The sequence below is a fragment of the Cucumis melo genome, chromosome 12 (genome assembly GCF_025177605.1).
Source record: "Cucumis melo cultivar AY chromosome 12, USDA_Cmelo_AY_1.0, whole genome shotgun sequence".
NCBI lineage: Eukaryota > Viridiplantae > Streptophyta > Magnoliopsida > Cucurbitales > Cucurbitaceae > Cucumis > Cucumis melo.
Genome location: NC_066868.1, coordinates 5,062,395 through 5,134,483, shown reverse-complemented (window position 1 = coordinate 5,134,483; position 72,089 = coordinate 5,062,395). Strand labels below are relative to the sequence as shown.

General features: G+C 34.1%; 2 protein-coding genes and 1 long non-coding RNA gene across 12 annotated transcripts; 1 reads left to right on the top strand and 2 right to left on the bottom strand.

The window, feature by feature from the left end:
• Positions 1 to 21,924: 21,924 nt before the first annotated feature.
• Positions 21,925 to 49,757, top strand: LOC103501711 (tRNA ligase 1). Of its 3 annotated transcripts, XM_008465390.3 has the most exons (28): positions 21,925 to 22,356; positions 22,496 to 22,613; positions 22,752 to 23,222; positions 29,970 to 30,020; positions 31,037 to 31,119; positions 31,471 to 31,570; positions 31,883 to 31,961; positions 32,410 to 32,533; positions 33,153 to 33,259; positions 33,600 to 33,731; positions 33,819 to 33,883; positions 34,193 to 34,345; positions 34,638 to 34,798; positions 34,919 to 34,950; positions 37,205 to 37,374; positions 37,909 to 37,988; positions 38,927 to 38,992; positions 39,100 to 39,389; positions 41,218 to 41,325; positions 42,331 to 42,428; positions 44,631 to 44,691; positions 45,630 to 45,706; positions 45,811 to 45,882; positions 45,966 to 46,042; positions 46,545 to 46,625; positions 47,088 to 47,190; positions 47,748 to 47,906; positions 49,106 to 49,757. In XM_008465390.3, the coding sequence occupies exons 2-28, from the start codon at positions 22,584 to 22,586 to the stop codon at positions 49,496 to 49,498; spliced, it is 3,423 nt and encodes a 1,140-aa protein (XP_008463612.2). In that variant the 5' UTR covers positions 21,925 to 22,356; positions 22,496 to 22,583; the 3' UTR covers positions 49,499 to 49,757. The 3 variants fall into 3 exon arrangements, with proteins under 3 accessions (XP_008463612.2, XP_008463605.2, XP_008463621.2); XM_008465383.3 differs by lacking the exon at positions 22,496 to 22,613 and having other exon boundaries at positions 21,926 to 22,356; XM_008465399.3 differs by lacking the exons at positions 21,925 to 22,356; positions 22,496 to 22,613 and having other exon boundaries at positions 23,057 to 23,222; positions 29,975 to 30,020.
• Positions 49,758 to 50,100: 343 nt separating this feature from the next.
• On the bottom strand, positions 50,101 to 52,203 carry LOC127144505 (uncharacterized). Of its 3 annotated transcripts, none has more exons than XR_007816249.1 (2): positions 50,843 to 52,203; positions 50,101 to 50,629 (listed from the first exon to the last, which is right to left on the bottom strand). It is a non-coding gene; the product is annotated as an uncharacterized LOC127144505 (long non-coding RNA). The 3 variants fall into 3 exon arrangements; XR_007816248.1 differs by having other exon boundaries at positions 50,848 to 52,203; XR_007816247.1 differs by having other exon boundaries at positions 50,101 to 50,618; positions 50,848 to 52,203.
• Positions 52,204 to 53,795: 1,592 nt separating this feature from the next.
• On the bottom strand, positions 53,796 to 56,410 carry LOC103501729 (pentatricopeptide repeat-containing protein At2g27800, mitochondrial-like). 6 transcript variants are annotated; one of them, XM_051080590.1, is made up of 3 exons: positions 54,616 to 56,410; positions 54,376 to 54,483; positions 53,796 to 54,013 (listed from the first exon to the last, which is right to left on the bottom strand). In XM_051080590.1, exon 1 carries the CDS (start codon positions 56,229 to 56,231, stop codon positions 54,945 to 54,947), a length of 1,287 nt encoding a protein of 428 aa, XP_050936547.1. In that variant the 5' UTR covers positions 56,232 to 56,410; the 3' UTR covers positions 53,796 to 54,013; positions 54,376 to 54,483; positions 54,616 to 54,944. The 6 variants fall into 6 exon arrangements, with proteins under 6 accessions (XP_050936547.1, XP_050936548.1, XP_050936549.1 ...); XM_051080591.1 differs by having other exon boundaries at positions 54,376 to 54,480; XM_051080592.1 differs by having other exon boundaries at positions 54,376 to 54,461.
• Positions 56,411 to 72,089: the final 15,679 nt, after the last annotated feature.

The window sequence follows — 72,089 nt, the reverse complement described above, 5'->3', positions numbered from 1 at the left end:
GAGATGGATACAGACAGGAAGTAGCGATGGCTCTTTCTTATCACCACCATACGCGCCTATTGAAGACAAGATGAACATTGCTTTAATAAAAGAAATAGAAAGGGCAATTCAACATTCCATACTCAAATTAGTACATCTCGTACTCAAAACTCTCTAGCAATTTCTCCTTACTCAACCTATACGTTTGAATAGGGAGATTGACAAATGCCCCTCAAACCTCTATTTTAGAAAGTTATATGCCACTGCATAGGATGCTTTTCAAAGAGTTGAATAGTCCTTCCATGATCAACCTTCTGACTGTGGGATCGGTATGACCATCTCCTTGCCTCAGAACTCACTTGGCGTAAAACCTCTCCTCTTGCTTGCCTTAGATTAGAGTAACAATTGGCTAAAAGGAAATTCCAACTAAAGCAATGGCTGATATCAAAGCGACTAGGGAAAGTATCCCGTATTGGCTCTTATTTACCCACTACACGGTAGCATAATAAGAAAAGCGAAGGTGAGCCCTGAAATGGAGAAGTGATTTTCAAAGAGCAAGTCAGGTCCTAACCCTTCCCTTCAAGCATGATGTTTGAATTTAACTCCAAAAGAAAGAGACTCGAAACAAAGGTCTCAACTAAAAGGAGAGGACTAATTAAGCTAGTCCTCGTTGGTTTAATTTAAAAGGCTCAACTGATAAGGTGAGAGTCCTTATCCTTTTAATTTGAAGTAGTGCAACTCAGAATGGAACTCAAAGACTATGTTCGAAGAATATTGAGAAGCGACTATTAGAGATGAGAGTCGATCATAGTGATCCAAGAGTTCCGTGTGGAAGGGCTCTTGCTCAATACATCAAAGGTACGTCGAGGATAACACGCTGATGACTCTTACGAGCTATTATTGATGGAGTCATTTGGCACATTGATGTCGACTCATCACATTCTAAGGTTGAAGAAGGTCCCAAGGGTTCAGTTGTTTGCTGATGAAAGTGGTACATGAGTTGGGTTTAGAATGTTGTGAGACAGTTCGGTTCCTATCTACCATTGGTGTGAAAGGGAGGTTCCTATTTACCATTGGTGTGAAAGGGAGAACTGCGAAGAGCCAACCCTAGTACGAGAGGAACGAGTTGGGCCAATTTATGGTGTACCGATTGTTATACCAATAGCAGTGTCGATCAACTAAGATGGTATGGAAGAATTGTTGCATTGCAGGAAATTCTTCTGTATACAAGTTCTTGGACGAGGTTTTTGAACATCACTTCAATAGGCGAGAGGTGTAACCACCGCAAGGTGTTCAGTGATCTCATACTAAACGAATGGACTTGCACTTTCACATAACCAAAATGAAAGAAAGTCAACCTATTCCTCCAATTGCAGTCAGTCTTGCTACCTCTTTAGTTGTCACCCCCTACTTACTCATTCGAATACCACAAGAAAGTAGCTCTTATCTCTAAGGGGGCTTATGCACTCCAAGAATTTCTTATGTTATGGGCTCTCAAAGACTAAATTTAGCTGCTAGTTCAAAAGCCTTTTCTCTCTAATAATCATGTTTTCTTTGAAGCTCCAACCTATACAAGGGGCCTTGGCCGAGCTTACTAAGCGCTGGAATCAAGAGGTCAAATAATAGAAGCAGAAGGTCTAAAGAGGCATAAGAAGAAAACGAAGACAAGACTACTCTACTCTATAGTCTGACCCATCCACAGATTCATATGGATAAAAGAGGTTATTCTAACCTGTCGAACTTGTTCATTTCGAATCCACTCCAATTATGGCTCCACAATTTTCATTGAAAGGAAGAAAAAGCATAATGAAACGAAGGAAAGCCATACTATGTCCATCCTCAGGCATTAAATGAGTGAAATTCTTCTCATAGTGGAATTCGAAAAGAATTTGAGACTCTCATATTAGATTGAGCCTCTCCTTCTTAGTCGAGTTGCTCATCACACCTTGCTCTCGGTAAGACGTTTAGTAGGCAGTGGCTTCTCTTGTGGCTAAAATCTATGAGCCTGTGGTAATTCTCCCTGGATGCCCCTTTTCTTTCAAATGTTACAGTGGAATTCTCTCCCAAATAAAAACTAACAACTTTCTTATAAGGTAGAATTACGAACTTCAAAACGTCTTTGAAAGTGGATGAAATGGATCGAGTCCTATCTATAGGAGATGGAATTGCATGAGTTTATGGATTGAAGGAGATTCAAGTTGGGGAAATGGTAGAATTTGTTAACGGTGTCAAACGAATAGCCTAAAATCTTGAGAATGAGAATGTAGGGATTGCTATATTTGGTAGTGATACTGCTATTAAAGGAGATCTTGTCAAGCACACTGGATCGATTATGGATATTCCAGCAAGAAAGGTTAAGGATGAGGGCAAAGAATGGATAGTCACGGCTCATAAAAAAGAGGGAAAAACAAGTTCCGTTCAAGCGAAGTTGCACTTCCATCAAAAGCATTCAAAAGGAAACATCTCCCATAAAAAGAAGGGAAGAAGGAACAAGAAGATGTGGAAGCCTAAGCCCATCAAAGGAAAAGACGAAGACTTCCTCCAACCTCGACAGTCGATAACTTTGGGAAAATTCCTCCCAAGAAGTTTACTTGAGGATCATCTAGAAGAAATACTAGAAGTCACTGCATGTCATACTACCAGCATAGTAGAAGTCGACAACAATTATGATTCTTATGAAGAAGTAGACAATTCAAATGAAATTAAGCAAATGACTTCTGTCTTTGATCGTATCAAGCCTTTAACTATTCGATCTTCAGTCTTTCAAAGATTGAGTATGGCCACAAAAGAAGAAGAAAACCAATGTCCAACGTCTACTTGCACTCGAACTTCAGCTTTCAAAAGGCTAAGTATCTCCACATCGAAGAAAGATCGACCTTCAACATCTTCTTTTGATCGTCTAAAGATGACAAACGATCAACAACAAAGAGAAATGAAATCTTTGAAGGCAAAACCATTTCATGAAGAAAATGGCGACGATAGGATTCACAATCGTGTTCGATCACGCATGAAGAGGAAATTGTCTGTTGACATAAATACAGAAGGTTCCTTGACCGTGAAACCAAGATTTATTATCTTCACCAACCTCATAAACGAAAGAGATCGAGAAAATTCTTGATGAAGATAAAAGTTGCTAAATATGAAAAGCTCCTTATCGTAAGAGCCTAAATTGCATGGTGCTCCTAGCCCACAAGAGATTAAAAGGTGAATGGCAAAAAAAAAAAAAAAGTTAAACTACGTTTTGACTTGATCCCTATGTTATAAGAAGGGTACGTAGACAGCTTAAAGTCCACTTTAAGTTCAGTCACACGCAAAATATATATATATATATATATATATATATATATATATATATATATATATTATTCTTCGTTGTGATGATGTAAGCGTATAGTAAAGGATGCATAAACAGTATAAAATGAAATTCGGGAGCAGACGCACCAGAATAAAAATATTTTCATTACCATTGAACAAAAATTTTGCATTTACAAGAATACAACGAAAGAAAAAAAAAAGAATGAGGGCAAAAGTTAAAGCTTCCCCTTCAAGTTCTTAAAATCCTTGCGTGTAGCCTCCAGACTCTTATCAACCGTAGCTAGCACTCGGTGGCTTCTTTGGTGACAACAGAGATGTTTAATTGTCTACCTTCTTAAGATAGCTAGCTTCGTCTTCCTCAGGAAACTTCGTCGTTGCTTCTTCAAGTTCAAGTTTAAAGACTTTAAACTTCATCGTTGCAGGTGCAGCTTCGCCTCTCTCCAAAATGTTGACCAACGAGCTCTACTCATCTTCGATATGTTGCAGACGAGGATCTTTCCATGTGTTGCAGCTGAGAAGCTCGTCATCGCAAATATGTTGCAGTAAGAAGATCTTCATCTCCAGTAGGTTGCATTAAGAGGATGATCTCTCAAATATGTTACAACCGAGAAGATCGTCGTCTTAAATATGTTGCAGCTGAGAAGATTGTCGTTCTTAAATATGTTGCAACAGAGAAGATCGTCGTCTCAAATATGTTGTAGTCGAGAATGTCGTCGTCTCAAATGTGTTGCAGCCGAGAAGGTCGTCGTCTCAAATGTGTTGCAGCCGAGAAGGTCGTCGTCTCAAATATGTTACAACAGAGAAGATCGTCGTCTTAAATACGTTGCAACCAAGAAGAGCATCATCTTCATTTTCTCACATGTGTTGTAGCCGAAGCGATCAACATCATCATCTTCAATGCGGCGCAGACGATCATCATCTTTAATGCAACGCGACGCAGGTGATCATCATCTTCAATGTGGTACAGACGATCATCATCTTCAATGCAACGCGATGCAGCCTATCATCATCTTCAATGCGGTGCAGAATATTATCATCTTCAATGCGGCGCAGATGATTATCATCTTTAATACAGCGCAGACGATCATCCTCTTCAATGCAGCACACACGATGATCATCTTCAATGCGGCGTAGTCGATCTTCGTCTTCAATGCGGCATAGTCAGGTCCATCTCTCTCTTGGTTGATTTCTATCTGAAAGTACTACGAGGTGTCGGACTCCGGTAAACCATCGTTCTGCAAAAGAAGATCACCAGAAGCAAGTTAGTGTACTGATAACGTGGTCTTGGAACAAAGGATATATGAAAGTAAAAGTAGACGAAAGAGGGCGTCATGATAGAGTGACATGTCTATCATGAACAAACCTTAAGAAGTAAGAGGGTGTCATGATAGAGTTGCGTGTCTATCATAAACAAACCCTAAAAAAGCAAGAGGGTGTCATGATAGAGTTGCGTGTCTATAATGGACAAACCCTAAGAAGTAAGAGGGTGTCATGATAGAGTGACATGTCTATCATGAACAAACCCTAAGAAGCAGGAGGGCGTTATGGTAGAGTTGTGTGTCTATCATGGACAAACCTAAGAAGCAGGAGGGCGTCATGATAGAGTGGCATGTCTATCATGAACAAACCCTAAGAAGCAAGAGGGTGTCATGATAGAGTTGCGTGTCTATCATGGACAAACCCTAAGAAGCAAGAGAGTATCATGATAGAGTTGCGTGTCTATCATGGACAAACCCTAAGAAGTAAGAGGGCGTCATGATAGAGTGACATGTCTATCATGAACAATTCCTAAGAAGCAGGAGGCCGTCATGATAGAGTTGCGTGTCTATCATGGACAAACTCTAAGAAGCAGGAGGGCGTCATGATAGAGTTGCGTGTCTATCATGGACAAACCCTAAGAAGCACGAGGGTGTCATGATTGAGTTGCATGTCTATCATGAACAAACCCTAAGAAGCAAGAGGGTGTCATGATAGAGTTGCATGTCTATCATGGACAAACTCTAAGAAGTTGACGGTCAAAGAAGTAGGACGTCGATGAGTCATATATACTTGTATTGGACCTTCAAAGGTTTGGAAAAAAAACAACAAAACAAAAAAAAACAAGAAGAAGAAGAGAAAAAAAAAAAAAAAGAAAGAGAAGTTTTTCTTGTACCTTTCTTCTGCTTGATGAGTAAAGAATGATCAAGGTATGGGTCTATTTATAAGGCTAACAAATCCAATTCCTAAAAGGATTTGGAATTATTAAATAATAAAATAAAATTAAAAGTGAATTATCTTATGTTATTTTATCTTGAAATAAAATCTCGGATTTCACTTTGGAGATATTTAAACATATTTTAATAATTTAATTTTTTTAATAAAATTAAAAGTGAATTATCTTATGTTATTTTATCTTGAAATAAAATCTCGGATTCCATTTTTTGAGATATTTAAACATATTTTAATGACTTTATTTATAAAAAAAATTAATTAAAATCAAATTATCTTGTGTTATTCTTGGAATAAAATCTCGAGTTCCACTTTTTGAGATAATTAAGCATATTTGAATATTTCAAAGTTTAGATTTTACCCCAACTTAAAATTTAAATTTAGATTTTATCTCCATCTGTTTTATCTTAAATTTAAATTGGATCCATAAATCTAACTTTATCCCATGATTGAGATTTTATATTTATCTCAAAATCAAATTTGGTCATTTTATCCCAATATTAAAATCGGTTAGCATCTAAGGTCAAATTAGGGTATGCTAGAAATCTCATATTTATCTCAAATTAAGATATGGTTCCAAATTTTATTATAAAAAAAAAATCATCAAATTTTTATCCTAAAAACAAAACTAAGTTAGGGATAAAGTCTTAAATTTTTCTCAAATTAAGGATTGGTCATATCTCAACCCTTATTTCAAATTTAAATCAAACTCATGTACTAAATTCATAGTTTGATTAATTGGATATGTCAAATTGAGCAAAAAAAATGCTCGTATTTGGACTTTAAATTTATCCTTTCGAGATTCACCCACCCATACATGTGCGTAAATCTCGAAATGGGGCATTTATTGAATAAGAAATTTTGGAACCAATCACAAATTGCCACATCATTTACTAAAACAATTGTATTTGGGATTAACTAAAAATTGACATGTGTCCCAAATTAAATTTAAAGACAAATTGGACAATTCTAATGATGTCAGGTGTCTTTATTATGCCAATTGAATCAAATTAATTATTTTGGTTCAATTAAATATTATTTAGTTAGACTAAAATTCAATTGAGCCCAAAAATAAGCTTAATTTAGTCTAAAATAAAATATGACCCAAATCCATGTGATTAAGCCCATGGGTATGGTCCATGGACCAGAACAGGCTCAAGTCCATAAAAGCCCACCAGGGAACTCTATAAATAGAGGAGTTCTCTTCATTTGCAGTAGGTGGGAAATTTTTTACTCTAGAAGGTCTAAAGAGAATTCTCCCAAGAGATAGAAGCCTCCTCAACTCCTGAAGTCAACCACCCTCGAAGATTGAAGCTCTTGAAGATACAAGCTTTAAGATACAAGCTTTCTTCCAAGACTCCAATTTCAAGAACATCTTCGAAGATTGAAGCTCCTTTGAAGATCCAAGCTTTCTTCCAAGTCTCCAACTTCAAGAACACCCTCAAAGATTGAAGCTCGTTTGAAGATACAAGCTTTCTTCCAAGTCTCCGACTTCAAAAACACCTTTGACGATACAAGCTTTCTTCCAAGTCTCCAATTTCAAGAACATCTTTGAAGATTGAAGCTCCTTTGAAGATTCAAGCTTTCTTCCAAGTCTCCAACTTGAAGAACACCCTCGAAGATTGAAGCTCCTTTGAAGATACAAGATTTCTTCCAAGTCTCCAACTTCAAGAACACCTTCGAAGATTGAAGCTCTTTTGAAGATACAAGCTTGCTTCCAAGTCTCCAACTTCAAGAACACCCTCGAAGGTTGAAGCTCCTTTGAAGATACAAGATTTCTTCCAAGACTCCAACTTCAAGAACATTACGTGCTTCGCTTTCTCAAATCAAGCATAAGCATCCAGCCGAGAGAGAATCAGAGGATCAAAATTCTAGAGATCGAACCACATCGCATTAAATCAACGTAAATACAACATCAACACAAGTTCAACTCCAGGAATCAAATTTCTTCATAAATCTCATGTGAACATATGTTTCGTTAATTTCTTAATGTTTATCCTAATAATTAATTATTGCATTATCCTTTGCCACGATTTTAGTGAGGGATACAATTTTGAATGTATAATTCCAAAAAGGAAAAAATTGAATTTTCGAAATTCTTTTTCGTTAATTTCTTAATTTTTATCATAATAATTAATTATCAAATCTTTTAATTTAGTTTCCCTAAATTCCGGCATTTTTATCCTAGATAATTAATATTTGCATTGTATTTGGCATGATTTTAGGGAGGGTTGAATTTTGAATTTAAACTTAACTAATCTACCAAAGATAATTATTTGCATTATATTTGCCATGATTTTAGGGAAGGATTGGTATTTTAGATGCATACAAAATTTAAATCTTTTAAATTATTTTTCGTTAATTTCTTGATGTTTATCCTAATAATTAATCATTGCATTATCCTTTGGCATGATTTTAGGAAGGGATTCAATTTTAAATTCTTTTTCATTAATTTTTAATTTTTATCCTAATAATTAATTATTGCATTATATAATTTTGAATCTATAATTCGAAAAATAAAAAATTAAATATTTGAAGTTATTTTTCATTAATTTGTTGATTTTTATCAGGATAATTAGGGGATATTGAAACCAATTGAATATGTTTAGGGATCTCTGAAATAATATAATAATTTTTTGATTTAGTTAATAATTATAAGTGGATGTGTTTACAAATATACTGTATTCGTGATATGTGATATTTTGTTTGATTTTTTTATCTCAACAAATACACAGTATTTGTATATGGACAATTGTCATCCATGAAGGAGTAATTTCGAGCCAAAAAAGTTGGAAAATATTTATGGCAGTTAGTATTGCCATAAATCATAAAAAAAAAAAAACAAAAATTTTCTATTTTTCTATTTTCTATTCTCATATTTGCTATTTCCACGGATTCCCCTCACCTAAACTCCTAAAAATTCGTTCGAACCAGACTACTATAACCCAATCGTCTTCCCTCAGCCAGTCGAATTAAATTCGTCCCAATCGACCCACCTTTCCTCACCTCAATCGACCCACTACCCATTAAATCCTATGGCCCACCTTCAGTCATCGAATTCTCCTTCATCACTTAACCTACCCATTTCTCACACGGTCGACAACTTAGCTTCTTCTCCATCATCTTCTTTTGCGAATTCCTCACCCAACCTTTCTACTGATAACCATCCAACAACTCCCTACCAAAACACTATCATCTTACCTTCTCTTCCTATGATAACTCAAGCTAAAGCAAGAATATTCAAACAAAAATCCCTTCTATTAACATCCCTCACTGACTGGTCATCAACCCAACTGATAAGGGTAAAGGATGTTTTGGCTACCCCTCCTAGAAAGAAGCAATGGATGATGAGTATAATGCTCTAAATAAAAATCGAACATGGCACCTAGTTCCACCATCTCCCCACTTGAATGTTATTGGCAGTAAGTGGATGTTTCAAATCAAGAGGAATTCTGATGGAATGGTTCGATGATATAAGGCACGCCTTATGGCCAAGGGGTTTCACCAAACTCCAAGTGTTAGATTTCTTCAAAACGTTCAATCCGGTGGTTAAAGCTTCAACCATTCAAATAGTCCTCAACTTAGCAGTTTCAAAATGCTGGCACTTACAAAAATTGGACTTTCATAATGCTTTCCTCAATGGCAGTTTAATAGAGGATGTTTACATGACACAACCAATGAACTTCTCAAACAAGCACCTCGTGTTTTCAAATATGGTCTTAAACAAGCACCTCGTGTTTCGAATACTGCTATCACCAATGAACTTCTCAAGCTTGGGTTCTTTAATTCAACATCTGATTCCTCTTAATTCATATTCATTAATAACCACTTTTGATGCTAAATTTGTTTTAACAGATCTCGGGCCTCTACAATACTTCCTTGGATTTCAGATTCATTATCTTGAGTCTAGGTTTATAATGAATCAAGGAAAATATGTTAAGGACTTATTACACAAGCTTCATCTAACTAATTTAAAACCAACTTTATCCCCGAGTGTCTTAGACAAGCATTTATCTATTACTGACGGCAAACCTTTAGCTAACCCGTTTATATACCAAAGTTCTATTGGGGCTCTTCAATATCTTAATAATACTCACCCAGACATATCTTATATAGTAAATCAACTCAGTCAATTTCTGCATAAACTTACTAATCTTCACTGGCAGGTCGTTAAACGAGTACTTTGATATACCAGTGGCACTAGACACTATGGCCTTTTATTTCAACCAAACACTAGCTTGTCTCTAACTGCTTTATATGACGCCGATCGGGGTTCCAATATTGATGACCGCAAGTTAATAACTGCATATTATGTATTTGCAGGAAATAATTTAGTTTCTTGGTCCTCTAAGAAACAAAGTACAGTGGCTTGTTCAAGCATAAAATTCGAATATCATGCTCTAGCTCATGCTGCATTGAAAATTATTTGGCTAAAGCAATTGCTTTATGAACTTGCTATTTCTACTTATACTAAACCTATTTTGTGGTGTGATAACTTAAGTGCAGGGGCTCTTGTAACCAATCCTGTTTTTCATGCTAAAACCAAGGAAATTAAAATAGATGTACATTTTATCCATGACCAAGTTCTCTGTGGTGCTCTTAAAGTTCAGTATATACCTTCATTGGACCAATTGGCTGACTGTCTTAATTACGAAGCCCCTCACTCACTCTCATTTCTAGTGTTTAAGGTCGAAACTCGATGTAATTGAATTACCTTCTTGTTTCAAGGGGAATATTAGAGAAGAAAGCCACACAAGCAATACACATAGATCTTATACAATTTCCAAATCAGCAACAAGTCATCAATCTGCATAATCTTGTCATGATATTCCAGAACATTCAAATTGTTAAGAATTGGTTGGAGGAATATTTCGCCAACCAATCATTTATCTACACATGTATCATTTGTATTGGTCTACTATAGATATTTTATTCTTTTTATTCTCTCATTTTAGGGTTTCCCATTGTAAAAATATTCCTTATCTTCATTTGTTAGAATATAGAAAATCAAAGAAATATTTTCACAACAAAATCCCACATCTCAGCTTTTCTATCTGATACCTTTGACAACCACTAAGGTGGAGATTTTGACAATGGTGATAGCGGTTTCAAGGATTGACAACAACTCTGTGGCTGTGTAATAACCCGAACTTTTTAGCTAAGCTAAAGTCATTAATAAAGAAAATCACAATTTAAACTTTCTTGAAAAGAGGAAAACTAAAATTTTTATAAAATTAATATCAATAAATGTTTGAAAGACATAAAGTTTATAAAATCAATAAAAATAATTTAAAAACATGACCCGCGAGTTCTAACAATTCTTAAAATAAAATAAAGTTAAATAAATAGGATAAAAATTAATTTTAAAATGTCTAAACACAAAATACTAAAAAACTGATACATAGACGTGGAAGCAAAACTGAGTCCCCATATGACATGTCAAATAACCCTTTCTTTCGCTTGTCAACTTTCCAGATTCTATACCTTTGCCTGAAATATTAAACAAAAGAATAAGTATATAAAAAATATACCTAGTAAGAGACCCACTTCTAGTCCGTTAGGTGATCTATTAACTTCTAGGTAGGAACATAATAATAGTGTCGTGTGTCCAATTGAGTACACATGAACGAGTGAGATCGTACGAACACCCTTAATCGTGCGAGTGATCTCGTAGGAACACCTCTAGTCGTGCGAGTGATCATAGGTACACACTAAGCGAGTGAGACCGTACGAACACCCCTAATCATGTGAGTGACCCATAGGAACACCCTTGATTATGCGAGTGATCATAGGTACACACTCCTAAACATGTCTATGATACGTAAGTACACCCCTAATCGTGTCCCATCGAAACACCCCTAGTCGTGCGAGTGACCTTGTATACACAGTATAACTAATTCTTAACCGTGCATGTGATCCATAAGTACACCCCAAATCATGCGAGTGGTCTTGTAGGAATTCCCCTAGTCGTGCAAGTGACCTTATAGATAGAAACACAATATAGGTGGGGGAAAAAGCTTCACAGACAAAGTTAACAGATACATTCACCATAGTCCAAAAGCAAGTAAAAATCATCATAACATTACATGAATCATCAATCATAATAGTCCATAAAGCATGAAATTCGTAATCATGCTTAATCATCATGTAACATCAATCAACAACCAGAACATCTCATTACGTATTTTCAGCTACTATCAATGCATAATCACAAGATACATGTAACTCTAAGTTAATTCGAAGGTTTGGTAATAGAATCTCTTACCTGAGAGATTAGCCAAACAAAATACTCTCCAACAACAATAGAAATTCTCCAAGTTATTCTTACACCACTACTAAACATGTTGAGATCAATCGACATTTCATCAAAGAAATACTTGACAATGGGAGAATATGCATTATGCATCCCTTCGAGCCAACAGGTTGTTGATGTTCTCACCAATGGACTTCTCATACTAAACTTTGACTTTTGTGTTAGCAAGTTGTGCCTCATTATGATATTTATGTCCCAACTTGAGAGGGAGCGTTAGATTTTGTGGGTTTGGTCCTTAAGGTATTTATGGAAAAATTATTTACGAAGAGTTTACCATAAATCAGTTTTTTCTTTTCTTATGCCCTTGTGTATTCTATTTAATCTCCCTCAATGTACCTTTGTAATTTATCAGAAAATAATAAGAACAAAACATCGTCGTTTTTCTCCAGATACAAGGGTTTCTACGTAAATCGGTGTGTTCTTTGTCTCTACTTTCAATATTTACCATATAAGTGAGTGTCATCTATCTGAATAACCAACCAACATGTGTTGAAGGCTTCTATACAAGGATCAAATGGCCAAAATATATAAGTGAGAATGACATGTCCTTCAATTTGTGTGTCATGTACTCTTCATTCCACGCATCTTTCAGGATTAGTATGCTTAGCCATATACATCCACTTAGATAAAAGTTTATATGATTTGTCCTAGTCATCAAACATTTTGGCCATCGCTTTTCTTTTACCATCTCATGCTTTGTGATAGAGAACATGATATCCAAATTTTGTTTTGATGTTGGACTATAGTTGTGCGATCTTGATCGATAATTTTTTTATTTACGACATCACAAAACTCTTGGGCAATCATTGAAGAATCCAATTGTACATGACTCTAACTGAGTTCAAAATGAAAACACATGTGCTGCTAAGGTAATTTAGTAATCTCAAACATTCCCTGTGATTTTTTCTTCGATGCACGAATTAAGCTTTCACGTGCAGCCTTCTACCCACTAAGCATTGAATTGCTCAGATAGTCGGTTGTTGATTCCACTACCTCATATGATGCGTGATTCTTAATGACAAAACATTTTACCATATGTTGAAGTGTTTCTTTATCTTGACATATATTCCCTTGTGCAGTTCTGAATTGTCAATAATATCACGAGAATTTAGTTTAAATTACTAAAAACACATAAAAAAATATTAAGTACAGTTTACCTATGTGACAATTTTCTTCGTTCTTTATGTCTCGATCTACAAAATTTAGGAGTAGTAGTATTATAATATTAATAAAATCTATAATTAAACAAAATATATATTAAATATATTGTATAAATATTTTCAAAAGTTGAATATGTTGATAAATATTTTCTAAGCTAACAATATCTATCCAAATTTCTCCAAATAAGATCTATAATTAAAACAAAATATAAATTGCATATATTTTTATAATATTTTCAAAAGTTCAATATTTCGATAAATATTTTCTAAACTAACAATATCTATCCAAATTTCTCTAAATAAAATCTATAATTAAAACAAAATATAAATTCAATATATTTTTATAAATATTTTCAAAAGTTTAATATTTTGCTAAATATTTTCTGAAATAATAATATCTATCCAAATTTCTCCAAATAAAATCTATAATTAAAACAAAATATACATTTAATATATTTTTGTAAATATTTTCATAAGTTCAATATTTGATACATATTTTCTAAACTAACAATATCTATCCAAATTTCTCTAAATAGGAGGTTTTATTTAGGAATTAAAGGGGAGGGAAAGGAACCAAGGGAAGCGAATCAAAATTGAGAATGAATGAGAATGAGCAAAGGTTGGCAGCTGATATCCCTACCTTGAGAGGTTCCCAGCTGCTGAAAAGAGAAAACGATAGAAGCCGCAAAGAAGAGATTAAGAGTAGAAGGGAAATGAGCGAAGCAACCAACTATGTTATTTGTTGTTCTTCACGTCCTATGACTGAAGGAGAAGATTTAAAGAGGGAAAGGACGGAGCTTGAAGACCCGACCTTCTACATGCAAGAGAAGAGGACAGGTGTACACCTGTCCTCCTTTGATGGGTCTCTTCATTGGCAGCTGGGTAAGCGTTCACGGGTCACCGATAGCTGAGCAGGTGTTCACGAGTTTGGTTCCCGTGATTTCTTCTTTTTCTTCTTTGTCTAGTTTTGAAAACTAGACATAACTTCTTTTTTATTTTTATTTTTTTAATATAGGTTAGGTGTTCAACACCCAACCTATTAAAATGTACAATATTTTTATAAATATTTCCAAAACTACAACAAACTTCTAAATATTTTTTTTTTCTATTTACTATATATAAATAAAACCTCCCAACAACAATGCGTTGGAAATGAACTGCAACAGTGCATTGGAGGCTGTAGTTAGACGTCAAAAATAGGACGCCTAGAAAGAACGTTGGATGCAGTGAGATAGACATTTAGTGTAAACTATGTCTGGATGGGCGTTTGGATCCATCGCCTAGAGTACATCGCTTAAGATATGAGTCTAAAACTTGCAAAATTAAACTGTTGAAATGAAATGCTGAGTTGCAGATCACGAGCTGTCTTTAAGACATTTCGTGGCTTTGCTTGTAGTGTAAACATATCTGATAATGTCATTGCGTTCTCAAAATAAAACAACTAAAACTTGCGAATGATTTTGCTCATAATAAAAATAGAGAGAAAAAAGATGGCGACAATTTTTTTGTGAAAAATGTACCTTTTAATATCTTTGAAAAGAGTAGTGGAAGAACTATAGATGATGCTTTTGTAATGCCTCAATGGCCACCTAGCCGCAACACATTTCATAACGCTTCAGCGGACGCGTGCTTCATAATGCCTCATTGATCACAATCTCAACGGATAAAATTTAAATGAAAGAATGTTTTTATTTAAATAAAAAATGAACTTGTTTTAATTGAAAATAAAATCGTTGACCATTTGATATTAAGGTAAAAACAAATTTTTAATAAAAAAAATAATATCATTCCTCACCTCACCAAACTAAAGTGGAGTGTGTGGGATATCAACAAATCCACATTTGTCTATGTCCTCACTTCTTTGAGGTCCAAACCCACAACATGACAAGGAAGAGATCAGAATACTTGTGAATAATTTTTCTCGAAATCAAAATAAAAAGAGGGATGTGAAAAATGTATTTTCTAATGTCTTTAAAAAGAGCAGTAGAGAGATTATAGATGGACTAGTAATCAAACAATCACAATAAATATTGAAATTTTAATTTAATGTAAATTGTAAAATAAAAAAAAAATTTCTTTTCATTTTCATGATTCAACATTTTCTTAATTTGAATATTTAATTCGAATAAAAAAAATATTTTTTACTTTTCTTTAAATTTCGATATCTCAAACCTTTTTTTTTATCTATAGTTCTTTTTTCTAATTTTGGTTGGTACAATTTTATAGTTATTTCAAATTTAAATTTAAACCAAAATATTGTTTTTCTAGCCTTAAAATCTTATTGTTATTTACAGATTTAGCATTTGTTTTTCTTTAACTTCAAACTTTATTGAAAAAGAAAAACGGTTCTTTACCAATATGATAAACCCTAAAATTAAATATTATTACTTGCAACAATGGGTATTTACAACAAAATTTAAAAAAAAATACAATCACTAAATTGAACGTGTTTTGCGTACATTTATATTTACACAATTGTAAACTTTTTGTTTTGGAAAAATACATTATAAGCCACTAACGGACATATATAGACATAAGAATAAAATAGGAATTTAAAGATGAAAAGGTAGACTTTATATAGACATAAGAATAAAATAGAATTTTATTTAATTAGTATATAGATATTTATATTTATAGATTTATAGTTATGAAAGGAATATTTTTTAATGTTAAAAAAAATCATTTGACGTAAATATTAAAAAGAAAATTAAATAAAAAAATATTTCAATCGCTTAATGCAAGGGTGTAGATATATCTTTAGGGTATTTTAAAAAATATGACAAATCGACAAAATATTTACACTAACAATTTTAAAAATGGAAAAAACCTATAGACTCACAATGAAAAATACCAAAAATGTCCCGTCAACAAGGTGCGTAATATATTTGGTACACGGTTGCTTAGATTTGGCTATTGTTTAGTACATAATTGTTTAGATTTATTCATTTAGATTTGGATAGCCAAATGTAAACAATTTGTTTACTCAATTCTACGTTTAATTTGGTTACACGATCGTTTAATTAATTGAGTTATACGATCGTTTAGATTTGGTCGTTTAGATTTGGCTATACGATTATTTAAATTTGGTGACACGATCGTTTAGGTAAAGAAAAAAAGGAAAAGAAGAAAGATGATGCATGCAACAGAAAAAAAAAGATAATAGAAGAAATCAGATTTAGTTACTTAAATCTAAACTACTTAAAAAAGAGGAGGAAAAGAAGAAAGATGGAAAGAAATCGCAGCAGAAAAAAAATAAAGGAAGAAAGATGATAAAAAAATCGAAGAAGAAAGATGGAAGGATAAACCTGAAGGGTGTGTTTGGGCCTCGGGTATGGGGGGAAAAGGAAAAGAAATTTGGGTTAAACCTTGTTTGGAAAAGAAATTCCTCTATATTGTCCTACACTTCAGCCGCCGACTGCCTCTTTTAACCCTACTCTTTTTCAGTCGATTTCCTTCGATTTTCCTGTGTTTTCCGTTCCCTTTTCCTCGCATTATCTTCGATTATCTCCATTTTACCTATCTCTTCTCCCTTCTGCTTCAAGTTGATTTACATTTTGCTCGTATTTATACTCTTTCACCGATCTGTTTGTGACCTCCAAAATGTCTTTCATCCTCTCATCCTCTCCCCGAAACAATTTGTTTGTGTTCCATTATTTTGCCCTAATCTCCCCGAAATGCCTCTCACCCTCTCTATTTTGCGTTTCTTTAATCGGTTGCAACGAACGTTCGTGACCTCCGAAACGCTTTTCATCCTCTCTATTTTTCGTTTCGTTGATCGGTTGCCACGAACATGCGTGACCTCCGAAACGCTTCTCATCCTCTCTCCATTTTTTCATACTATTTCGTCCATCGAACAACCCTTGTCGCTCCCCACTCTTGCCGGTCGTATAACCAGTTTACTGCACTTTTTTTTAACCGAACGGGTATGTTGTCATTGATTCTACACTAAATCGAGGAAAGGAACTCGAGTAGGGGCATGGGAGCATGGCAGGGGTTATCGGTGTGCACCAAAGGTATGACGTGCCTATGATGAGAATTGTGGTGGTGGTTCTGATTTGATTTTTTCATGTTTCTTCTTATTTTCGGTCGATTATGCACTCCTTTGTTCTTCATATTGCCAATGATGAGTTCAATCATATATTAACGATTCTGTTCATTTTTTTTTAATCTTCGTTTGTCAACTTCTTTAACCATCATTCGTCTTTGTTGTTGATGTTCATATGTGATCAATTGTGGAACATCCCTCTTTGTTCTTCATATTCGTTTCTGAACTTGTTTAATGATCATGACTCTCTGTTCTTGACATCCATATGTGATCCAATTTTCTTTTTGCTTCCTCTGTGATCATTTATGTTGGAACTTTGGATTTCTTTTACAACTTGTTAAATTTCAATTGTTCATAACATTTGTTTGCTCTAATTGCTTTCCATTACGTTTGCCACTTTAGCCACTGTTTTCACTACTTTACAATTGAATCATTTTTAATCCAACTTTTAAAATCACACTTGTTTGTTTTTACAATTGCCACTTTTGCTATGTTCTTCAAATTTCCCCTACTTATTTGTTTTTTACAAAACAAATCTGGTTGTTGTAGTTTGATTTCTCCCTATGGCCTTTTTTTGTTGTTGTAGTCTGTTTTCTCCCTATGGTTTTTTCCCTTTGCGCACTGTGTTCTCACACTCCCGATAGTTTTCTGAACATGTTGATCTCTATTTTACGTCTCTCGTTGGTTGTTTGTGTTTTACATTTGATGTTATCGAGTCCACCGCACTAAATTCTACTGCAAATGCGTTCTCTTGAACGTCTTTGAGGGAATTTATTAACTCTAAGGCAACTTCCTTCCCCATATATTATGTACTAACACATTTATTTTTTGGTACGGTTCCATGGATTTGTAAGCTTTCGTTTCTTTTTAAGGTATGTTTCATACACGTTTTTTCGTTTATTTTTTACAATACATAATCTTTACGGCCACGCATATGTAATGACAATGTCGTTTCTTGTGTAAGTCTTCAGGTTGTCGTACTTAAAGCATTCGTAAACGAGATACAACGACTTTAAACCTCATTCATTTATGAAGTTGATGTATATGTCGTGTACTTAATTATTTTTGTAATGAATTCTTTTCTTTCTTTATTATTCATTTATGTTTCTTGTATCAAACGCTTCGCATTATAGGTTATAAATCGTACTTTTCTTAGTATGTTAAGTGATAGTATTCTTTATTCATTTCTTTCCATACTATATTTGCCACTGCCCGTACGTATAAATAGCATATTCATTACTAGCTACTGTTTTGAAATTAACTACTGTCACATGTACCCATTACGACTAAAAACGTAATAACGTAACAAATTTAAAATTACATCAAACTTAATTAACATTATTATTTAAGAAAAGTTGATTGTATATGTAGATGAATAATAATAACACAGTGAGCTATAGATAAGAAAATTGACATTATTATTTCAACAATATTATTGAGACATTGATGTATGTAACTTGGGTGGTATTAAGTAAATGATAGTTTGGGTCGTATTAAGTCTACTGAGGACCAATGTTAAAATATATTATTTTCTTTTTTACAAATAATTTGGGTGGTATTAAGTAATGTTAAATGCTAATAAAATTCAAATAAATTTTTGGAACTAACTTTATTTTATGTAATATGTAGTGGGTTAGAAAATTATTACCTCCCTAGTTAATTTACAAACAAATATTTAAAAACATATTTTGAGGTCATTTACAAACTCCCCTCGTTACTTTAAACATATTTTAAAACATATTTTACAACATGCACTGGTTAATTATAAACATATTTTACAACATGTACTGGTTAATTTATAAACAAATGATCAATGCAACATATTGTCAACATTACGCTAACAGCATTTGAATGTAACGCGTTCTTAGAATTCTTTTTTAGCAGGTCGTAAATATAGTATTTGTAATGGACAAACACGAATTTGTGTCGCTTCTTTTTTACAATATTTCTAAATTGCGTACACGTGGAAATAATTTGTGAAAATGCACTAATGAATTTACGAATTTACGAATTAATTTTGACTAACATAACGTAAGAGAAGAAACAAAATTATTAAATGGGATTCAATATAACTATTTTATAAAACAAATATTTTGTTACTCACAGGGTACGTAAAAAAAAAAATTTCAAAACGTATATCCAGAAATATGTTTAGGTTATTCTAATTACATAATTGAATATTGATCGTTAAAAAAATATTAAATTATATATTTTTTATTGTTATATTAACATTCTTTATTTTAAAAAAAAAATCATAAATCCAGTTAACGTAATCTTTGCCCCAAACAAGTTTTATAATAATACTACATTTATAACTCTTCCTCCAAACACAATTTATAATAATACTACAATAATAATCCTTCCTCCAAACACATATTATAATAATACTACAATAATAATCCTTTCCCCAAACACATATTATTATAACACTACTATAATAATCCCTTTCCCAAACACATACTATCATAACACTATACTTCATATTTTTTTCCCCCAAACACATATTATAATAACACTACCAATAATAACTTTTCTCCCAAACACATATTATCATAATCCTTTTCCTCCATAACTCTTTCCATCCCCCAAACACACCCGAAATATTTAAAAAATTGCTAACTTTATAGGTTTTGTTACACGAATCATAAATATTTTAGTAGTTTGTTATATTTATGAAAAAATTTCTATTATCTTTTTTAAAGTACAAATTTATTGTAATAAATAGCTGATTTACAAATTATTTAAAACATTAAATAAAACCAACAAAATTAACATGATTTAAATAATGACTTTTAATTTAGGGGTCTTTTTACAAATAGAACAAAGTTGCAAAATATTTACACTACATAAAACAATTTCGAAAACGGAAAAAGCTCACAGACATACTAGGTAAAATACCAAAAGTACCCTGTCAACAATGCGCGCATAATATATTTGGTACAACAACGCGCGTAATATATTTGGTACACGATTGTTAAACAATTTGGTTATTGTTTCGTACACAATCGTTTAGATTTGGTCATTTAATTTGACAATTATTTTTTAAATTCTATCGTTTAATTTGATTACATGATCGTTTAATTTGGTTATGTTTAAAATTTGTTATACGATCGTTTAGATTTGGGTAGGCAAATCATTTTTCTTTTGGTACACGATCGTTTCTTTTGGCTAAATGAATTTTTTTAATTTTTTTTGTACACGATCGTTTACTTTTTTTTTTACACAATCGTTTAGATTTGTTTACACAATCGTTTATTTTTTCAAAATTCTTTAATGCACGATCATTTAGATTTTGCTTAAACAATTTTTTTAATTCTTTTGGTACACGATCCTTTAGATTTGATTGAACGAATATTTTCAAGATTCTTTTGGTACACGATCATTTAGATTTGGCTAAACGATCTTTTTTAATTCTTTTGGTACACAATAGTTTATTTTTTTACACGATCGTTTAGATTTGTCTATACGATCATTTATTTTTTCAAGATTCTTTAGTACACGATCGTTTAAATTTGGATATACGATTTTTTTAATTCTTTTGGTACACGACCGTTTAGATTTATCTACACAATGGTTTGTTTTTTTACACGATTGTTTACTTTTTTATACGATCGTTTACATTTGGCTACTCCAATCTAAATGATTTTTTCAAGATTCTTTATAAACGATCTTTTAAATTATGCTATTTTTTATACACGATAATTTAGATTTGGTTACCCAAATTTAAATGTCGTAAAAAAGAAAAAAGAAAATAAGAAAGACGATGGAATGAAATCGCAAAGGAAAAAAAAAAGATGATAGAAAGAAATGACAACAGAAAAAAAAGAAGAAAAGAAGAAAGACGATGAAAAGAAATCGTAGTGAAAAAAAAAGAATAGGAAAAGAAGAAAGACGATGAAAAAATTGCAGCGAGGAGGAAGACAATGAAAGAAATCGCAGCAAGGAGGAGAGAAAGACGGAATGACAAACTTGGAATATTTAAAAAATGGCTAATTTTATAGGCCGTAAATAGTTTGGTGTTTTGTTACCTTGATGAAAATTTTCCTTTAATTTAAAGAAAAGATGTCTAATCTCCTAGACCGAAAAGACCTTATAACCCCATTCTCTATGCCAACTTAAATTTATTCTATGGTTCATGAATTCAAATAGGGCCAAAAAATAATGTTAGCATTTTTCATCATATCAGAAAAATCCTAGAGGCTAACCTTTTCTTTTGTCCAAATAAACAATCCAATAACAACGGTTTTGTTTGTGTTTTCTTCAAAATCAAACTCTCGTCAAATTTCGTCATAAGAAAATTAAAATGTAGGTTTATTGAGACTTCTTCATCTTCAAATTTCTTAAGATTTTAAAATAATTTTGTAAATGTTCTCGTTATATGAATAAAATTTCATGACGTGTGAGATGTAGGATTTAAGGGGAATTGAATGGTTTTTGGGTCATTAGGTGTATGAAATTTATTGAATAGAACTATAGGCATGTATAGAAAAAACAAGAGGCAAAATGGGAAGTGGAAAGTTATCCACTAATACCCTCATTTAATATAATGTTAGAGATAGAGATAGATATGATGCGTTTATAGGATCTCAATAGTCACCTAGCCGCAAAAAGTTTTGTAATGCTTCAACGAACGATGAATTACGTAATGCATCATCTTCAACTAATAAAATTTAAATGAATAAATGTTTTTATTTAAATAAAAAACGAATTTATGTTAATCGAAAACAAAAACCATTGTCCATAAGGTAACCATATGCGTTGGAGATACGAACAAATACATGGTTGTCTAATTCCTCGTGCCCATAGGAGAGAGGTTTCATATTGTAATTAGGCAATATGGAAGTTTTAACTTGAAATAAAATATTAATTATAATCTTTTCAAACAAAATTTTCATCAACAAATCCTCGTCGTCAGTCGTGGATGTTTGATGTGCAGCCGCGCGCGATTGGAGAAGGGAAGAATCGAAAACAAAATGCTTTCTTTTTTCAATTTTGGGGCTAGTTGGACTTTTCACATGGTTATTTGTCCCAAGACACACACCAAGCTTTAGCGCAAGCCGGGTGGTGGAAGGAGCTCTCACTTCTCGGCCGTCTTCGTTTTTCTCTCTCTATAACGATATTCATATAGCGATTACACTTGAATGTCGGCGTTGCAGAGAATTTTCTATGCTAAAATTCTTCCTCACCCTCCTTTTTCTTCGTCTTACAAGGTCTTCCCCTTCATTTGCCACCCTCTTTCCCACTTTATCTTACCACGCTCTCTCACTCTCGCACCTTTAACTTCCTCCCCTTTTCTCCTTTCTTGTGATTCTCGATTCGTCATGCCTTACAATCAGGTACCCATTGTTTTGTTTGATGAATTTGGCTGTAAATTTACGTGCCTGTGATGAGATGTCCATTTTTGTATCTGGGTATCTCAATTTGTTTTCATTAATGGTTTTGATGTTCGTAACTTTCTCGTTTTGAATTCGGCAGTCTGTTCTCTGTTGATGTTGAGGATGGACGGGGTTTGATTTTGTCATTTCTTATCTATTTTCAACGTTTCGTGATTAATGTTTTTACAATGCTAGCACGTAAAAAGGATGCGGCGATGGTAATTCGTGTTTTTTATTATACGCTTACTGTATATGAAACACTTCAATTCTATTGCTTATGTCTCAAGGCATCGATAACATGTAATTAGAATTTTATCTTCGGGATTATCTATGTTGAGTTTGATCTTTATTTGCAGCGAAGGGGTGGCCGTGGAGAACAGAAGTGGAAAGAGAAGGCAAAGGTTGACAAAAGTCCTACAGAGTCAGAGGCTGCAGTGGAAGTTGTTACTAATGCACTCGGAAAATTGAGGGTCACTGAAAGTGATCAATCTCACGTTCTTACTTCTAGTGCACAGTTTGGAAATGCCCAGCTGACAAATCAGGCCATCCCTGGACTTGCTCATAGAGCAATTTGGAAACCAAAAGCGTATGGAACAACCAGTGGGGCTGCAGTGATTGAAGGTGAAAAAGCACCAACCAATGGAACGTCAACTGAAAACAAAGGGAGTAATGCGGGACTGGCAGTACAGGGTGGCGCCGTTGGCTTGAGTCAATTATTCAAGAGCAATCAGATTGAAAAATTTATTGTGGATAACTCCACTTACACACAGGCGCAAATAAGAGCAACGTTCTACCCAAAATTTGAGAATGAGAAGTCGGATCAGGAGGTATTTCTTTATTCTCTGTGTTTCATTTTGAAGTTACACTTGGACTCTTGATTTGCTTCATTGCACTGAATTTTTTACTTAGCTTGACATTATTCTACCTCCAAGATGTTTTTCCCATTCACAATGTCATTGGCTTGTTTGGGTATGTGTTTCTAGGTGCATGCTTGCAGTTGTGTACTTGTTTGTGAATCTCTTGACTATCACCTTTGGGTCATTGGGCAAATTTTGCTGCAGCTTTTGGGTCAATGGTGTTTCTTTAAAATACAGGTTCCCAAGGCTTTTTAATATCTCCCCACTAACAAATGTGGCTGTTAGCTCTTGTTGGGATTTATCAACATCTTCATGGAGTTTCTCTCTCAGACGAGCATTGAAAGATGACATGGTTGTTTTTTCAGTCTCTTTCTTCTTGCCTCTCTAAAATCTCACTATATTCGTGTGACGATGCCCAAATTTGGTCCCTTGAATCATCCGTTTTTTTATTGATTAAGTCTCTAAAAAATTTTTCCTTCCTCTTCTTCTTTGATGCCCAATCGTCTGTTCAAATCATTATGGAAGTTGAAAAGCCCCAAGAAAATTAATCTTATTGTTTGGATATTGCTTAATGGAAGTCTTAATTCAAATGAAGTTTCGCAGAGGAAGAATAGGTATCTATGGACTAGGCCTTCAGTATGTGTAATATGTTTCATGGACAAGAATCTCTCATTTCTTTGGTTGGAGTTCATCCTATTGTCTTGAACCTCGGTGTTTTGGGGGGACTTCAACTTTTTCTGGCAGGCCTAAGTTTGCTACAACCTTGGGAGTTCAGCACTAGGTTTGCTTGTCTTAGTATTATCACCGAAGGTGCAAGTCTTTTGGATATTGCTATATTGTTGCAAGCCTTGTAGTATTCCTTTTTGGGCAGTTTGTTTGGAAAACTTATGCTTCATTCCCCTGCTTCTAAGCATTGGTCTTTGGATTTCTCCCCCTATGTGCCTTGAGTTTGGCCCACAGTGTAGACAGAAGATTTTTCGAGGCATTCCATTTCGATGGATGGATGTTTTGGGTTCTCCTTATCTTCTACACTCGTCCTGGCATTCTTCATCAAAGCTTTATGCTAATTCTTATATTCAAGACATTTGATTGTATTTGAACATTTTTATTCTCTCCATTTAAGTTTTTTAGTCTCTATTATCTTATTTCTCTTTTATGCTTTTGGGTATCGTGTATTTTTAACACTAGCCTCTTTTCATTTATCAATGAAAAGTCTTGTTTCCTTCAAATAAAAAAGGATGAGGAATGTCTCAACCACATCTTCTTTCGAGTATTCATATTCTCAAAAGTGTTGGACGCTTTTATTTGATCTCTTCAATATTAGTTTGGTTTTCTCAAGAGTTGTTGTCTCTCTCGTCGTTCCTCACTTGTCCTAGACTTAGAGTATTCACTCCATGTTGTCTTTGTATGGTGTGATCTCTTCCTGATCCAAAGTGAGTTCGTCTTCTGAAGGAAGGAGGAGGAAACTAAAATTGGCATTCAGGTTGGATCTATTCCTTGTCACTCTCTCTCTGATCCTTTAGCCTGTACTTTCCGATCTGACTTCTTCAAGGTTGATTGTTGGATTGACGTGACTTCACAAATTGTTCGCGTATCTTCAACTATAAGGGTGGAAAATGAGGGGACCGACATGGTTATTGAAGTACTGTTAACCTTTCTTGAGAACAAGCAAAATACTTGGCTCATATCCAAGTAACATTGACTGAAGGAAAGGGAAAAACCAAAGGATCTGCTATAAATTTCCCAGTTGATGTTGTTTATCCCAAGGAAATACCTCCAGCATTGAAACTTTACTCAGTCTCTACCTAAGGGATTGAACAAGGGTGACAGCTTGACTTTTGATGTGTTAGCTGTGTTCACTCATGATTTGTGTTCATTCCTAGAGACAATCACTGGAAATAAATCAACTTATCTTCAAAAGTTCTTCCAAAGTTCTGTTGTTTGTTTTGATTCGGTCCGAATAAATCAACTTATCTTCGAAAGTTCTTCCAAAGTCCTGTTGTTTGGTTTGGTTCGGTCCATTTAAGGCAGCCTCTTCGTGCTGTCTCTCCAAATCTTTTGTTAGGCTTACAATTCAAGATATTTATTGTTGATGGATTTCTGTTTTAGAACAATCTTAAGTGTTTTATCTTTGTTTCTTGATAATTTGCTTTGAACATGTTCCTATTTTGTTATTTCTTTGATTTGTTCCTTTTTTGTTTCTTCTTGTATCTTTAAGCAGTAGTCTCTTTTCATTTTCTTAATGTAACAATTTGTATCCTTTTCTAAAAAAAGAAAAAAAGGGGGAAAAAAAACCCAATAAGATCTAATAATAAATAGTTTGGCACCTTTCCTATTTAGGTCTTCCCTGAGCTTTAGAGACTCGCCCTCTAATCCCCAATGTGGTTGGCAAGATTTTGGAGAAGTTGATGAGGGATTTCTTGTGGGAAAAGGTTGACAAGAGGAAAGGCCCACATCTCATTAATTTGGAGGTGGTGTGTGGGCTGTTGGACCTAGGATTAGGCATAGACAATGTAAGAGCGAGAAATAAGGCCTTTTTGGTTAAATGGCTTAAGCAAATCCATCATGATTATGACACGTTATGGTACAAGGTTATTATTACCAAATATAGGCTTCGCCCTGTTGAGTGCACCTTCTCACCTTCCTTGGGTTTCCATCGTCTGTTGACAATTAGGGAAACGACAATGTCATAGCTTTGTTATCTTTTCTTGTGGACTACTCCATCAACCCTTTTAGGGGTTAAATCTGCCTTTGGACTCCTTGCCCTTCGAAGGCTTCTCCTGTAGGTTCTTCGTTCGTTGTTTTGCTAGTTCTGTTCGTCAAATGACTATCTTTAAAATTCCAAAGAAATTTAAGCTTTTTGTTTGGCAGATTATGCATCAAAGAGTTAATTACCTTGGGTTTGATTTTGGCTTCAGGGTCCTCTTGTCAGGCTATTTTGATGTGTTCCTTGCATTATTATAGCATAAAGCCGATCTCTCCGACTCCTACATAAGAACTTAACTTGGAGGCCTAGCTTCTTCAAGCCCATCTAAGAATTTCTTTTTCCTAGGAGATCTTGTTTCTTAATCTGATATCGCCAAAGACCTGTTCCAAGTTTTTAGGGTGTCCGTTGGGACCATAACTTACCATAAACCAGAAACCTTCCCACTGACAACTAGACCAAGTAGACCTCCCATCATTAACTAGGAGGTTCTTTTGCATATGCCTATAAGGGTTGAATTTTGTGGTAGGTTGGTTTCTTCACAGCTTTTGGGGCTTTGGTCCGAGAGAAATAATAGAGTTTTAGTGATATGGAGAGATCTTAGGAGGAGGTTTAGCCAATCGCTAAGGTTAATGCTTCTATTTTGGATGTCAGTTAAGTTTCCAAAGAATCTTGTAATTACTTTCAAAGTCTTATTATTTTGAGTTGGAACCCCTTTTTGTATAGTTAGTTTCATGGGTTCTTTAAATAAACTATCTTGTTTACCCCTTGCTTTCCCTTTTGTAGTCCTTTAGAAAAATGGGAGCACGGTTTCTTATTTTTTTGTGGACAAATGGATGGGGAAATTCTCTTACGAACCTTTTACTTTTCTTTTGGCCTCTATTGGACCTTTGTCTTTGTGAAACGTGCATCATACCACCACAATTAATAGGCCTTTCCTTCTTGGAAAACAAAGAAGGTTAATGCGGTCATTATTGGACAATTTTAAACTTATAAGTTTTGATAAGGTGATGGAAGGCATTCATTTTCCCTCCTTCATAGACTTGTTTGGATGGGTCTTGTTTGGTTTTGTATTGCTGGTTGTAATCAATTATTTGTCTCTGTATTAGCTTTTATTGAAAAAAAAAAAAGGGAAGAACAAACACCGGTTTTACGTGGAAACCCTAGAACAAGTAGAAAAACCACAATGTTATTTTCTTATTATTTTTCTATATCTCATAAATGATACAGGGAACATTTATTTATAGGCTGTAGAAGCCAAAATAAAATAATAAAAGATAATTAGGACACTATAAAATCTCAACAAACCCTCGGGCTTTCAACGTACAATAAGCCCGCTAATTCTAACACTTCCCCTCAAGTTGGGCCGTAAATGTAAAAAAAAACTCATCCTTTCACTCTTGAAAATTAGGGTGGCCTAGATGGAAATGAGGAAATAAATGTTTCATATATTGAAAATTAGGGTGGCCTAGACGGAAATGCCACAACATACAATTTTGTTCAGGAGTAGTAAAATAAGAAGATAAAAGACTAGTCCTAGTAATGCTACTAGAAGAGATGTCATCATCAAGAAGGTAGAGTCTCTTACTATGTCGGGCAGTGCCAATCATCCTCCCCAAGCTCAAATCCTAAATAGAGATAATCAGGTAAGAATGTTGCTTTGCAGTTTAGATCATGAGTAATCTTGCTTATAGATAACAGATTATAAGAAATTTTGGCATATGCAACACATGATGTAAGGAGAGCCTTGCACAAAGAGAAATCTTCTCTTTCCTAACAATGGGGGCCAAGGAGCCGTCTGCAATCTTAATTGTTTCGTTACCAACACATGGAACATAGGACACAAACAATTAAGAGGAACCAGTCAAATGGTTTATGGCTCAAGAATCCAGAATCCATGGTTTCTTCCCATTAATACTAATAAGACTGGAGGACTAAGGAATACCTAATTGCACAATGGCACCTAGAGTATTAGGACTGGGATTGACCTGACTCTCATGTAGATCAGGTGGTTGAGAAGATCCACCAGACTGGCTCACATATACCCGTCCAGTGTTCTATTTGTCGTTGGAAGGTCGTTTTTTACCTCATGGAGGACGACCATGTAACTTCCAATATTGCTCTTTGGTATGCCATTATTTCTTACAATGATCACAGAGGAACTAGTTTCCCATTGTTCTTTTCACTGCCACTGGTAGAGGATCTCGCGCTTAAAGTAGCGGAGTCAATAGCCGAGATGGTCGAAATATTCATAGCATTTGTACGATCCTCCTTAAGACGAATTCCAGAAAAGACCTCCATCAAGGAGGAAATCGGTCTCTGGCTTAGTAGACACCCACGAACTATATCAAACTTAAAGTTAAGACCAACAAGAAATGTTATATCCTGTCAATCTCTTCAAATTTGAAGTATTGTACATAGACGAGAGGTATTTTGACGTTTGGAATACAATTTCTGGGTTGTGTCCTAAATATCTTTAGCAGTTGCAACATAGAGTAAAGGTTTACCAATTTGTGGCTCCATGCTATTGATCAATGTAGATTGAAGAAGAGAATCCTCTCCCTTCCAGTACCATTCCTGAGGGTCTCCAGGCAGAGGACGAAGTATTTCCCCTGTCAGAAAACCGAATTTATGCCGCCCTTCAAGAACCATTTTCACTGATTGAGATTAGAAGAAATAGTCATTGTTGTTCAATTTTTCCGCTGAAAAATACCTTGTAGACTGTGTCTCTGTATTAGTCACATAAGGAGAGGAACGAGGTTATTGGATTCTCATAATATACCGGTAAAGATGCATGAAGACAATGACCAAGAGTGTTGGATGTTGCCTCTAATGTAGCCTCAATTGCCGCAATCTGCTGTTGAAGCCTTTCTATTTGCTGGTGAGCTATATACTTAAAAGAAGAAGAGGTTGACGCGTTCCTATTGGAATGTGTCAAAGACTCTCCAACTTCAAATGTTGAGTAGATTTGAGGATGCCCAACCTCGGGTTGATTGCTAGGGTTTGGAACAGAGTCAGTGGATGGCAAGGCATATAGGTTGGATTGCAGAAGCGGCGGTGGCTCGACGGAGGTAGATGGCAGAACATAAAGCGGCGTGTGGGAGGCATTAACGGCTGTGGATGAAGCCAAGGGTGGCAGGGATGGGTTGGTTGGCGCCTTCTAAACGAGATGGGCAGGTTCGGAGGTCTCCGGCGATAGCAACATGTGCAGCTTTGGCGGCACATAGAGGCGCGCACGATGGAGAAAACAATGGGTTCAGGGTGGCCAGCGTTGTCTGAAGACTTCGAAACCATTCATCCATAGCAGCACCAATACGAGCATCGACGGTGGCATTGATGGCGGTTGTCTACTCTGTTTGGTTTCTAGCAAGTGTTTTACCTTCTAAGGTTTCATCGACACCTTGCTCTGGTACCATATTGAAAAAAGAAAAGAGAAGAACAAACATTGGTTTTACGTGGAAACCTTAGAACAGGGAGAAAAACCATGATGCTATTTTCTTATTATTTTTCTATATCTCATAATGATAAAGGGAACATTTATTTATAGGCTGTAGAAGCCAAAATAAAATAATAAAAGATAATTAGGACACTATAAAATCTCAACAAACCCTCGGGCTTTCAATGTACAACAAGCCTGCTAATTCTAACGGCTTTCAATTTTTGTACTGTCTAAACTTTTGTATGGTTTGGTTCTAGCTAGGTTTTGATCCCTAGAGGTGCCAGCTAGCTTTTTGTATTTGAGATGATGAGAGTGCTAAGGGGATGTTAACCTAGTTGAGATGTCCGTGTATACTCATTGATTCCTAGGATTCATATTTTGTCCCTTCATTGTATTATTATTTAATATTTTTACTATATATTGTCTCAATTCATTATCTCAAGAAAGAGACTCGTTTCCTTTTTTCTTTTCCTAAGGTGATTAGAATTAATTTATTGTTTTTTTTATGAGATTGATATTTATTTCATCATCAATTATTTGGGGTTTTTTTAATGTGTATATGATTTCATGTCAGATTAGAACCAGGATGATAGAGATGGTATCAAAAGGCTTGGCTACGTTGGAGGTATGGAGAATTACCTGAAACTTTTGTCAAGAATGCGGTAATGCTTATGGTGCTTAATATTTCATTTATGATGGAGTTACTATGCAGTATTTAATGCCATTCACTCTCCATTATAAATTTTAAACTTTCGATCTAAGAAGCACGGACACTTCAGTTTAGATAGCGTGTCTGTGTTCGTGTTGGACACTTGAACACTCTGACACTTGGTGAACACCTATTGGACGATTGCTAGTGCAACAAATGTATTAGACATGCATAGAACACTCGTTGAGTAGACTAAAAAGACACATATATGACAATAATAATAACTTTTGAGCATGGAATACATCAAATTAAGTCTTTTAAGCATATAAATGCAACAATTCATTAACTATGAATTTTCTTTTACTATAAAAATGATATATATATTTCAAAAATGATCATTTTAATAAACGTGTCCTTGCCGTGTCAAGTCCTAGATTTTTAAAATATGATCTGTCGCCGTGCCCATGTCGTGTCGTATTCGTGTCTTGTATCCGTGTCCGTGCTTCTTAGCTTTCAACGATAGCATTTTAGTTTCAAAGTAGGTCCTTGCCGTGTCTTGTATCGTGTCTTGAACAATTTGGACGTCGATTCAATTTGGGTGTTCTTTTGGTAACTACTCATTTTTTCTAATTTTTATGCTTCTACGGCAAAAGTGGGTCCATACTACTACCTTTCTTGTACAAGATTTGTTACAACCGTGTCCTGAGTTCTAAAAAAGTACTTGTAAGTCTAATATATGGTTTTCTTCTAGGTTGGAAGGATCACGTTTACTATTTCATGATAAATTCATATCTTTCTGTGAAAGATTTCATAGATTATGTAACAAACTAGTAGGTAAAATGGTTTTTGTGGCATAAACTGCACCCCCCACCCCACCTCACCCCAGTTCTTGGCTTCTGGTTATTGTCTCTAATGGTAAAAGTATATTGATTGCATTATGAATTCAATAAGTTATGAAGTTATTAGGTTATTCAACTTGGAAATTTCTACAGGTTTCACTAAAGCACTCAGGGTCATTGTTTATGTACGCTGGCCATGAAGGTGGAGCATATGCAAAAAACAGCTTCGGGAATATGTATGCTGCTGATATATGCCTTTTCTTTTTAATTCTTTTGAAGGTGTATTGTATGCTGATTTGCCTAAATCCATTTTGATAAAGCCAGTACGGAATTGAATTTGAAGTGGTAGTCATCTTTTTGGTATTTTTTCTTGAATAAAGATATTTACAAATGGTCATTGCATGTAACTGTTCTGCTCGTCTCCTACTACCTTCAATATCATTTGCTATCATTGTTATTTCATTTGTATTTTTTTGTATCAAAAGAGGAGGATGCCATAAATTCAGACTTCTTTTTGAAACTTGTTACTGTTTGCATTCTATTTCACAATGTTTTCAAAGCTTTTCTGAATAAGATTTTGCTTTCAGCTACACTGCTGTTGGTGTCTTTGTTCTGGGAAGGATGTTTCGAGAGGCTTGGGGAGCTGAAGCAGCAAAAAAGCAGGCAGAATTCAATGATTTCCTTCAGGTATTATTAACATTAGAAAAAATACTGATTTTGTTATCTAAAGTTTTTAGCCTTGATCCTTGCATCTTTTTATTGCCTTCTTTCTTGCTGATTGATGCTCCATTTTTGTTTATATTGCAAGTTTTATGTTTGGTTCTTTTTGTTGTGGCTATTTTTTGTTTACGTTCTTTTGTTTCTTCCATTTTTCTCTATTAAAGGATGGGTGCCCATGAAAAATAAAATGCTATTAGAGTTTTGAACATGTTTATATTTGTTTTGTCATTTCACATCTCCTGGCAGTACTCAAACCATCTTGTTACCTTCTTCTTTTAGAGTAACCGCATGTGCATATCAATGGAGTTGGTAACTGCTGTTTTGGGAGATCATGGCCAGCGACCACGAGAGGATTATGGTATATCAATTTGAATGTTTAATTTTTTTGTTTCCTTTTCAAAGAACTTTTGAACTATTAATTTATTACTCTTTCGTCTTAAATTCAGAAGGAGCTCCAAAATATTTATATATTCAACTTGTACTAATTGTTATTGGATTTACTTAAGAGGCAGTGCCAGAAGGAATTGTATGGGCAATCTTTCATCTGATACGGTGGAATTCTCACTGAAGATTTTTTCCCTTAATTCTGTTTAGTTATCTTTTGTATGACTGTAGATCTGAAACTGGAGAGCGTCCCTTTTTTTTCTATATATTGTCAATCATTAGGCTGTTCTATTTGATTTTTGAGTTTTTATATATAATATTTCTCTTAACATTCTTCCTGCCCTCCAATCAAACTTATGCTTACTCTTTTCAACATTAGTCAGTTATATTTCCATTGAAGTTATTATTTTCATATCGTGCAGTGGTAGTTACAGCAGTTACAGAATTGGGCAAGGGAAAGCCAAAGTTCTATTCAACTGCAGAAATAATAGCTTTTTGTAGAAACTGGCGCTTACCAACTAATCATGTTTGGTTATTTTCAAGCAGGTGATGACCCGTAACTTCATTTAATATACTTGGTATGACCAATTTTTTCCGAGTCTCTACAACTCATTCACATTTTTTTCTTTTATATATATAGATGTCATGTAAGTTCTAACTTTTGCACGACATGGAAAATTAAATTAAGGATTCTGTTTCAAGAAAGGTGATGATATCTTACGGTTGCTGAACTTGTAAAACCTTCCATGGTTCTCAGATTTTTGACATTGAAATGCTACATTAACCTGTGCTTCATCCTTTTTTTGTGTCACAAAATAATGACTGAAGATATTTTAAGATCGTGTCTTACTTGGCAGCAGTGAATTGTCTGAGGGTTATTTTATTCATCATTAACATTTAGCGCTTTATTAAATGTGTGTGTATCATCCAGAATTCCACGTTTTTCTTGCATGCAGCTACGTCTCTGCTTTTGTTTAATTTTTGTGCAGATTTGATTTTGATTATATGACTTGAGTGCTCAAGTGATTTCTCTTTTAAACTCGGATGGTTTACTTTGAAAAAATTATGTATCGTACTTTTTTTCAAAATGTTGTAGTGTCAACATACGTTAATGTTAAACAAGTATCTTCTGGCTCTTGATCCTTTTCTTTTCTAACTTCCGAAGGAAGTCGGTGACATCTTTTTTTGCTGCATTTGATGCCCTATGTGAAGAAGGAACCGCGACTTCAGTATGTAAGGCTCTTGACGAAGTTGCAGAAATATCTGTACCAGGTATAGTTTTTGTTAGTTTCTAGTCAGGTACAGTTGTTAGCTGATGTTCTCCTTTTTCCAATTGGTATTCCTATATACCCTGTTTTCTTTTGAGACCTTTTGTCAAAGTTAAAGTCCCATCCCATTGAACAAATCCGTTCAATGAATTAGTCTCTTTGGTTTACCCCTGTTCTACTATTCTATGACTTGCAGCCATGGACGTTAACAACTTGTTCCTACTTTCTTGCGTGTTCCTTATAAAGTATAATCTTCTTATTTTGTGGACTCTTCAGTGTTTACTCACTTTGTGTTAAATCAGTTGAGAAATTGATGATGATTGTCACCTGGAATTGATGTGCAGGATCAAAAGATCATATAAAAGTGCAGGGTGAAATTCTTGAGGGTCTTGTAGCCCGTATGGTGAGCCATGAGAGTTCAAAACACATGCAGAAAGTATTGGAAGAATTTCCTGCTGTGCCGGACAACGAAGGAGGTATGGTTTTGCTACCGTTGTTTTTATTTTTCGATGCTTTTCCGTTGGCAACCTTCATTTATTGTTTTATACCCTGTTTTGTCTTAGGTGGACTTGATTTAGGACCAAGCCTGAGGGAAATTTGTGCTGCAAATAGGTCGGATGAGAAACAGGTAACAAAAATTCCTTGGCATGAAATACAATGGTTTGGTTTGTTGATTTTTCACTTTGTGTCTTATTGGAACAGAAATGGAATGATTTTCATTGAAATGGATCAAAATTGGCACCATTTTAAGAACTTTAGTCTTTCTTATTTAGTTTCCAATTGGAAATCTCTTTGTAATCACCTTTAGGTGCTCGGGGTCTTCCTCTATTTCATTTATTCAATGAAATGTTTCTTATCTAAAAAAATTGGAATGATTTTCACCTGTTAGCTATCATTTTTTTACTCTTTTCTTTGCTTCTGTAAAATACAACTGCAGCAAATAAAAGCACTTCTTCAAAACGTTGGTACCGCCTTTTGCCCTGACCATTCTGACTGGTACGGTGATTCCCACTCAAGAAATGCAGACAGATCTGTTTTATCAAAATTCTTACAAGTGAACCCGGCTGATTTTTCGACCTCCAAATTACAGGTTAGTTGTCGCTTCATGTTAGGAAAATGAATTTTTATCTGTATTCGTGTTTTCTCTTAATACAAGTGTTGCTTTATCTACTCCAGATCATTTCAGAACTGTTTACCCCATCACTTTCTCATGTGTTGGTTATTTTGAAATTCCTTTTGATGATTTTTTTGGTGGAAATGAAACATCATTCCCTCTTCCTCTGTTTTTATAAATTATTCATTTGGACTTGCTACGTTTTTTATTAGCATCTTTCAGCTCTCCTCCAAATGAATTGATCATGAAGTACATCTAATCTGTTCAGGAAATGATTCGTCTAATGAGAGAAAGACGTCTTCCAGCTGCCTTCAAATGCTATCATAATTTCCACAAAGTTGCTTCCATATCAAATGACAACCTTTTCTATAAAATGGTCATTCATGTTCACAGCGACTCTGCTTTTCGGCGATATCAAAAAGAAATGAGGTACTGCTCGGGACTTGCTCTCTGTTTTTATTTCCAGTGTTCAAAATATATGTTTCTGTTGGTATTTGAGCCACTGTCATGATTTTGTTAATTGTGCCAAATGTGATGAACATGTTTCAGGCACAAGCCAGGTTTGTGGCCACTATATCGAGGTAATAGCCAACCTTTAATGCGAATTCTGTTCTCTTTAGATTTCAACTACTCTGATTCAAAATATATTAGGCATTCTCTTCACACCTTTGTAGATGATGATCATGATCCCTAAATCTAATGTTTTACTCTGGTTTGTTATCTTTATTATTAGTTGATATTGTGCTTTAGCAGGGGAAAAATTGAACCCAAACGAAAATTTCATTAATGGTAGAAACATTTCTAGTAAGATCAAGAAGAGAAAGCCTACCAGTGGTGGGCAAAAGAAAAGTAAGAAACGTAGAGCAATTTATATAGGGCTAAGTTATAAGTGTAGTCTTTTGAAATTTTAGGGTTATGTGCCTTGTATACTTATAACTTCTTGAACTTTGAAAAATTCTACTAAGATTTAAAATTTTCAATCAATCAAATTTTGCATCAATCAGTAATAGGTCTCTATCAGACTTGGAATTGTACAAGTCACAAATCTATTAAAAACAAAATCGAATGGTTATGGTTTGTGAACTTTGTGTCTAAGAAGTCCATGAGTTTTCAAAAATTTCAAATATGTCAGAGACAAGTTTGACAAAATTACAAAATTTGTTAAAGTCCATAGATCTAATAGACACCTTTAAACCTCTTGAACTTTAGAGACCTATTCAGTCCAACTTCAAAGGCTTAGAGAACTATTTGACACAATCTTGAAAGCTTAGATTTCGCTCGATTTTTGATTTGGTAACATGAATTTGAAAACAAGGGACCTAATGGAAAACAAAGTTGTATATCATGTTTCCAATAATGGATGTATTCAGTAGCAAATTCAAAATTGTATTCCAATTTGAACAATTGTTCAAAATGTGTTTCAAAATATATTTATAGACCATAAAAATACTTTACTTTCCTACTATATTAAATTAAATCTCAAACATTATTTATTAATTTAATGAATACGTGTTTTTTAGTTATCAATTATGTAGGATCAATAATTTACAAAATCATATGATTTATATTACATTATACATATTTTATTTTAACAAAAGTAGAACAAGTTTATATTAATAAAGAGGCTCGTATCCCTTTAAAAAAAATGAAACACTTCATTTAATTTTTATTTTCAATTCTTTCATAAATATCATTGCAAGACTAGTCAACATAAATAGAGGATAGAGAACACTATCCAGGATTTAAATTTAATCAAATCAGCACAATTCGAGCTGGGAGTTTGTCTTCAAATTTTCTATGATTTACTCCACACCATAGTTATGGAGGAGTAGTTTTACTTGTGTTTATCTTAATCATCTTTGCTTTAAGAGGAAGAATAGGAAAGCAAGGGATGTGACCTCTCTTGTGGTCTTGCTTGAGGGGGTCGTCTTTAGACAAGGGAGAAAGGATGTCAGGGTGTCGATTCCCAATCCCAATGAGGAATTCTCATGTAACTCTTTTTTTTGTAGCCTTCTTGATACTTCTCCCTCAAGTGAGTTTCTGCTCTCTAGAGGATTAAGATTCCTAAAAAAGTTAAGTTCTTTGCCTAGCAAGTTTTACATGGAATAATTTACACTTTGGATCAGCTTGTGAGGGAAATATATCCTTGTTAGTTGGTCCGCCTTGCTGCATTCTCGGTTGGAAGGCAGAGGAAAACTTGAAGCACATTCTTTGGAGTTGTGAGTTCGTGAGAACTGTTTAGAATTACTTTTTTCAGGCGTTTGGTCGCTTGTCATAGGGAAACATGGATAAGGAGATAGGACTTTTGAGACAAGTTTCTTAGTACATGAGGAGTTTGATAATGTACATGTGAGTGGAGTCTATAGCTGGACTGATTTTTGGTGGAAGAAGTAATAGAATAAATTTTTTCTAGTTTTGACTTCTTTATGGATTTGGTTATTTCTACTGCGTAGTACTGGTGCAGAAATTAGAACCCTTTTAAGCTTTCAAGTCCCTCTTATCTTGTCTCTCACTGGCATCTTTTTCTGTAATCACCTTTGGGTGTTTGGGCTCTGCCCCTTATTTCATTCTATCGAAGAAAATTTTCTGTTTTATAAAAAAGTAATAGGAATCAAGTCTTTCCCAATTTCCTCTTTCCTCATTTGCACTTCGTGAACTCTTCAAGTTAGCTTCAATATTGTAACATCTTCATCCTCTTTAGTAAAAAATTGTTTCTTTAAGAAGAAATAAAATGAAAATAAAAAAGAAAGAGAAAAGAAGATATGCTGTATCGAGATCTTTGATTGCTCTGAACTGTATATAAGTCTTTTTACTCACAGTTTCATGTGTTCCCAGGCTTTTTTGTTGACATCAATTTATTCAAAGAAAATAAGGACAAGGCTGCTGGATTAGTGAAAAGTAAAAGCAATTTGATGGACACTGAAGGCAATGGGACCTTAGGAAGAGATGGATTTGCCGATGAAGATTCCAATCTGATGATAAAACTGAAATTTCTTACGTATAAGGTAATTTTGCTTTAATTTGTATAATTTAAGTTATCTTAAAAGTATAAGAAGGAAGTAGTTTACCCCATACAAGGGGAGGACTTTCTTGTAGGCTTTTTTTCTTTTATTCCTTCCATGTTCGTTTCATATTGGGCAAGTTTTGTTGTTCACAATATGGCTCCCCTCCCCTTTCGAAAAAACAATTTCGGTTCAATAGATATTGGTCATTTATGTGCCCTCTTTTTGGGGGTGTAAACGTCACAAGCCTTCCATTTTTTAGTTTTTAAAACCCTAATTGATTGATTTAGTGATCCTAATTTTTAGATGTGTATAGTGTCACGCTCTTTGATTTAATCAAGAATCATTAGGTCTAAAATCTGAGATATTAAATCAACAAGCTTCAGAGCATCGCATGTTGGGGTTAGGTTGGAATTAGGTGAATGTGGAGACTGAATTGAACATGAATTGTTTAGGTGTACGTGTACTTTTTTTTTTTTTTTTTTGTGATTGCTATTAATAATTAAATAGTCTGAACTATTTATATTTCTTTCTTAGCTGCGGACTTTTTTGATTCGTAACGGCTTATCAATTCTCTTCAAAGAAGGTCCAGTTGCATACAAGGCCTATTACTTGAGGTATGATCAATTGATTTGATGAGGATAGGCATTCCATACACTTATATTTAGAAAATGAATCTATAGTTGAGGGAGGGAATTGTAAACTGTTGAAAATAAGGGGCCAGTTAAACGTTCATAGCCTCAAGGGTATTTTTGTAGTTTATTGTACTCTTGTTCTATTTCCTTGTTTGTTAGGGCTTATTGTAGTGTATATTTATTCTTCCCCCTTGTAAATTTTGGATTAATTAGGAAATAATAAGAAAGGCTTCTATCGTGGTTTTTTCTCCTCATATTAGGGTTTTCCACATATACATTGTGTTTTGTCTTCTTTCTTTTCAGTATGGTATCAGAGAGTGGTGATGAAACCCTAGTCGCCATTAGCGAAAACCAAGAACCGGTGCAAGATAACTTTACTTCTGCACCAGTCTTGCTTCAAGCTTTCGCAAAATTGAATCTGTTGGTCATAATTCACAGCCTTTCACAAATTTGATCTTAAATATCAAACCCTCCAACTTCAAATTCTTATAATCTTTATTAGTCTAGTTCACGACAAGGACTTCATCCATAATTTTTCTCCATACCACAAAGGCTCATGATATTCCTAGGGTCTATGGAGAACTTCCCTAAATCATTCAGGCCAAGTGATGTTATAAAGGATAATGGGGCTAATAGGTCTAAAATCTTTGACCTAATCTTGGGGATGAGGCAAACAAAACTTCCATTCATGGACTAATTGATGACCCTCCTCTTGTAGAACTTTTTCCAATTCTTTCTTTAAGTTTTTGTGCTGATATTTGAGAAATTTGAATTGAAATTAATAGTAAGAGTTTAGAAGTGTTGAAAAGGACTTGGAATTTCTTTAGTGCATTACGGTATTTTGTCTAAACATTCATTATTATATTAGTATTACTGTTGAGCGTGTGTTCTCTTCTGTATACTTTATTTTAATAATGTAGGCAAATGAAGCTGTGGGGTACATCAGCCGGAAAACAAAGGGAGCTCAGCAAGATGCTTGACGAATGGTAAGTATACAATTATTTGTTCTTGAGCTGCTTTCTTGTTCCACTAGAATTGTAGGTACTTCACAGGAAAAAATAATGAAGTTGATGATATACTTTTAACTTGATAGGGCTGTATACATAAGGAGGAAGTATGGAAATAAACAACTGTCGTCGGCTACCTATCTTAGTGAAGCCGAACCTTTTCTTGAACAATATGCTAAACGCAGTCCTCAGAATCAGGCTCTTATCGGATCTGCTGGAAATTTAGTTAGAGCAGAAGATTTCTTGGCCATTGTCGAGGAAGGAATGGACGAAGAGGGTGATCTTCAGAAGGAGCAGGAAGCAGCACCATCAAGTCCAATGCTCTCTGGGAAGGATGCTGTCCCAAAAGCAGAGGGTCTAATTGTGTTTTTTCCAGGTTATTATTTGGCTAATTGGCTAGGCTTTGTTTTTTTCCAATGTTTTGAAGATTTTTGTGGTTGATTTTTTTCATTTCTAAATTTCTTAAGCTAGGTAATATCTTGGTGGAGGAACTTCATATTTCCATAATATACACAATATGCATTTGTGTGTTAGATGATATAATATTAGGTTTACCTTCACCTATTAGCTTAAGCTTTTGGGTCAATTGGTGATTTAAGAGTATGCATTTTTTCCATGCTAAGATAAGGTTGCCTGAACTTAGTTCTTCTTGTATCCACGTTCATTTGCATTTCGACCCTTTTTCAAGAATTTGGACTTTTCCAAATTTCATAAAAAAATGAATAAGGGGCTATAGAATAGTTACGAAAGTTCTTCGAAACCAAAGCCCAAAGAGACACGTGAAATCTAGTCAACAACCAAATCTCATTATGACTACTATGACTCCTCTCTACCCCTAGACACTATCATTCCTCTCACCCCATATTCCAAATAATAGAGCATACCCCAGCACGCCATAAAAATCCACCTTTTTCATTGAAAGGCGGATGGAGAAGGAACTCCTCAATCGTCGCTCTAACGCTCTTCAAGCCAACAAAGCTAACGCCAAACTCCCGAAGGAAGGAGCACCACATTGACCTCGCAAAATGGAAATCCCAAAAAAGGTGATCAAGATCTTCGTCCGCCATTTGACACAACAAACAACAAAAAGGCTCGACAAACGAAGTCCTCCCGACAAGTCTCTAGACCGTGTTAACCCAACCAAGCAAGACCTGCTCGATAAACCTAACTTTCTTTGGAACCTTAGTCCTCCAAACCACATTAAAGACCAACTCCTTAGGGGGAGCGGGATCCACCAACAGCCCAAACAAAGATTTACAAAAAAATCCCCCGCTAGGATTATGAATCCAAACACGAGAATCTTTCCTCCCCTCTCTAACAGAGAGCCCCTCGGAAAGAAGAGAGGCCACATCCGTCGTTTCCGTATTGGTCAAGTTATGATAAAACCCGAATGAAAAAGTTACAGAATTCTCAAATCTCACCAAAAGCTCTGAGATAGTACAGTTTTTGGACAAGAAAAGATGATACAAGTGTGGATAAACAGAACAAAGAAAATCCTCTCAGAAAAAGGTGTCCTTACCATCCCCCACAAAACAAGAGACAAATCGAGACTAAGTAGGGAGCTCGATTGGAATATCCTTCCAAGGATTTCAGAAAGTGCCTTTAACCCCTCTCGTAATCCACTCAAAAGGATGGGAACCATGCTTGCTCAGGATGATCCTATGCCAAAGAGAATCGGGCTCAAGATGTGGACTTTTTTTAAGCATATAACAGTTGTACGGGTATGCTGTCTAGTACTTTTAATTTGTGGTAAAAGAATTAAGAGAACTATTCTACCCCATTTGACGTTTCTGCAATATTTAATCTCTTCATATGAAGACATTAAAGTACAGGTTGAATGCAGTTTGAACAAAACGAATACATTTATTGTTGGTTGTCATTTTCCCACATCCTCCAATTATAAAGCTACAGTTCAGTTGTTACACTGTATCCCATTGAGGTTTACAAATAAATTTATTGTTTTAATGTGAAAATCCCTTTTATTGCATTTTGACTCTTACAAGATGCTGTTGTTTTGGATCTTGACGTGGCTCTCAGATGCATTACACATTTTGGCATTCAGTTAACTTTTGCTTGGTATGGTATATGAAATACATAGATCTTCCCTAATGTATATGCATCATTTTTTATGGTTTTATCAAATTTTCTGGTTATAGATTTTTTATAGTTCACTTCTATATGCTGCTTTGTACCTCAATTTACAGGAATCCCAGGCTGTGCAAAGTCTGCTCTTTGCAGAGAGATACTGAATGCTCCAGGAGCACTTGGAGATGATCGACCAGTCAATACTCTAATGGGTGATCTGATTAAAGGTATTACTTGACTCTTCACAGATTCTAAGCTAGCAATTTCCGATGTTCCCCCAACACACACACACACAACCAAAAAAAGAAAGAGGTAAAGGAAGGAAGAAGAACTGTCACCAAGAGTAAGACCTAACTTTGACTATCAAATTTACTTTAATCCCAAATAGGTTGTTACTCTTTTGGCATTAATTGTCTTCACAGAGCCTTTCTTTCTATTTGAAAATGCTCTGCTTAATTGTAAGTATAATTCTTTCTACTGGTTAACTCCAGAAAGCATGAAGGCTTAATTAGTAAGAAGCATTGAAACGCTAAATCAAGGGTTTGATAGATTTCTACAGTAGGGTTTGTATTTATCTTTCAGTTCGATAGATTTTTTTATTTCTTTGAATGAAATGATCTAGTGAGGTACAGAAGGACTCAATTGAAGGGTGTAAAAAAGTTTCTCAATTTGTAACAAGGGAAGTTCAGTTGTTAAAAGGCTGTAAATGTTCACACCAGTTCAAAATGAAGTTAAAATTTAATTTAATTTAATTTAATTTTTTATAAAGCTTCTTAGCTTTTAGAAGTTTGACTTTTTTTTTTTTTTAAATTGTCAAGAGAAAAATGTATAGCCTACAGGTTCCAGGATTGGGTTTTTGGGCCTTCTCAAGGTGTTTAATTTGTATTTCATTCTAACTTCCTAATTTCTTTGGTCATTCTAAGCTTGCTTTATCTTCTTGAAGCTAGTGGGAATATGGATGTATTGCAGTTTTTTTTTGAAGAGGAAATGATTCTCAATATCATTAATGTTTAAAAATAGAGAGACGATATGGATCTGGATGTATTGCATTTTTTTTTTTCTTTTTAAGAGAATATGGATGTATTGCATTGAAAATACGGATAGGCGCTTTTGGATTTGGAAGAATGTAATTCAGGAGATTGCATTTTTCTAACGCCCAAAATGCTTGATTGAGAGTGTTAGAAATAATTTTGAACAATTTAACTTGTTTCTTATATATTTAACATGTACAGGAAGATATTGGCAGAAGGTTGCTGATGAGCGTAGGAAAAAGCCATACTCCATAATGCTTGCAGACAAAAATGCACCAAATGAAGAAGTGTGGAGACAAGTAATGTTCCTGTTCTTTACTCTAAATAGTAAATTGATTCAGTGAACAAAGCAGGAGGAATATAAAATGAAGTGTCTCATGTTAGGCTCTTAGCATTTTATCTCTATCTCCATTACCAACTTTTTATTTGAAAATGAGACTTCAGATTTTTTTTTTAAACGGAGATAAGCCTCTTAAATTATTATTAATAAAAGAGCCTTAAACTCAAAGTACAAGAGTATTATACTAAGAACAAGAGAAAAGAGAAAATTCAGTCTACAGCTACAACAAAAGCTAAAAACCAAATTCCAAATAGAAGAGATGAAACTAAACAAAACCATATCCGAAGAAATCTAAATACAAAGCATAATGCAAAATCCTCTCATAAAGAACTAGTTTGAAACTAAAAACTTGCAAGAAGATGCAACCGGCTGTCTCAAAACTGCCTAGCTAAATTAACCAGAATCCAAAGGAAGCTTGAAAAAGTCTTCCACTATTTAGCATCGGCGTGAAGAATTTACTTTCCACCTATATGAAGGGAAATCCAAGAAAGCTTGAAGTTGGTCTAACATTGAGGAGAAATACATGAAACAGCTGAAGAATCAAATTAGAATAATTTCGTAGTCAGCAACTATTGATTTTAAATAGTCTAGTATTTCGCAAGACCGGGGACAAGAACAAGCAACAGAAGGAAAATTTGTGGATCTTGGCTCTTCCTCACATTGGAACAGGACATTGAGTCTATTTCTAGAAGCTCAAAATGTTTCTGACTTTCAAGTTCGATTGACCTATCCAAATGCTCCAATTTCTCTCTACTAACGCTGAAAGGGGATTCGAAAGAAGGCTCACACTTCTTGTTGGATTGAATGAGAGGGGTTTTACTGGGAGGGCCCTTCAAAAATTTTACCTCGGAGTTAGGCAAAGAGAACTCAAAGTACTTAAACTGGATAAAGTGGGGATGATGAGAAAATGACTTAGAAGAACGGGTTGGGGCTTGAATTTGGATGCAACTAAATTCCAATAATTCAGGATTAACCTCTACAAACAGCTTGGAGCTGTTGGAATAAGCTAATGAGAGAGAAAGAGCACTATTTTCCTCGAACGAAACAGGTACTTGATCATCTAAATTTTGGGCTTTTAAGGAACGTTTAGCCATAATCTTCTTTGATTTTTTCTTCCAGATAAAATACTTCGGAAATGGCTTGAGGTAACGTGGGAAGATCTTAGCAAAATTCTTTCTTTTCATATTTCAATTGGAACCTGACTTTGATGAGGCAAAAAGAGAATTTCCAGAAGAAAGATGTCCTGAGTCCTTAGAATGTTCTAGTTGATACTCAGGTTCCTTCTTTATATGTGGCCGACCATAAGAATTTTCTAGTCATGTAACTTGTGGGGATAGCATTGCTTTTAATGTTGGAGAATTTCTTTTGGTTCTTTTCTTGTCATCCTAATCCTTCCGTCCCTTGCAATTTCTTTTCAGTTTTACATGAGCATTGTTTCATTCAGAAGAAACTTATTAAAGCTGTTATCAAACTTGGTAGTTGATATACCTAATTATGACCCAATTTATTCATATAACATCTTCGGTGCATGTAACTGGACCATTTCTTCATTAGCATAATGCATTTCCAAATTATTTATTGTCCATTCTGGTGCTATGCTCAAACATTACACTATTGATGTTATACCCTATTTCATATTTACAGCTTGTGAATGAACCTGTTAAGGCCACTTTGATCACATCTTCAACCTGAAGGACCTTAGTCCTTGCAATCAAATCTGCACCTTGGAATAGGAAAATTGAATCTATTTCAGAATTTTATTGATAGGCCACTTTTGTTATAACTTAAATATCACATTTTCGTAAAGGAATTTTAAAAAGCTATCCAATTGATTGAATTTAGCATATGTTACAACTTAGTTAACTTTTTTGATTTTGACATTTCAATATATTTGTTGCTTTACTTTCTTATAGAATTGATTGTTTAAACACAAGATATGTCAATCACGATCAAATGTCTTATTTTCTGCTATATTTTGTATTCCTTTAAAAAAAGATCAGCATTTTCTAGTAGTACGTTATTATTGCTTCAATTTTCAAAAAGAGCCCCATCTATCTTTTTGATGGGAGAGGCCAAAAGGTCGTGTTAGTTTCTAAGGATGTTCTGTTTTTGGACTTTATTTCTTTTGAACTACTTATCGGGAACTGCTAAATTTGTGCAGATTGAAGATATGTGTCGTAGCACAAGAGCCTCTGCAGTTCCAGTCATACCTGATTCTGAAGGTTATTGTCATTTGGATGCTTATAACGTTCAGTTCCTTGTTTAATGATATGTGGGGACAAGTTTTCTTTTAATTGTTTGAAACTTGCTTTATTGACAGCAAGTTTGTGGACCATACTAATACTGTTATATACTGATGGCTTTTCTCATTCACCAATGGAATCAACAATTTCCTTCTAAAAAACTTTATGCGGATGGCTTTGATAAAAGCTGATTTTAAACCTGGATGGAATTCAGGCATTTGAACTTGAACTTGTGAGGAGAATTGAGAAACGATTCACATGAATCATAAATAAATTGATGGTTCTGGTAATAATTTAATAAGTTTCCAGCCTCTTAGACAGTTCTGCAATGGTTTTTTGAGGACTTCCTACTAAATTTTGTAAACGTCTGAAGTATAAAAATGAACTAAAATAAAAATATGCTGTGGTATAATGGAAATTCTTTTTTCTGGAATAGGAAACGGGGGGAAGTAGATCTTGGAGAGAGAAACCAGATAATAAAGGAAAAAAATTAAAGAAAATTAGTGATGCCTTAAAGGTTGGCTTTTTCTTGTAACACATGCTCAGACACATATAAACCGTGAAGAGAAAGGAAAGAGAAGATACCTGAGGGCCGCTATACTAAATTATGCTCATGTAATAAAAGGAAATTATGGACAGCATGAGTGATGTGAATATAAAGGAAAGTCAAGAAAATCAGGAACAACTCTGGAAGAAAACAATTGTCTCTAAGCCTCAGCTTCCAACTCATTGTCTCTTCCAATAGTGTTTTTTTCATGGCATTAGGGAGGTTATGTTCAAAATTCTGTAGTGAATGGTGTTGTTAAAAGAGGATTGCGCCTAATGACATCATAATATGTGTTTGCTGGAAACTGTTGTTTTGGTTACTTACCATCCACAGTCACAATAATTCTCATTTATGGTCACTGAATGTGCAGGAACTGATTCTAACCCCTTCTCTCTTGACGCTCTGGCTGTCTTCATGTTCCGTGTGCTGCAAAGAGTTAACCATCCAGTATGCACTCTATGTTGATATTTCAAACTGTAGAAGTGCCTCTTTCATCATTGATTAGATTACTCTATTTCTAATGATTTTGATAATGATCTGTAATTTTGAAGGGAAATCTCGACAAGGCATCCCCAAATGCAGGTTATGTCCTACTAATGTTTTATCACCTTTATGACGGCAAGGTGTGAACACTTCTCGTTGCTTCTTATCATTCCAGGGCTCACTTTTAGTATCTTGATTATTTTTCTCAAATGGTAATTTTCAGAGTCGCAGAGAGTTTGAAGGTGAACTTATTGATCGTTTTGGATCTTTGGTTAAGATGCCATTGCTGAAACCTGATAGGTAAAAGAACTAATCCTTAGCAATGGTCTTGTTTCTCATTATTTCTTTCCTATATGTTAGAATCTCTTTGAAGTTTCACCCTTGTCTTAATGATGAATACTTATTGTGATTATTTTTTTCCTTTTCCATTATTAAAATCCTTCTTAAGTTTTCTTTCTTTGGTTGTCTTCTCATTTCCAATTATTGTTTTTAAAAACAAATTAAAATTAAAGAACAGGGAAACAAAATATATACCATGAAGAGCCAACCTATTTTCTAGAAATTTCATAAGATCAAAATGTAATCATATTTTTTACATGTGGTCTTTTCACGAAAACGTTTCCACCCTGAGCCATTTTGCTTTAATGATCTCTCTTAAATCAGTGTAACTAGCATCTTTATTTTATCGATTTAAAGTTTATATGACAAATTGCACTGTTTTTAGTTTTCTTTTTCCAATGCAAAATATTGAGATGGTTTTTGCAGTTTGTACATCTGATATTTTGTTGTTCTTGGACTGCAGGAATCCTTTACCTGATGATTTGAAGTCTATCTTAGAGGAAGGAATAAGTCTGTATAAGCTCCATACTAGTAGACATGGAAGGTTGGTGGCTTGTTCAAGTATTCATGGATATTATTGTTATTGTTTAACTGTTAGGCCGCCAGTAATATACCAATATCAGAGGAAGAATGGTAAGGGTAAGACCAAGTAAATGAGGGAGAGACAAGTCTGTTACGTGAGGAGGAGGGATGGGTGAATGTTATATCTGGGGACCATTTAGTTGTCAACTCTGAGAGGGCGAGAGGAGTATGGAAAAGTTCGGCTGTAGTTTTCATTCTTATTCTTTTGGTTTTCAAGAAGTTTCTTGCAGAGAGTCGTTTGTAGGCTGTTAGTTTTTTAAATTCTTAGTGCTATTTTCATTTTTGATATATCAATACATTGTAAGGAGATACCTTACATCAACTTTGTTGACTGGGAGGTTCTAGCATAGGACTATCAATAGATAATCTGCAATGTGTTCTCTTGTCAGCCGCCTCTTATGCATTTGTCTGGAATTTTTTGCAGGGTGGACTCCACCAAAGGTTCCTACGCGAAAGAATGGGCTAAATGGGAAAAGCAATTGCGAGAAACTTTGTTTAGCAACACTGAGTATCTCAATGCTATTCAGGTGCATTTTACTTCTATTTAGAAGATCAATTTTTTTTTTCATTTTTTTAAAAGGAAACGAGTCTCTTTTATTAATATTAATAATGAAACAAAAGCTCAAAGTACAAGAGGATTATACAATGAGCATAAGAATCTAGAGATCAGTAGATGCACGCACCCGGACATCTCAACTAGGTTGTCCATTCTTCAAACTCACTTTAGTTTGTATCAAACATTTGTTAAGCTTTAAAAAACTTCTATTTTATTTTATATTTTTGAGTTAAACTATTGTTTGATAACCTTAAATTTCAGCTAAATTTCAAACACCACAAAATTTGAACTTTGGGAGTTAATTTCCTTTATTGTATAGTTTGATTTTTCTCTTATCATTTCTTTTACTAAGATTTCACCAACTATTCATAATACTAACAATAAAACAATGCTCATCTTTTAAAAATTGAAATGCTGAAGTACAATGGGTGTCATGGACCTAAAGGTGCAAGTTTTGGCAACGCTAGTTGCCATGTTAACCATTTTTTGATCTAGACCTTAATTAAATAATCGATATTAATTATTCAGGTTCCATTTGAGTCTGCTGTTCAAGATGTGTTGGAGCAACTAAAGAAGATTTCGGAAGGTGACTATAAAAGCCCTATTACAGAGAGGAGGAAGTCTGGGGCCATAGTATTTGCTGCTGTCAGTCTTCCTGTTCAGGAGATCCAAAATGTTCTTGGCACTGTAAGTGGATATGTGTACGAGCCACTCTGGTTCCCACCACCAGCTGGCCCATGGATGTTTTTTCAACATGAATGCTAATTAATTTATTTTTTTTAAAACTATCACGGAGACCCAAAGCTAAAACTAGCTCATAGGTTATGGTATAGTTAGTCTTTTATAAATACTCACTCTTAATACTCCCTTTCACTCATTTGGAATTGGTCCATGACCTAATGAGTGATTATGAACACAAGACTTCTCTTCTATAATACGTTGTTAAACTTCAACTAAATCAAAAAACTTAAGCTGATGGGATATAGTATATTTAATTTTCTATACTTCCTTCTCTGTTAAGTTTGCTAAACTAGCTTCTAAAGTATCCTCCCGTTTTTCTAACTGACTGCTGCACGTTAATTGAAGTATCTCGCACAGTTGCATAGTCTATTACTGAAACAGAGTGGATAAAGATAATGTGGGAGGAAAAAGAATAATCATCATAGAAAAATACACTGAAAATTTTGTTGTTAAAACTTGATATATCCCTAGACTTCAACTAATAAGAGTGGGAAAGAAGCCCCTAAACCAAGAGAGCTGCATGTATATCTCGAATTTGCAAGCAAAGAAGTAAAACATGATCAAAAGACTGCAGTAGCCTTCCAGAAAACATGATCGAAAAAAGATTCAAAATGTTGAACGTTGTTGTTGAAGACCCCCTTGTTGCGTTCAAGCCAAAGCTGCCAAATAGTAGCTCTAACCATGCCAGAGAGTTCCTCTTCTATCTTTGAAAGGATGATATAAGCGTAGTAGACAAGAAGAGGGTGATGTCCATAGGGAAGATAACAGACCAATTGAAAGCTTGCATAATGTGGTCCCAACATGTTTTTGCGTAGGAGCAGAAGACGAAAAGATGACTTTGGGTTTCTGAGTTTTGTTGACAGAGGAAACACCAGCCGGGGGATATGCCTAGACTTTTTTACTGCTGAAAGTTTTGTTTTCTGGCATTGGAAAGACATCAGGGGGTTAAGTCATAGGAAATTTGCTAATATCTATCATTATCGCTTTTCTTTCAGTTTTATTTATCATCTTCTCCGATATCATGCGATTAAGCTCATGGAAGAAAACCATTTAACTTTGTGTCCATTATTTATATGTAGTTTCATCATATGCATAAGACTAGTCCCACTATGTGAATCCTTACATTTTCTACCATTATTGTACAGTTGGGCAAGAAAAATTCTCGTATTGAAGCATTCCTTAAAGAACACTACAAGGACTATAAACTTAAAGGAGCTCATGTCACACTTGCACACAAGAGAAGTCATGGCGTTAAAGGTGTAGCTGACTACGGCATCTTTGAAAACAAAGAAGTTCCAGTTGAGCTGACAGCCCTACTTTTCTCAGATAAAATGGCTGGCTTCGAAGCTCGCCTTGGCAGCATTGAGAATGAAAGAGTGATTTCGAAAAATGAGTGGCCACATGTGACATTATGGACTAGAGAAGGGGTTGCAGCAAAAGAAGCTAATGCCTTACCACAGTTAGTATCAGAGGGCAAAGCAACTCTAGTTGAAATCAATCCTCCCATTATCATTTCAGGCATAGTGAAATTCTTTTAGCCTTTTCCCTCTCTGTTCATTTCTCTGCATTTTCTGGTTGATAGGATAGAGATAAAATGGATAGGAAATGTCCAAGGCATTATTAAATTTTGCTCGCTAAGGTTTTCAGATGCAGGTAATAAATTTTGTAGAATGTCTACGGCAAAATTTTGTACATATAAGCCACTTTTATCTACCTCAAAACAGGTTGAACCTTGTCTATATGATTGAGTTGGAAATTTTGTCCATTTGATAATATAGAATTTATTTTCTTTTATTATATATATTTTTTTTTGCTGGGTCTTAACAATTATGGGGTGATGGGGTGGACAAATGAACCATAGGTTTTTTAAAGTTGTGGCTTTTCTATTAAGCTATATTCGAAATTTGCCATAATATAGATTTTGTTTTATAGTTTTTTTTTTGTTAGGTTTGGGAGGTTGGAAAACGTGTAAATAAGAACCCTGTAGCTCATTAAATTTGAATGGGAAGATAGCTTTGTAATTATTCAATGCGGTTGGTAGGTTTTTTCCTGTTGGATAATGGATATAGAGAAGTAATTTAGATTTAAGATTTGTTGAAAGCACACTATTATAACTACAAACAGGACTAAAACAGAACAGTTGTTCAAAATACAGGGATCAGAAAGTTATTTTATTTTATTTTTTATAAGCACATTATTACAAAAGGAAAAAGGGGAAGAGACCCCAAACCAAAGGAGTTCGTTACATAATACATCTCCAATTGGTTAATAGAGTAACTAAACTATATGATTTGAAGATTGCCGAAAGTTTGCACCAAGTAATAGCAGTAATAATCACATGGTCAACAAAGGATTCAAAATGATTTATTTTGTCTTGGAATACTATGTTGTTGCACTCAAGGCAAAGCTGCCACAGAATGGCTCTAGCTATGTTTTTCCAAAGGGATATCACCCTTTTCCTTTCGGTTATTTCCCCTCCCCCGTTCCTAACCCCTCGCCTACCTTTCTGATTCTCTCTCTACATAACACCGTGGTTGGAGTCACCGATGAAACACACTTTCTTGAGGATCAAGAAGTCCTCAATAGCCAGGCGGACATTACCCATCGCCTTTGAGTTGTGGTTCCTTGCCACTATCGGAACTAGCTTGGTATCACAGCCTACTCACAAACTGCTAAAATGAGCAAGAGAAGAAGAAATCCAAAGGAATAAATAAACTAAAAAGGTTGTTTCAACTTTCAAGTATCAATCATGAGAAATACATCATTAAGGGAAACTAGGGTGGGCCATCAATCTTCCCATGATTATTTTCCCTTGGAATGTAGAAGGATTAAAAGTCTGAGAAAAACGTGCAATGGTTAAAAACATCATTCTTAAACATAACCTTACTGTGGTGATTCTTCAAAAGACCAAGTTAGAGGAGGTAGATTGTCTATGATGGGTATGGAAGCATTAGGAACCTCCGGTGGACTATTATCCCTCTTGTGTTTGGCTGTCGCCACAAAGCATACTCAAAGGAAGAACAATTGCGCAAATCCAGGCATAGGACTAGGAAGAGGTGCATACTCAAAGGAAGAACAATTGCACGAATCCAGTTCCAGGCATAGGACTAGGAAGAGGCATAAGTTGATCGAGACAATTGTTCGTTTACCTAGTTGGCAAAGAAGCCAGGGAGTCAAGGAAGAAGTCATCCCATGAGAATGGACCTTTTTTCAAGAAGAAAGGAAAAGGAGAGAATCAGTGGACTAGAAATAGGCTAGGTCCAGGATAGGTTAGACCAAGCTCGACCTTACAAGTGTCTACAAAATTCTTGCTAGGATTCTATCTGAGATTTGTAGAGGGCCATCAGATTTTGGATATTTCACTTATAGCCAATGAAGTTATTGATGATTGGTCGAGGAAAGGAAAAAAATAAAAGAATTCTCATCAAGCTTGATACTAAAAGGGCTTTTGACACTGCGAGTTTTCTTGACTATATTCTTCAAGCAGACGGAGAAAATGGATTAAGGGTTGTCTGTCGTGTGCAAACTTCTCCATCATTAATCAAGGAATCAGGCAGGACCCTCTCTCCCCTTTCCTTTTCAACTTTGTCATTGACATTCTTAGCCGGCTTATGGACAGAGCTAAATCTGAAGGACGCATCCAAGGCTTTGATATTGGTAAGAAAAAATTATGCATCACCCATCTCCAATTTACAGATGATTCCATTCTTTTCTCAAAATATGAGCACTCTTCTATCAAAGAACATCAACCATAAAAGGTCAGAAATCATCGGTATCAACCTCATTTCTACTGAATTAAATTCAATTGCTGACAGCTTTGGTTGCAGAATTGGTTCATGGCCAAATACTTATCTCGGGATCCCTCTGTTAACCCGAAATCTCTCATGTTTTGGCAACCGGTCATTGAAAAGGTTGAAAAGAAGCTTCAGTTGGTCATGTTCTCACATTTCAAAGGACGGTAGGATTATTCTTATCCAAGCAAACATTATGTAACCTACCTACATACTATCTCACTTTTCAGAATACCAACAGAATTCACCCCTATGATCGAAAAACTTTATAGAGAAGGAAAGGCAACAATGATATGCCCATAAACTACATCTTGTGCATCGGAGCAAAGTTACCTACCCTCAAGCTGTTGGAGGTCTGGGAATCATTAATCTAAAGATAAGAAACAAAAGCATTTATCACCAAATGGATCTAGCATTTCAAGATGGAACAAGATGCCCTTTGAAGAAAAGTTATCCCTGCCAAGTAGGGATCAGAAGTTTCTTCAAATCTTTTTCTTTTTTTTAATCTGCATCTAATGATTATTATGAGTTAAGCTACGCTAAAATTAAAATTGAAAGTGGCTTTATTGATTTTGAGGGAGATTCATGATAAGTTCATGAAAAAAAAAAAGTTATTGATGCATACAATTAACCAATGACTTTTTACATAATTGCTAAGATCTAATTGTACGGTTTCCTTCTTGGTATTCAGACTTCTACTTTTATCTCATTATCTTTAGGAATCTACTATTTTAATTAATGAAATATCAATATAACTAGCTGATTAATAAACCAATGGTGTATTCAGTAGAATGACGCAAAGATTATCGTTGGCTATATTGTAAATTTGGTTTTTACCTATTTTAACCATGAGTTTTTTAAAGAGATGATGTTTTAATACATTCATTAAACTAATGCCTATTTGATCCATGAATTTTAAAAAGGGTGATGTTTTAATACATTTATTAAACTTTTAAACTATGTTTAACATCTTTCAACTTTCTATCCAATGTATTTAAAATATCAATTTCGTATCAAATATCAATTTCGTAGCCTTGTTGGACGTAAAATTCAATTTTATATTACTATGTTAGTTATTTTTTAAAAAAAAACTTTGAGTATTGACAATAACTTATTTGATACGCTAACATGAACTCAATTTAATTAATACTTCAAGTACTTAAGAACAAAAAGAGAATTCAAATTTCCTATCCCAAGTTGTATTACAATATCTTTTCAAATAAAAAAACTTACTTTGATACAAAATTAAAAGTTTAAAAATTTATCGTATATTCTTTAAAAGTTATTTGGCAGAAAGTTTAAAGGAGAATTTGTATGGATGATTGAAAATTTTGAGTTAAAATGAAATACGACTCATATTTTTTGAAAATAAGATTGTATAATATTTTTGTAAAAATACACCGGAGTTTCTTAATTACACTTCCTAAATCTTGCTCGCAATCTCGCTATCAATCACAAATCGCGTTTAGGTCACCATTTTAAAAAGAAAAAGAGATTTTATTGCTTCATAGTTATTCCTATCAATTTCAACCACATAAAACCACCCTCTCATTCCAATTTTGTCCCTTTTTCCCCCCTTCAACTAAATTGATAGAGATAGTTAAAGGTGTTTCACCCATATGCCATATTCAAATTACCAAGCTCGACTTCAACTTTTCATGTTATTAAATACAAATTCTTATGGTTAATATTGTTTCCTATTGCCTTGTTGCCACACATAATATCTTCTTCATGTATTCTTAATATTCCATCAATAGAAAGTTTAACTTCATAACTTGAATTGTGTGAATTAACACAATTAGGTTAATTTCTCAGAGTCATAAACATACATTTGTTTTACTCGCAATGTTTCATGTTCTTGAATGGAAATTCTACTAGACACCAATCTTCTAGTAAAACATTGAAACAAATCATTGCTTCCTTAGGTTTGAAGAACACCTTCCCCAATTGTTGTAAAGATTGGTAATGGTGATTGTGGCCAAATCGTCCGTTCTTGGAAGAATAAGGCCATAATCAAATATTTATTTCAGCCAAGATGAGACCATAAAGATTATGTGATACAAAATTTCTTTATCCAATGAATCGTAAATACATAACTTATCGTCCACAAATGAAATTCCACCTGTGATATTATATAGTTTTAATAAATACTTTCTTGTTTCTGTACTTTTCCTACATTGGCAGACGAGGATATATACTTTACACTTCACAGCCCTTCAGGAGGATGATCAGGACTAGTAAATGCTAGGTTAAATTGCAACTCTGTCCACATGGATTGAAGAAGATTGGAATTGAGTGGCTATGGTTTTAAAAGCTAGAATTTAGTCCTTATGGTTTGATAAAACCTCATAAACGATATATGGTTTGATAAAATCCTAGGAATTCTAATTATAAACAATAGAGACTAAATTCTAACCTTCTCCAAACGGTAGCCAAATTTGCAATTTAATCTTGACATTATACGATTGAACCTATTGTGTTATTATGGAAAATACTACAACCATATGTCAGTGCACACTGTGCATAGAGTAATCTTTAACACAACCTATACTTGGATGACTTTCTTGATTGGTTCTTGAAGTGAAAAAAAATCAATGTTAAATGAACTAAACTTACAAAAGTACCTTGAACTTGAAGAGACAAAGGCATAAGGCATCACAAGCTTCTTTTGGAGAAGATATCTTGTCATTCAACTCCCACAAAGAGGTCTCTATCATATAAGAACACACCTACTATAATGCGAAAGTAATTGGTCATACTATAATGCGAAAGTAATTGGTCATAGTGCTTCAGATAATGTTTAATTTTTTAAGTCATTGGAAAGAAAAACATATATAAGATATTAAAAGTCTCAAGAAGCTAACCTCATTGATTGAGTAATAATTGTAGCATTTATAAGCCATGTGTGACCACAAAATGTACGCAACAGTAGTCTTCATAATTTAGAACTATATGAAGCTGAGCATCTTGATAAATATCAGTTCTTAACCTTTTAGACTTTTAGTAAATGGCACCTGTAAGTCTTAAACCTTCAATTGAAACACAAGAACAATTGGCAAAACAGAAATCACACAGATTGGTTTTCTATCTGCACGGTCTGACTAAGGCGCTTTGTGGTTCTGACATCAAATTTCACGTGTAAGTCCTGCCTTCTAAGACCACATTGGTCCGTGAGCTCAATTGTGGTCGGCCATCAATTCAGATTTCCATAATCATCTTCAAGCACATAGAGAAGTTTCCTATAAGTATGACCATCCACAAGATCCTTCTCTTGCAATTCCCTCAACAAACTCGTGGCTTCAACTACCCTCCCTAGTCTACACAGTTCGTCCAATACTGTCTTATACGTAATAAAATCGGGAGATCTTCTATGATCAATCATCTCCCACAAATAATTCACTGCATCTTCAACCTCTCCATTGAGAGCCATAGCATTCACAATTGAATTATACGATATACTACTAGGCACAAACCCCTTTTCCTTCATTTCATTACACAATTCCCTTGCATTATCCGTTCGAGCTTGGGCGCTTAACCCATGAATCAAATAGTCATAGGAATATGAATTTGGTAAGCAGCTATACACAACACCCATTTGGTGAAAGATCCTAAGCGCATCATTAACATGCAGGGAAAGCACATAGCCCTTTATCATACAATTCAAAGCAAATATATCAGGTTCAATCCCATCATCATTCACCATCTGTCTAAAGAGACATCTAATAGTCTCCATATACACATGATTTATATAAGTATTACGACCTCGACTCAAGAATGCAGTAAAAAGTAGATTATATGTTCTAATTGAAGGCCTACAATTCAAGTTTCTATTGTTCTGCATATGCTTAAATATATTGATAGCTCTAGTCAACTTCCTTGCCTCAGTGAAAAAATATATCATAGTATTGTAAAGAGTCTCGGAACCAATAGAAGAAACAGCAAGCGCCTGATTCACAACATGATCCATTTCTTCATACATTTTCGCCTCACCCAGCTTCTTAATGGTAATCTCATAAGAGGAAACATCATGTTTGAAACGAGGCTGCTGTGAAGCCCAATTGAACAACTCAAAACAAACCAAAGGATCTTTTTGGAGAGAGATTACATTACGGAGTTCTTCGGGGGTAAACCTTGGAGGGATTTTCGAAACTGCTAACTGAAATTGGGCTTCGTCCAGTGTAGGTTTGAGGCTGGCTTTCAACCTCTTATTCGCTCGCCTCCGGAAAGATCTTGAAGGTGCCGTTTTTGAGTAGAAATTCAAACAAAATTTCGTAAAAGAGAGGTTGGGAGCTGGGTAGGTTTGGATTTGAGACACACGGAGAAAATGGGTGAGGTTACAATGATGGGTATTGTTCAACGACAATGAATGAATTGAAAATCTTCTGAAACAAATGAAATGTGGATATGATGGGTTGGAATTAAAGAGGTGGTTAATGGAATTGGTAGAGAAGTGAATGCGAATTCGAAAGAGGGGGTTCATATCGTACAAAATAATGAAACAAAGACAAGAACAAGCTCAATACAGAGTCAAATGGAACTGAGCTTTGAGAAATGAAGAGAGATTAGAAAACATAAATACAAAGCCCAAAACTTTTGGTGGCGAAGAGGAGGTGAAACAGGTCACTTCGGAGAGGGTAGAGACGGACCAAATTCGAGATGTGCAAAACAATAAATTTTCATTTACAGCACCTTTTTAAAAGGGCCGGAGAATGGCAAAATAGTAGGTTGAATTTGTATAAACGATAGAATTTATTTTTAAACTGACAACATATCAAAACACACAAATCTGAAAAAACATTCTTATTTAAGTGACAAATTTATAATTCTTCAATAAACCTCAAATACATTATAATTAAATAAAACTTTCAACACACATTTAACATGTATAGTCACCAAAGCTCCATATAATTTCTGCAGCCGTTTCATATCTTTTTCAAATCGTGCGCATTCGGACACAAACGATTGAAACTAGCTAACTAGCTTCCAGCTTCGTTCCCTTCAAACTCTTCAAATTCTTCATACGACAATCCACTGCAAACCCCAAAAAGAACCACGATGAAACCCACCGCAAACCCACCAACGTTGGACGCCATCAAACGCTGCTCGAAAAGGCCCATCCTCGCTTACGTAGAAACTCTTGACGTCTTCCTCTCCGTTCACCGCATTTTTCTCCTCTCTTGTTTACAAGAAAAACTTTCGGTCTCTAATGTTTGTCCCCTCTAGCTCAATTTCCTTCTTTCTTTTCTCTAATAAAACCTAAAAGAGAATATTCAAATAATTGCAAAAATGTGGCATAATTACAATTCTAAAATTTAAATTCAAGTTATTAAAAATATATATCATGTATTATTTAATAAATGGTTTAAAATATAAAAAAACTTAAAATCTTATATTGATATTTGACATTATTTTAGGTGATGATCTAAAATTTAAATTTAAATTGTTATTAAAAATATTTATTATGTATTACTTAATAAATTGTTTAAGATACAACAAAAGTGAAAATCTTGTATATATATTTACCATTACTATAGGAGAGGTTGTTGCAATCTCATCCAGCAACAAAATAGCATATTTAGTTAAGATTTATCAAATTTAAAATTTATTTGCAAAATATATCATCTTCATGTTATTTTCAATATCCTATCTCATTTTTTTAGCTATTCAAATACACTGTATTTGGAATATATAAATTATTCTATAGACAGGAGAACAATAGTATATTTTGATGACCTAATCTTTTATCTTTTTGCGTGTGTCCCAAATCTATTGTTTATAACATTATTCATACTCGACATATACCATGTTTAGGAAATCTTAATTTTATTGGTTATTATAAAATTTGTTTAGTTAAACAACCGATATTATGATTCAGTGACACTATTTAGAAAATCGTTCTTATTTTTTGTTTTGTAACAAATTCATCTTAATGTTAAGTTTTTTGGATTTGAAAAGGCATATGATTATATGAGTAAATAAATATTAATATTTGAATATGTGATCATGATATAGAACGAACAGTTTATCACATTATTTAAAAGTATAAATTATAATGTAATTGTGTCGGTAACATAAGCTATACATCGTATCAAATACTGTGGATCTAATGTGGAAAAAAATAATATTGTCATATAGTATGTACACTCTATAGAAAATTAACGCAATCAAACCTAACTGATTTAACCAATAAATCGATTTTGTTAAATTAAGAAAAAAATAAACAATAAAACAAATGGAACAAATTAAATATATTCAAATTTATACTTCCATCATATTTTCCAAACAAATATTTTCAAGTGGGTTAATGAAATATATTTTTTTACTAACCATAAAAATATTTTTAAGGATCTCAATGAAATATTTTTGATTAAATTCGAATTTATTAATTTTTGTTATTAAATAAATAAATTTGGAGATTATCAAAACAAACTAAAACTAATAAATTTGAATTGTTATTTTTAGGATTTGAATCATCCAATTAAATCGTTATTTGTAGCATCATTTTAGAGATAAAGTATAAAATTTGAATTCAAAATAATAATTATGTATTATGTATTATTTATGAAATTATTGTTAAATAAACAGAATTTGGGGATGAAAATGTTGTAAATAAATTAGTTTGTTATCTTTAGCATTTAACATTTATTTTAGGGATGATAATCTAACTCAAATTTAAGTTTGGTATCTTTAGCATAATTTTAAAGATTCAAGCTAACGATTTAAAATTAAGGTGTAAAATTTGAATTAAAACTAATGTTTTTAGGGTGAGATATATATTTCTAAACTCAAAATGTTAATAAATATCAAATATATATTATATATTGTTTATGTCTTTGATAAATAGTTTGAAGAATAAAAAATGCGAAAAATGGAATTTATCTTTGGCATTATTTTAAGGATAGAAGGTAAAATTTGAATTCAAATTAACGATTGTAAGGGATGATATTAAATGTAGATTTAAATTGTTATTAAAAATATGTAATATGTATTATTTAATAAAGTTTCGATAAATAATATGAAATATAAAAAATTGTGAATTAGTTAATTTAAATCTTAATAATTCACAAATCTAGTTGAAATTAAAGTCATATCTTTAGGGCATGTTGGTGCAATCTTCTACAGTAAGATAATATTCAAAACAATTATTGCAGTTGTGTTATAAATTAAATTAATTTTGGATTTGCTATTTTTCAGTTTGCTATCCAATATTTTGTTATTTAATGGTTTTCTCTTTTTAAAATGGTTCAACCGACCTATATCGTATAATTGGCAAAAGTAGCTCGAGGAGGAGCACATCTTTTTTTAACTTGTTAAACTATTTTTTTTTTTTTTATCAATCTCACAATTTATTCAAACCTTCACAAACTTTTTCATCGAATCCTAACCAATTTTTATCTTCCAAATTTTAATAATTTATTTATCTTTTCAAAAAAAAAATTATTCAAACCTTCACAAATTTTTCATCAAATCTTAATTAATTTGTTCAAAATTTTCAACTATTTCTTAAATTACCATTTTTTTTCCTTTCCTAATTCTTTTCTTTAATCAATTTAATCATCTTATCATAAGATCAAAGGTCGAGAATTTGAGAAAGAGGAAAAGAAGAAAGAAGTAGGAGAAGTAATATAGTTCGGAGGTGGAAGAATTGATTGGGCATAAGCCAGAAAGAAATGGAGTGGCATCCTTTGTTGTGGCCGAATAATGGGAAATAATTGTTTTGGGTTAAAGAAGAGAAGAAGAAAAGGAAAAAAGGTAATTTAAGTTTGAGAAATTGAATATTTAAGATTTGGTGGAAGATTTGAGAATGTTTGACTACTTTTTTAAAAAAAAAAGATAAAAAGTAAATAAGATTGTGGAAGATTTGAAAATGGTAGAATCTCGATCTAATCGTCGATAAGAAAACTCATTGGAAAATCTTAATATCTTAGGGAAATGGTAGTTGATCTCGCCCGAGATTGACAGAAAAACCATAAAAAAAATGTGCTATTTCTGAAAACGAAAAGAAAAATCTCGATGGTCAATCTCGCCTAAGATTGACAAAGAAAAACATAAAAAATGTGCTACGGTTGAAAACGAATGCTAAAAGTGTGTTACTTTTGTCAATTTTTCATATATCTCCTCCCATCCCACCGAGATCGATCACCGAGATTTAGCTTTTTTTCAACCTCTTGATTACCTATTGATTGTTTTGGACCTCCGCAGTAAGATTACACCAAGATTTTACTAGCTTTCTTTCAAATATTTCGATTATCTTTACCAAATATTTCGATTATCTTTACCAAATATTATATCAAAATCTTAGTTTTATATCAAAATCTTAGTAGTTTTTTAAATCTTCACATCAAAATCTTAATAATTTTTTAAAAGGGTCTTTTCAAAAATATAAAAAAAAATGACAAAATATTTACACTGTATAGAATAATTCTAAAAACGGAAAAAGCCTAGAGGCCCACCGTGTAAAATATCGAAAATGCTTCGTCAACCACACCGTCAATAACGCGCACGTAATATATTTGCAATCATTTAGATATGGCTACAAGTTCGTTAACCACACCGTCAATAACGCGCACGTAATATATTTGCAATCATTTAGATATGGCTACAAGGCGACCATTTAGATATGGTTATAATTTATACGCGATTCAATATTTAAGCGATCGTTTAGATATGACTACAAGGCGATCGTTTAGATATGACTACAATTTATACGCGATCGTTTATATATGGCTACAATTTATTTTTTTGATTCCATCGTTTAATTTGGTACACTGTTTTTTTAATTTTTTTACACGATCGTTTAGATTTCTTTACACGATCGTTTACTTTTTTTACATGATCGTTTACATTTAACTACTCCAATACAAATATCTTTTTTTTCAAGATTTTTTATACACGATCTTTTTTTGTTTTACACAATCGTATACTTTTTTAAATGATCGTTTACATTTGGCTACTCCAATCTAAATGATTTTTTTTTCAAGATTCTTTATACACAATCTTTTATTTTTTTTACACGATCGTTTGCATTTGGCTACTCCAATCTAAATGATTTTTTTTTCAAGATTCTTTGTCTTATACACAGTCGTTTAGATTTGGTTACCCAAATGTAAACGCTTAAAAAAAAGAAAAAAGAAAGACGATGAAAAGATTGAACGACGTAAAAGAGAATCAGAAAAGAAGAAGATGTAAATATTAAACGATGTAAAAAAGAATAAAAAAAGAAGAAAAACGGTTGAAAGAAATCACAAAATCAGAAAAGAAGAAATACGATGGAAAAAAATCGCTGTGAAAAATAAAGAAATACGATGGAAAGATTTAACAACGTAAAAAAAATTTAAAAATAAGAAAGATGATGGAAAGAAATCGCAGAAAAAAAAAGAGAAAAAGAAGAAAGACGATAAAAGAAATCGAAGAGGAAGACGATGAAATAAATCGCAGAGAAATCGCTAGGAAGAGAAGGGCAAACTTGAAATATTTAAAAAATAGGTAACTTTATGAATTTTGTTACACGGGCCGTAAATAGTTTGGTGTTTTATTATATTTATGTAACTTTTCCTTTTTAAAATCTTTAATGTTATTAATTTTTTAAATGGGTTTGTTAGATGGATCTCATAAAATCTATTTTTAGATAAGGTAAGAATTGGATACAATATTTGACAAAATAACTGAATTTGAAAAAAAAAATAAGTAAGATTGGGGAAGATTTAAAAAAAAATGGAAAAAAATCAAATATTGGTGTTCTATTGGGATAGACTGAGAATTATTGTTTGCACTATTTTTAAAAAAGTATGCTAATTTTATGAAACGAAAACCCAACCGCGATCTTTTTTACAATTTCTCACTAGATTCGATATGTTTGAAAGAAATGTTTAATTTATGTTAAAAAAATAGAAATTGTTTTAAATGGCAAAACTATACAAATGTTTACCGATATAGAAAACTTCAGAGTGATAGTGATAGACTGCGGTCGATCCATCTACTAATATTTGAAACTAAAGTGATAAATGTCTAAGTTGATCGTGATCTATTGTAAAAGAACATTTTGCTATATTTATAAATAATTAAGTTAGCACATTATTTACAAATATCTCTTAGAAATTAAGAATTCTAACGAAAATTTGAAAAAATTACTTTGTGGTATTTTTAAGTATTAGTCTAGTTTTCTAGTTTTCAAAGATGAGAATTTTAGGGAGCGTCTGGTTTGTTCATGGGAAATTTTGGGTGTAATCTTAATTAAAGTAGATTTTTAAAAAAATGTTAGTGATTAAATCATCTTTTGCGGTGTTTACTGATGTGTTATGGAAATGAGTTTCGTAATCAGAAAATTGAATGATTTGCCAAAATATTTACATTTTAAAGTAATTTTATAATACCCTAAAATAGTACTAATTATCTTAAATTTTAATATGATCATTGATTTGTTTTTATCGCAAACAATAATGTGATAGAATTTCTAATATTTTTTTCTGAGACCGATAGATATACATGGGGAGGGATTGATCAATGAAATCGCTGATCAACTAGAATTCCACTTCAAGGTCGGAAGATCCAAAAATAATAATAATAATCTCCCTCTGCAAACAAAGTCTAGTGTGTTTCGTTTCGACCTAAAGTAAGAGTTGGAGCAAAAGCGAGAAAGATATCAAACATGAGCAAGACTTATCATGTTAAAAAAATATGTGAGAATGTCAATCAATAAGAAATTGCTGTGTCGTGACGAACCACTACCCTAAAAGCAATTTCAACCAATTGTGGTGCTAATCGTGTTGTCGGTTGCTCTTCAAGCTTAACACAACTACCTAATTCTGACTGACGAAGAACAAAGGGAGCGCGCGGGTCAACAACAGTCGGAGAACGTCTGAGTGAATGTGCACATTGAAAGCTTTCGAGTGACCCGTACACATTGGAATCGGACACAAAGGATAAAAAATGTGGCAAAGATATCTAATCGGAATTTAAAAAAATTCCAAAAAAATAATCGGGCAAGTAATAAAAATTACTTCATTTTACACACAAGCACAACTACCTGAGCCCACCTACATATTTAACCCCACAAATGGAGATAATTGCAAGCATGTGTTGATAAGGTAATGCTATCACCTCTAACGTTTCTTGTATTCCCATTTCATGTATTTGATATACAAAATCAATTACCTCTTCAAAATTTATCAATGTGGGACAAAGTATACTAACTTTGCTTATAGGCTAAAGGCCCATATGTCATTTCCAACAATCCCCCACAAATGACCGTAAAAGCAAAGTTACTGGGTACGTGAACAAAGGAGAACAAGATTTTAACAGTTGAGTTCTAAGCTAGGAAAGGATATTAAGTTTAAACATCAATTTTCGAAAATTTGAATTAATGCATAGTGAAGTAAGGCAACAACCTTGTTAGAGATAGCGAATTGTATCTTGAACTTTCAAGAACACTAGTTGAGACCCTTACACGCTTTATACCTGGTTTTGTTCTTGTTTTTGCAATATGGATTTATGCCTTTATGACCATGCACATAAAATGAAACTCGGGTCATTGTGAAAGCTCTTGAAAGAGACCTTTAAACACTTTCATAGAAGGCGACTCCATCTTCACTATCAAGTTATATGCTCCATCAAGTTTGATAAAACAAACCACTCAAAAAGAGCTATAGAAACTTCATCATTATCCACACAAATTATGGACTAATCAAAGGTTTTAGTATCATCCATCAAGTCCATTTCAGGACTGTCCACACAATCGGGCTATGGACCATCAAGTCTATCGCAACAAACCACTCAATAAGAGGTTATGGACCATCAAGTCTATCGGAATAGACCACTCAATACCAAGTTCTATGGATCACCAACGAGCTTTAGGCTCATGTTCACTAAGAAATCTAGAACCACTTTCCTTGTTAGTCCTTTCACTACAAGAAAATGGAGGTCTCCCAACGTACAAAGACATCGAGAGATATATGAAAAAGCATCAAAAAATCCTTTTCCAATGCATAAATCTGCATCGAGATAGGAGTCGGGGAAAATGAATCGGGAGAGGATCTAAACAAACGAATGGAAAAATTAGTAATGCTAAGGTAAAATTAGAAGTAAGATTTAAGATTTTAAAGCAAAATTTAACTTAAATAAATAAATAACAATAAGAGATAAAGGCAGTGGTGGCACCGAAAGGGAGGACTAAGAACATGAAAAACAATAACAAAAAATCAACAATAAAAACAAAATTTACATAATCAACAAAAAATCCACAACAAAATGAGTATAGTTTAAAAATTATTGATACAAATCCACAAAATAATCACAAGTTTAATTATATTTCTAATACCTGAACCAAAATAAAGAATAAAAAAATTAGAGATTGGCTTACCATCAGCGAGGGGCGACAGACGACTGTGAAGACTGGACGACGGAAGTTTGGATGGTGGATGGCGATGGAAATCTTCTTCCTCTTTCGGAAGTTTGGAATCTCTCTTTCTCTCCCTCGCTCTTTTTCTCATTTTTCGGCTTCCTTTAAAAATTTTCAAACAGATCTGAAAAATGGGTTTTAAAGGGGAACTCCCGACGCTATTATGCATGGCATTTGGAGAAGTTAAATATATTTTAAAAAAACATTACAGCACTGGGAGAAGTTAAATATATTTAAAAAATTATGAACTTCTCCCGACTGATAGTTTCCAACGCATGCATGGGGCGTCGGGATAAGTTATTATTCCTGACGCTTTTCACCCAGATGTCGGAAATGTTGTCCTCTTTTCCAACAACTCTATCACGGCATCGAAAAAAGTTCCTTTGTCTGACGTGTAAAAAGTGGCATCAAAATAGGGTGTATTTTCTGACATCGCTTCTTCCGACGCCTTTTTGTGCATCGAAAAAACCTCGATTTCTTATAGTGTTTGGTTAAAGGATCACCCAGATTCTTCTCAGATCGAATAAACTCTAAGGAAATAGTTCCTTCCTTTAGTAGTTGTTTTACAGCTCCATGCCTAAGACGTGTATGTCTTCTTTTGCCATTATAGACACTGTTCTTGACAATAATTATGGCAGCTTATGAATCATACGGTATGGATACAGGCATAGATGCCCCCCACAATGGTACATCTCCTAGTAAGCTTTTAATCCACTCAACCTCTTGTCCTGCCAACTCGAATGCTATAAACTCATATTCCATAGTGGATTAAGCTATGAAAGTCTATTTTGCAGGCTTCCAAGATACTGCTCCACCCCTGAGCAAGAATACATACCCATTAGTAGAGTTGATCTCATCATTGTCTGTAACTCAGTTAGTATTGCAATATCCTTCTAATACGACAGGAAATTTGTCAAAGTGCAAACAATAATTTATTGTCCCTTTAAGATATCTCAATAAGTGACGTAAAGCATCCTAGTGGTATCTATTAGAATTATGTGTATATCTACTTAATCTACTAACAGCATATGCAATATCAAGCCTAGTGTAGTTCATTAAGTACATAACACTACCTGTGATCTTTGCATATTCAAGTTGAGCCACACTATCTCCTTTATTCTTCATAAGATGTTTACTAGCATAATAGCTATTTTAGTAATTTCTTACTGAAGAAAAATCAAAGGAATCAAATTACTTTAGTAATTTCTCGACGTAGTGAGATTGACATAGGGACAAACTGTTTTCACTTTTCCTGATTTTAACACCAAGAATTATGTCTGCTACTCCTAGGTCATTCATTTCAAAGTATGATCAAAGGAACACTTTGGCATCATTTATCAATTTCATGTTTGTTCTAAAGATCAACGTGTCATCAACATATAGGCATATTATTATGCAACCAGCTCCAAACAACTTTGAATAAACACTTGTATCTGAGGAATTTACAATTTAAATCCATTGTTTATCAAAATGTTGTTAAATTTTTCATACAATTGTTTAGGAGCTTGCTTAAGACCATAGAGAGGTTTTTTAAGTTTACATACTTTCTTTTCTTGGCTTGGAATTTTGAACCCTTCTGGTTGTGTCATATAAATTTTTTCTTCTAAATCACCATTTAGAAAAGCAGTTTTTACGTCCATTTGGTGAACAAGAAGACTATGAATGGTCGCTAGAGTAATCAAGATCCTAATTATGGTGATCTTAGTTACAAGGGAATATGTGTCAAAGTAGTCAATTTCTTCCTTTTGAGTATATCCTACTACCACTAATCTAGCCTTTGTATCTTTCTATTGACCTATTTGGTCTTGTTTTTCTTTTGAAGATCCACATACACTTAATTGGCTTACTTCCCTTAAGAATGTCTACTAATTCCCATATTTGATTCATGGTTAGTGAATCCAGTTCACTCTTAATAGCCTCCTTCCACATACTTGACTCTACAGAGTTTTTAAGGCCTCTTGGTAAGTTTTAGGATTCTCATCTATTAAAAACAAACTTGTGAAATTATTGTCAATTTCATCGTGTCTTTCCACTATAAAGGTGCTTAAGAAATCTGGTCCAAAACTTTTCTCAGTTCTTTGTCTTTTACTTCTTCTAGGTTCTAATTCACATCCTATCGTTCAAAGTATTAACAGTTACATAAACAGGCGGTTTCACTAACAACTGGAGGGTTTTCAAGATCATGCAGACAGGCAAGGAACAAACATAGATTTCTTTAAAGGAAACGCATGGTCAAAGAATTCTGCATCCCTAGATTCATTTATGGTATTTTGAGCATAACCGATAAATATGTAATCAAAGGTTTTAAACCCTACCATATATTTCTTCAATACAAGAAATGGTACCTTAGCCAAGCATCCCCAAACTCTCAAGTAGGAGAAATTTGGTGCATATCCTTTCTAGGGTTCGTAGGGAGTTTTTCCCAGCTTTTTGTAGGAAACCCTGTTAAGAACAAAACATGCAGACAACGCGGCTTCCCCTACATATTATCAGATAGATCAGAGCTTAACAACATGGCATTCATCATTTCTTTAAGAGTTCTATTTTCCGTTTTGCTACATTATTTTGCTGTGGTGACACTATAAGAAGTGGGACGACTCCTAACGCATAAAAAACATCCGTATAAGTGTTAATAACGTCAGAAATTGAATTCTCGACGCAGAAAGATATGTCGGAAAGACCTTCAGAAGAAATGTGTCGAGAGATCGATTCCAAACGCGTCAACAACAAGGCATCAAAAATACACTTCTCTCGACATTATCGTTACCGATGTCTTTAATGCATCGACGACAAGGCATCCCTAATGTCCACAATTCCGACATCAACTATACATCGAAAATAATTATTCTCAACGTTTGTATATCTGACGTTGTCCATGCGTCAGCAATAACCATTCACGACATAACGTTTACATTATATTCTCAACGTATGTATTGCATCGGGAAATATTTTAAATATGTAATTTTTTATTTTTTTCTGAAGTATTTTCCTGTAAGATTTATTTCCTAAAATATTCGCATTCATTTTCAATTCAATTAAAGAAAATTCAAAATAAATTAGTAAATTACGAAATACAAGCACAAATTCAACAAAAAATTAAATGTTCATAATACAAAGAAATTCAAAAAATGTAACAAAGTTCATAATACAAATAAAAAATATACCTCGTTCAAAAAAAAAGCACAAAGAAAGTCGTACATCTCCTAATGAGCCTCGTATGCCATTCTACACCACGAGTCCTACAATGATACAAAAGTGACTAAGTTTATTACATATATATGTATATCATCATTGCATACTGTCATTTTAAGAACTTAAAAATAATGGAAACATATATACGTACTGCAAAGCTAGGGATCATGTAGTGGTCCTTGTTGTGCCCGACTTATATTTTTTATGAGCTTCCGCATTTGTTCCACTTATGAAGTTAATGCATCGTGATTTCTTGTCTGTTCTTCAACCCGTTGCATAACTTGATCAAGCACAACTCGTAATTGGAGCTCTACCATAGACTGCGAACATGGAACTGCTCGCACTGACCATCTTACGGGCCTTAGGCTTGGGTACCCAACCAAGGCCTTTTGAGTAGCCCAGTCGTTTACCCAATACCATCTCGTATATCTCATCCCAGAGAGTGGTTGAGTATCCTCTAAGGTAGCTTGGGACTGGAGTTCCAACATTTGATTATGCAACAAATTTAGTAACTATCTTAGTAAGTAAAAAATATATTATTAAAGAGGACAAATAAAGGCAGAAGTGTTGCTTGGATAATTTACATGCGCCATCCTCCACGGCCTGCGACATGAACGTCCTGTCTCAAATGTGTGTTTGCCGAAACAACTCTACACGGTCGATCGGCTCCCCTTTTTACTTAGCAAGCTCGTGCTATCGTAGTAGAAACGACTTCGATCCACTACTATGATTGTAAGATTGCTTCTGTCTAGCAACCTTCTTCGTCCATGATTGCTCCTACATAAAAACTATTGTTTATTTATTATACATATTAAAAGTTGAAATCATAATTAACCATGACAAAGGGTTCAGTTGTTCACCTAGAATGCACGACTCATGTAATGGTCATAGAAGTAGTGTCAATCCTCATCACGTTCTACCAATATGTGTGGTGGGTTGGCATGAGCGTCCTCGGGGTCGCTGTACTTTTTGAAGTGTCTATGATAGTCACCCTGAAACTCTTTAAAGGTGTTGAACATCTGATGCTCGATAAACCTATTCATTACTTGATCATTGAAATCAAGCACAAAAAACCGTTACACATTACAAAATAACACATTAGTTTGGTTAACTTAAATATGTTCCAAATAAAAATAGAAATGTGTAGTGGACTTACCTGGAGATCGCCCTTGACGACATTGATGTATTCTCTACCTACGTCTACCCACTTAAGGTAGCGGACGAGAAATGTCTTTTGCACACACACGCCTATCGTCTAGCTAAAACAAACGGCGTGTGGAAAAATAAGCTTCTCCGCACCAGGGGCGATCATCATTGAAATCTGCCCATTCGCTGAAAAGTAGCGCTCCGACTCCAAGAGTCAAGACTACGCACGTCTCCTAGGAGTCGGAGTCACAAATGACTAAGAAGTACTTGTTGAATAAATTATAAGAACATATAATGTCAAAAACAAAGTTCAAATAATTCTAAGTTAAAATGTATACCATTATTAGACTCACCCAAATTGTCGCCCACTGACGACAACCCTTCCGTAGGGTTATCTAGCTCCTTTGCAAACTCAAGAAACATGGCATCGGTCTTGTCAAAACCACTCAGGAATGATGACACAATGTCTGTAGACATAAAAAAACAAACATTAAATAAGCAAATATGAACACATAACTAGAATAAAAATATATAAACTACATAAATATCTGGGTACGTGCTTGCATTATATAGGCTACCATAACTGCAAGATAGCCACACAACCTAATTAACCACAAACAACTTCAATCTTCACATCCTACCCACCCCTTCCGACAACGCTACCTTACAAGCTACCCTATACCACCCCTTCAAACCCTCAAAAATACAAACAAATTCAAAAAAAAGATAAATCTACCATAACTGTAGGCTAGCCATCCCAAATCAACAACAAAATTATTCAAAACTACTAAGAAATAAACAACTAAAATCGAACTATAGGCTACCATAACTGCAAGATAGCCAAAACAAATCTTAACACAAATTACATAATTTTAAAACAATAATAGCCTTGACCCCCTCCCCCCTCTTCAAATTTTCAACCCTAACCCCTCAAATTTTCAATTTAAACTCCCCCAACCCCTTCAAAATTTCAATTCAACCACACCCCCTTTAAATTCACATCCTCAACCGCCCCTCCCCTCTAATTTTCGACCCACCCCCTTCAAATATTCAATTAAACCCCCTCCCCCTCTTCAAATTCAACCCACACATTCAAATTTTTAATTCTCCAAATATATTTCTCAAATACCCCCCCCCCCCCCAATTTTCAACCCACATTCAAATTTTCAACTTCAAAAAACCAAAATCTATTCCTAAACAATATCCTAAAACTAATTCATCATTAAAATCCTAAAACTAATTTCAAAAAACAAAAAACTAAACTATTTAAACTAACCTAAACTAAACTAACATTTAAGGGTTTATGGGGCGTTTGGTGTTAGTGTTAACACTGTGAGGTTAAGTTAAGTTAAACCTAACCCTTGTTAGAATGTATGGTTTTGAAGGCTTCCATAAACCTGTTTTTACCTTCAAATTCTTCCCTCTCTCTTTTTCATTTTTCCGAAATGTCTGCCTCTCCACTTTTCCATTCAACGCGTCTTCACCCATCCCTTCAACCCGTGTTCTGATCTCAATTTTTCTTCCATCACCGAACACTACTCATCGTTTCTTCTTCTTTCTTCTTGTTTCATCTTCTTCTTCTCTATGTTTCTCTTTGATTCAGAGTTGAAATTAGTATGTATAGCGTTGGGTGACTTAAACCCCCTTCGTGTTTTTATGTTTTTTTCTTCTTATTCTCCGTATTTGCGTATTTCTCTTTCCACGACACTGTTAATCGTATTTACATTTATGCTCACATTCTCTCTCTCTCTCTCTCCGAAACCCTTTACGAATTTGTTGAAGGCTTAGCTGAAAGGTTTTGCCTCCAAATTAGTTTGGGTTTTTGGTTTGTGGGTTTCGTTGACCGGTGAGGAGTATTCCTTGCCTCGAAAATCTCCAATGACATATTTGACCAATGTTCTTGTCGACATGCATGTTGGGGTTTACAAAATTGGAACTCACCTTGCCGCTTCACTTGTCGATTTGTCCGTGGGTGTTCCCATTGCCGATTTCTCTTCGCCTTCACTGATTTCGAACCGATGCTACATGCCACACCTATTTTTTGTGGCATTCGATGAGCTTGGCACATGGTAGGGAGGTATATTTTTTGTTTTGTAAATTGTTTTTTAATCAAAGTCAATAATGAGTATATCCATTTCACAATTTCTGAATTTGTTTCCTCATGCTTCATATTGTTTAAATTATGTAATTTTGTTTATTTTTCATACTCGATAGTTCAAACTTCTTTCCTTGTTACCTATTTATGTGTACAAAAACTATAAAACATGTTTTTGGTTCCCTACTTTGATCGGTTGTGCAATGCTTCATACTGAATTATTTTTACCTTCATTGTTCTTGTTTGGGCTATTTGATTATGATAAAACTCCATTGTAATTTCCCTAGTCTATGATTATGTACGTTCTTCCTTCTTTTTTTTATTTGTGTAGTAAGTACTTTTTCTGATAAATTATGGCCGCCCAATCTCTTTCGTTGCAAATTGTTTAGTCCCTTCAATATTTTTGACAACCTACCTCTTCTGTGCAAAAAATGGTAGGTTGCAATGGATAGGGTTTGACCACATGTGTGACTTTTCTATGCTTTCACACTGTCATTTGCAAAGATTCACTGATTTCTTTTGGTGTGTGTTCATTAAATCCATAATAACTTCTCTCATCCACCCCTATATATCCACCTTGTTGGGTTTTATGTCCTAAAACTCGTAGATAGTATATATAATCCATTTACCGTTATTAATAAAGTGTTTTATTATTATAATTTAAATAAGTGTTATTGATTATATTATTAGTTTTGTGTTAATAACCTAAATCCAATAAACTAACATCCTAAGTTGTTTGATGAGTCTTGAACAGTATGTAAAGACATACGGGGATCAATGTTCAAGATCAGCTTAAAGGGTCTATAGTATAAGATTAAGGTTGGGTACCTTATCCTGGTAACACTATGGATACAGCTCACTTTTTATTTGATACAAACACATTGATCCAATGCGTTCATGTATACGACATGCGAGTGAGGGTATCCTATGCAATGAATTTGCATAAGACCAGACCACGAAATAATAATCACTAGATGTAACTCCGTTAACTAGTTAAATTTCTATTTCATTAGGATGACCTAGGTAACTTAGTCTTAATCTTGAGTGTATTATGAACTCCTATTTGTGAGGCTTATCCTTTGATTTGTATGGGTGAGAGTGGTCAAATTGCCGACTTAATATGCTTATCATTTTGGGAACAAGACCGAGTGGGGAGCTGGGAACATAATCTCACATAAGATGGAATTCACTCTTTTTCGACTTTAAAGTAAGTATATAAGTGTTCCCTTAAATGGTGTCTCCAGGACTTGAAAAAAGGCCCTACCCTCTCTATGGCACGAGAGGGGTTTCTGTTTAGTGATTGGACCATAAATAGGTTGTTCATTAGAGGAGCACTGGTATTTAAGGACTAGAAGTAACCTAAGGGTAAACGGTAATTTGACTCATCTGGTGTTACGAACACTTGTGAAGGACTAACTTACTGGTATTAGTCTATATCCGTGGACACTGAAATATATCTACAGTGAGAAGAGTTTAACTGTGAGTCTTTAGTGGAGTGTACACACCGT

Coding starts and splice junctions, on each gene's coding strand:
- LOC103501711 (XM_008465383.3), top strand. CDS start 22,162: ATGTCGGCGTTGCAGAGAATTTTCTATGCTAAAATTCTTCCTCACCCT. Junction 34,799..34,918: donor CGATATCAAAAAGAAATGAG/GTACTGCTCGGG, acceptor AACATGTTTCAG/GCACAAGCCAGGTTTGTGGC. Junction 47,191..47,747: donor AGTATCTCAATGCTATTCAG/GTGCATTTTACT, acceptor TTAATTATTCAG/GTTCCATTTGAGTCTGCTGT.
- LOC103501729 (XM_008465409.3), bottom strand. CDS start 56,231: ATGAACCCCCTCTTTCGAATTCGCATTCACTTCTCTACCAATTCCATT.